Source organism: Myxine glutinosa, chromosome 10, assembly GCF_964187855.1.
Source record: "Myxine glutinosa chromosome 10, kmMyxGlut1.1, whole genome shotgun sequence".
NCBI classification, from domain to species: Eukaryota; Metazoa; Chordata; class Myxini; order Myxiniformes; family Myxinidae; genus Myxine; species Myxine glutinosa.
Window position 1 is genome coordinate 53,288,522 of NC_136270.1, and position 72,089 is coordinate 53,360,610.

At 43.6% G+C, this 72,089-nt stretch overlaps 1 protein-coding gene across 1 annotated transcript; it reads right to left on the minus strand.

Annotated features, from left to right (window-relative positions):
• Positions 1 to 4,396: 4,396 nt before the first annotated feature.
• LOC137413040 (bcl-2-related protein A1-like) lies at positions 4,397 to 56,851 on the minus strand. Its single transcript, XM_068098423.2, has 3 exons — positions 56,446 to 56,851; positions 10,889 to 11,171; positions 4,397 to 5,791 (listed from the first exon to the last, which is right to left on the minus strand). The coding sequence occupies exons 1-3, from the start codon at positions 56,796 to 56,798 to the stop codon at positions 5,666 to 5,668; spliced, it is 762 nt and encodes a 253-aa protein (XP_067954524.1). The 5' UTR covers positions 56,799 to 56,851; the 3' UTR covers positions 4,397 to 5,665.
• Positions 56,852 to 72,089: the final 15,238 nt, after the last annotated feature.

Genomic DNA, 72,089 nt, shown 5'->3' on the forward strand with positions numbered 1-72,089 from the left:
GCGAGTAATTAGGTAATAGCGAACCCTAGTCCTAATGCCCTATTTCGCGCTGTCCGGGAAGGACGTCATAGGTCCCGGGTCCCGCCAGGCCAGTCAAAGACAAGGGGACTAATCCCCCCTTGGTAAGGGGAGAAGGCCGGCGCCGAGATCCGCAACAATATTATTCTATCGTGTTTGGAAAAACTGGAAAATTGGAAAAACAATAGAGCCTATTTTACTTCCAGGGGGTCCCAGGATTACCCACCCAAAATATCGTGGCGATCTGTTGAGCCGTTTTTGCGATACCTTCGAACGGACGGACGGACATTTGGACAAGATTTACTTATTGTATGTCTTAATTCTATAACCTGTGGGACAGGTATATTTATTTGTGCTGAAATCTTGTAAAGCGAATCAATTGATGGGTTTGCTCAACCAATCCCACCAGGCAAACGTGCCATGATCATGTGTCTGACATGCCGATTCACGCCAAATCAAAGCAGCAGACATGGGCACGTTTTTAACCCTTGACTACCAGGGGCACGACTTTTTAATTTTGTATGCAGCCTATGGCTGCTCGTTGCATCATTGTTGGAAGCGCGGCTGTGCCACCGATGTAGTGGCCCATTTCCAGTGAGCTAGTACTCATTTTGCCAACCTCGGAAGGATGGCAGGTTGAGTGGAGCCACCTGGTGTTATTTAACGGCAAGAATGGACCTCAATTCAAGACCAAGACCAAGATCTTAAGCCAGACACCTTCACCATTAAGCCAACAACAGGCTCAGCGACATGACTAACAATATATATGCCACAACCAGGAAACCAATTCCACAAAAGTTAAATTCCATCCATTTACCCTCATGTATCCTTGGCGGACTGTTTATCATGCCTCAAAATTGTCACAATTCATTTTTCTCCACCAACTCTACTGATGTGTGGAGAAATCGAACAGGTTATCAAATCAGAACCAGTCTCTAACCACCAAACAACAGCATTTCCCAATGCTTCCACCAGACATCGGACAAATGGAGAAGTTCCCAAAAAATGTAAACATGCATGAGTCACGTCTGCTTAACCACAGCCCTTAGAATTTGTCTGCTTTGAGTTGTGGGCAACGCCTGAAGCTGATGTGGTAATGGCTACGAATCTGGATGGATAACCTGAAAACTTGCCTAGTCTTATCCCAGACTGCATAGTTGACTTCAAAATGAACTACTGATCTGCAAAACACAATGGAGGTCAAGCTGCAGTGGAGAAAAACAACAACAACAACCTTCTGTAGCACAATTGTTAACAACTGGGAGCCCCGTTTAGAAAAATAGCAAGGCCTTCCATGATGCTTGGTGAGGAGATATTCGTTAAAACTACCTTCGATATCTATGTACAGGAAGAACTGACCTCACTACCTACAGGGCCTTCAGAAGGTATGCATGCACACCCCCTTGACTTTTTTCACATTTTGTTGTGACAGCCTGAATTTAAAATGGATTAAATTGAGATTTTTTTGTCATTGATCTGCACATAATTCCCCATAATGTTAAAGTGGAATTTTTTACAAACTAATTAAAAATGAAACACAGAAATATCGAATTTACATAAGTATTCAACCCCCTGAGTCAATACATCGTTGAAGCGCCTTTGGCAGTGATTACGGCTTCGAGTCTTCTTGGGTATCTCTGTATCAACTTTGCACATCTGGATTTGGGGGGTTTCTCCAATTCTTCCTTGCAGATTTGCTTAAGTTCTGTCAAGTTGGATGGGGAGCGTCGATGAACAGCAATCTTCAAGTCTTTCCACAGATTCGCAATGGAATTCAAGTCTAGGCTTTGGCTGGGCCACTCAAGGACTTTTACGTTCTTGTTCTGAAGCCATTCCGGTGTTGCTTTGGCTGTATGTTTGGGGTCATTGTCCTGGTGGAGCGTAAATCTTCACCGCAGTCCAAGGTCTTTTGCACTTTGAAGCAGGTTATCCTCAAGGATTTGTCTGTACTTGGCTCCATTCATTGTTCCCTCCATCCTTACAAGTCTCCCAGTCCATGCTGCTGAAAAGCATCCCCATAGCATGATGCTGCCACACAATGCTTCATAGTCGTGATCGTGTTAGGTGGGTGATGAGCTGTGCTGAGTTTCCGCCAGACGTAGCGCTTTGCATTCAGGACAAATAGTTCAATTTTCATCTCATCAGATCACAGAATATTTTATATCGTGCTCCGAGTCTTTCACATGCGTTTTTGCAAACTCCAGGTATGCTGTCATATGCCTTTTTCTCAGGAGTGGCATCAGTCTGGCCACTCTCCCATAAAACCTAGATTTGTGAAGTGCTGCAGAGACTGTTGTCCTTCCGGGAGGTTCTCCCATCTCAGCCAAGGAACTCTGTAGTTCTGTCAGAGCGGTCATTGCTCATTCACTGTACTCAACTCACTGTGCTCTTGGGAACTTTCAACTCTAGAAATTGTTTTGTACCCTTCCCTAGATCTTTGCCTCCTCACAATTCTATCTCGGAATTCTATGGACAGTTCCTTAGACTTCCTGGTAGAGTTTCTGCTCTGACATTTACTGTCAACTGTGGGACCTATAAAAGGTGTGTTTCTTTCGAACTTACGTCCAATCAATTGAATTGGCCACAGGTGGACTCCATTCAAGTTGTAGAGACATCTCAAGGATGTCATTCAGGAAATTAGATGTGCCTGAGCTCAATTTGGAGTGTCATAGCAAAGGTGTTGAATATTTATTGCCTCAAGACATTTCAGATTTTCATCTTTAATTATTTTGTAAAAATTTCTTTTAAAAATATCCACTTTGACATTACGGGGTATTATGTGTCGATCAGTCACAAAAATCTCAATTTAATAAATTTTAAATCCAGGCTGTAACACAACATGTGAAAAAGTCAAGGTGTGTGAATACTTTCTGAAGGTACTGGTATGTACAGGTATGTACAGGAAGAACTGACCTGTTTCTGAAAGCTCAGAGTATTGAAATCATTTTTTGTAACGAATTCGTGTGAGAGCTTAAGGGAAGCTGTCAATCATTGAACGCACAACTATTTTAGTCTTAGAGACAGACGATTGAATATCCAGACCCCCAGATCAAGACGAGCATCAACAGCCTCAAAATTCATAAACCAGGCAAGTGCAGCTCCACATCCAACACAAATTCCCTCAGTTGTGTAAAACAGTTTTACCCTCGGTGTCAAAAACATTCCCATTAGCTTTATACAGGTGTAGACTTGTGAAAGGAAGCAAATATGTGAGGCGGCCGAGCCAGACCAGAGGGGAGCGTACTGCTCTCCGCAGCCTCGCATCTTGTTGAGATTGATGCCATGGAAACCAAGGCCTTCAATATTATTGGAATCTCCCGTTAAGAAGCCGAGTCTATGGGCCTACCACTTCACCATCACAGACAGGTCGGTGGTCTCTGTCTTCTACTGCATCTTTTCTGGTCTTGTACCCTCTGCTCTTTCCTTGCCTTGTCATCCCCTCCAGGTTACTGCAGGGTACACATGGTCCATCATCAACCCTCTTCTGGTAAACTACCCAAATACAGCATCACTGCCCACCTCCACGAATTTTTCCTCTTTTTCCCACCTGTATAACCAACTTTCACATTCTCTTCAATCTCAGTCTTTCCTCCAGGTCTTCATAACAGTTGTTCATCACCATCTCCGATGGTCCCCAATCCAAAACCACGATCTTTTCTACCCTCGTTAACCCTCCCCCCCCCCCCACCCCCCCCCCCCCAACACCCAATCCCTCCTCCTTCCATATTACAAGTTTCCCCTCCTGAGAGTTTCCTCCTGTATTGTTCACCATTCACTCCATTCCTCCATCTTGTCCACCCGATGGTTCATCTCCTGTCCCCCATTCCTCCCCACACCCATTGTTTGTCCAACTCTCCCTCCACATTGGCCTTCACCTCTGCTGTGGGTGTTTCCCCCCTCTCTCTACTGTTCCTTTTGTCCCTTTGGGTCCTAATCCACTTAGTGTACTAGTACTAGCTCTTCCACGAGCCTCCACTATGTGTACAAAAATAAATAAATAACATCAAATGCTACCTGTGGGAGGGCGGGAGGGGATATGGTTCGGGTCAGGGTTAGACCTTTTCCTGGTGATGGTTTCGGTACATGTTGGGCATTGAAAAGCTATGGAATTATCGGCCTCATGGTGGTTACCTTTTGCCTGTGGGCCGCCAGCAGCACTGCCTGAGCCCACATCCCAATATTCACTTTATAATGGGCAATCGTTGCCTCAAAACAGACATCAAGGCCAACGCGTGCTAGCTTTAAACTTGGCCAGATTCTAAAGTACCTACACCAAATGTCTGGGACCTCCAGGTGCTACATTTTAGCCGTGAAAGAATAACTAACGTACGAACACACCAAAATATTTATATACATTATATTATCCACAAGGTTTATCCCCCAACAGTCTCCTTTTTATTTGCAGAAAATGTACACAAGTTTCATTTAGACACACATTTGATATTCTTCTGGCAGCACCATCGCTCCTTTGTATTCACATTCACACCAGCACAAGACAAGACTATGTACACCTGTTGAAATTAATCTAAAAACATCCATTAATGATAAATATATCCCGTCAGGATTCAGTTTCGAATGCTGTCAATGGCAGCAATCTTTTAAAGGCCTACAAGAAGAAATCTGAACAGTTGGGTAGATAGACTGTGCGTTCAACCACTTTCTAACCGAATGGTTTCCTTTACTACCTCTCCATCCCTCCTTCCAAATAATATTACATTTGATCTCACAATATAAACACAAAATTGTTGCTTGCACAACTAGATCAATTAACAGGAATGACAAAATAGCTGTTCTAATATTCTCAACAAGAAATTCCTTAGAATATCGCTCATTAGGCCCAACGTCTCGTTCCGTGATTGAAAAGGCAAACTTGGATTTGTCACTTTCAACAGAAGGAAACTCCTCACTGATGCCATCTATTGGAATCGTGCAAAACTAACAGCAGGTCTGCAAATATTTCATCGTTTTGCATCCGCATCGTAGAATGCATCGCTTTTGGGGTCACCGTGTTGTAGAACGTTTCCTCGAGTTCAAACATTCCACACAAACAAACCGATCCGTCGGAAACCCGATCTAACCTACAAACAAATACTGTTACAATCACATTTAAATATAGGTAGAACATTGAAATATTAGACGAGATAATACATCAATTAAGGAGCTACGAGCAATGGGATAAAAACAAAACTTGATGGAGAAAATTAACAGAAAGCAAAATTACACCGATGATAAACTGTAGGAAACGTTACCAAAAGGAGTCGCAACTACCATGGTACTTTTAAACCAAAAACACTGTAACATCTTCTGTCTTGCTTAAAAAATGCTTCAGCAGTGAAAGCTTTGCACAAAAAAGAGGATGACCTTGCAAAAAACCCTGCCAAAGATGCAAAAAAGCACGACCCAAAAAATGACGACCACTGGTTCACGTCTTCAAATCTAGTCTCCACTTTCAGTTACTACCTCAACTAACAGTCGACCTGTCTATCATGACCAAGAACCATCTTCAAATGCATTTGAAGCTCTCAGACTCTGATCTGTGCCGGAGGCCTCCACCCTAATCCCCGAGGTTCAGAATGCAGTCGGCCTATCGGACGCTCGGTGTCCTTACAATTGACCTCGCGGGTCGCACGCCGATTGGCTCAGCGACTCAGCGTGTTGCAACAAAACGATACGCCAGTGTTGCAGTCAATCCAATGCCGGCAATCATCACCAAGAGGTCCCGTAACCACGCATCATCCCTCTGTTGCTCGAAGAAATGCACGAAGCCATCATCCTGCAGCGAGGGGACAAGGAAATGCAACTGCTGTGAGGTCAAACATAGCGAACATGCAATGTAAGAGCAAAGTCGATAGCACACAATCACAAGTCCCCAGGAGTACAACCTAAAGCAAGTTGGAAAGATGGCAAAAAGTTCCACCAAGTAGGACCCAATATCAAATTTTGAGTTAGAAAATTTCCCGCTTTGGCCCTTTGATCCTACGTCGCCACCCCCTGGGGCATATACTGGGGGTCAAATCTTTTTTTAAATGTTGCATATTGCTCAGTGTTATGGATTCGTAACTTCCGCTGTTGTGGTTTTCACCCACGTGACATAGTTCTGATATTATGTACTATTATTATTCTCAAAAGGTTTATTATTCATGAACAGTTATCTAAAGTTAAAAAGGCTAACTTTAAATGATACCGGAAACCGAACCGGAAGACGACGGGAGAGAAGAGGAAGAGGCGTGGCGAAAAAATCGGAGAAGACGCGTGACGTCGAGGCTCCGTAGCGAGCGTGGTCTACCGAAAGTCGCGAGGAAATTTTGAGTTCCTTGAAAGGACGTCCGGCGATAGGAATTATCGCTGGAATTGAGAAATCTGCGGTCAGGTTTGGGCGCTGAGATTTCGACGAATCCTCGCCTAGTCGCATCGACGTCAGCCATTTTGAACCTCGCGCTTCGGACACCTACAAAGGTTTTGCTTCGCGCCAGCTTTACCCCAACATCCTACTGTCTGTCGGGGATGTGTGTGTGCGACCGCTTCGTCTCCAATTACGTTGCGGTTTGCTGATTGAGCTGTGAACGTGCACGTCTGGAGGGGGCCTTTGGGACTTCCCATCCCACTGCCAGTTTACCTTCGGTTTGGACCACGTGACTGTCTGCGCTTTGCCTACGCTTCAGTAATCGCCCCATCGTCTCATCACTACTCGCAGGAGTGGATCACCTGGGAGTTATAGAGACATTGAGGAGGGTTCTTGTTCACTCACTGGGAATGCAGTGAGTTACCTTATGCCTGGTAGCTGATGGTACCATCATAAGATGTATGAAGTGTACTTTTGATTGCTATTGCATTGGTTGTACTGTTATTCTGGTGTGATTTTCAATACAATATTTGTTTGTTTATAATCACGGGTGTGGTTTCACTATTGATTTCTAACCCAGAGTAATGTATTTTTCTGCCATGGCTCCTCTCGGGGTTCGGAAGTATACCGAGACCAGGAGATCGTAGAGGAACCCGTAACACTCAGGAAGTTGCTCGTGATCTGATTGGAAACAAGAGAAAATTAGCCTTGGACTATGTATAAAACGAGCTCCATTATGGGCCTCAGACCATGAAAATAAATATACATAAAAAGCATGTGCCGGCCAGTCTGTGGAGATTTGAATAGCGGCCGGTAAACCGGCTACTGGGGTCCAAGGGTTAAGGGCTCAACGAGTGATGACTAGAAGAATGCATATGTACCTTACAATCACAAAAGATTGGCTTCCAGAATTTTCCAAGCTGGCTTCCAAAGCCAGTCACCTATTGGCCATCCTCCGTCATGCGAAGTTCTTCCTTGGCACAACAGAGCTCCTCATCACATACAAGGCTTTCATCCACAGCTCAAAGGAATACTGCTCTCCCCTCTGGGCTGGTGCACCTGCCTCACACCTAGCTCGGCTACACGCTGCAGAAACCAAAGCTTTCAGAATCATTGGCATCTCCATTGGAATCTCCACCACGGGCAGATTGGTGGTCTTTCTGTCTTCTACCGACTCCTCTATGGTCTCGCACCCTCTGCCCTTTCCATGCTCTGTCCACCCTGGGTTTCTGCAGGGCACCATCAACCCCCTTCTTTTCACCACCATCATTTCGCGATCCACCATCAACCCCCTTCTGATGACGCTACCTAAATCCAGGATTACTGCTCACCTTCACCCATTCGTTCTTCTTTTTTCCCACCTGTAGAACCAACTTTCACATTCTCTTCAATCTCATTCTCCACTCCAGGTCTTCAAAGCTGCTTTTCACCACCATTTCAGGTCATCTCACAACCACAATCCTAACCTTTCCGGGTTTCCAATTTTTCCTTCCCTTCAGACTTTGTGGCTGTATCCATCTCGTTCACCCCTTTACTGTCATTCTTCCCCAAGTCCCTTATTTCTCCAAATTACTGTCTATTTTGTCCCTCAACCCTGCTGTTGCTGTCAATCCCCTGCCCCCCACCTTTTTCTACTGAAGAGAAGAGAAGTCGGTTGGTAATGAAAAAATAAATATCCCCAAGTGGGCTGACGGTCATCTCTTGAGGTCATCGTTCAGACCTCTGCTGATTAGGGGGAATGCCCCTTGGGGGCTCCCTGATCCGAATTCGAAATATCTAAGACTGAGCGGTCCTGTGGACCATCAGGTAGAAGGGCTGTATCAGGTTTCAGAGCAATCAGTTGGTAAATAAAGGATGAGGAGGGATCCAAAGGTTCAGGGGTAACCAGAGAGAGAGGGGGGAAACACCAACAGGAGAGAGAGAGAGAGTGAGAGAGAGAGTGAGAGAGAGAGAGAGAGAGAAAGGAAACACCAACAGCAGAGAGAGAGAGGGGAGAAACACCAACAGCAGAGAGAGAGAGGGGAGAAACACCAACAGCAGAGAGAGAGAGAGAGAGAGGGAGGAGGGGGGGGGGTAACACCAACAGCAGAGAGAGAGAGGTGGGAAACACCAACAGCAGAGAGAGGAGGGGAAACACCAACAGCAGAGAGAGAGAGAGGGGGGGGGGGGGAAACAACAACAGCGGAGAGAGAGAGAGGAGGGGACACCAACGGCAGAGAGAGGAGGGAAACACCAACAGCAGAGAGAGAGAGAGAGGGGGGGGGGGGACACCAACAGCAGGGAGAGAGAGGGGGGGACACCAACAGCAGGGAGAGAGAGGTGGGGACACCAACAGCAGGGAGAAGGTGGGAAACACCAACAGCAGAGAGAGAGAGAGGGGGAGGAGGACACCAACGGCAGAGAGAGGGGGGAAACACGAACAGCAGAGAGAGAGAGGGGGGGACACCAACAGCAGAGATAGGGGGGGGAAACACCAACAGCAGGGAGAGAGAGAGGGGGAGGAGGACACCAACGGCAGAGAGAGGGAGGAAACATGAACAACAGGGAGAGGGGGGGAAACACAAACAGCAGAGATAGGGGGGGAAACACCAACAGCAGGGAGAGGGGGGAAACACCAACAGCGGAGAGAGAGAGAGAGGGGGGAGGGTGGAACACCAACAGCAGAGAGAGGGGGGAAACACCAACAGCAGAGAGAGAGGGGGGAAAACACCAACAGCAGAGAGAGAAACACCAAGAGGGGAGAGAGAGAGGGGAAACACTAATAGTGTAGGTATAAAACACATGAACACTCTTCGGACTTCCAGGAAAGAAGTCGGAATTTAAAAAAAGTGGATCTGGGGTGAATTAACGGGGGTAGAAAAGATCAAGGTTTTGGATGGGGGAAGATAAAAGATGGTGGTGAACAGCTGCTTTAAATACCTAGAGGGAGGAGTGGGATTGAAGAGAGTGAGGGAGTTTGTTCCAGAGGCGGGGAAAAAGAGGAATGAAGGAGTGAAGGTGAGCAGAGAGTCTTGATTTTGGCAGTTTCACCAGAAGAGGGTTGTTGGCAGATCTTGTGCGACCTGAAGGAATATTTTGCGGACAGAGCACAGACAGAGCTGGGGGAACTAGGCCAGAGAGGAGTCGGTAGAAGACAGAAAGACCACCAACCTGCCTGCGGTGAGAGAGAGAGAAAGGCCCTCGGAGTTAGCTTCATCGTGGGAGATTCCAATGATTCTGAAAGCTTTGGTTTCAACAGCGTGAAGACGAGCTAGGTGTGAGGAAGGAGCACCGGCTCAGAGGGGAGAGCAGTATTCCATTGAGCTGCGGATGAAAGCCTTGTATGTGGTGAGGAGCTCAGGTGTGCCAAGGAAGGACTGGGAGGATGCCCAGTCAGCGACTGGCTTTGGAGTCCAGCTTGGAAATGTGGTTTTCCCAAGAAAGATCATGGCAGATAGTGAGACCCAAAAGCTTGAGTGACAGAACTTCTTGGAGAGGATTGTTGAGAAAGTAAATGGGAGGGTTGTCCAGATGGTCTTTTCGGAGAGACATAGTAAGAGTGTGAGATTTGTCAGGATTGAATGACATGTTCCACTTGTTTGCCCAGTCTGTGATTTTGTCCATGTCTGCAGAGAGTGAGGAGGCTGCAGACTGCCGATCTGAGGGATGAGGTATGGAGCGTCAGAGAGTGGAGTCATCAGCAAAGAGATAGAGGATTTTCCAGAGAGTCGGAGAGATCATTGATGAAGACCAGAAATAGCATAGGGCCCAGAACACTACCTTGGGGAACTCCAGCCAGAACAGGACGGGGAGATGAGAGAATTCCATGCAGTGCCACACGTTGACTGCGACCGGAGAGGAGGTCTCCTCAATCAGCCATGCATCATGCTCTGTGAACAGCCACCCTGCTTTATAATGAACTGTCCCGAATCCCTTTTCCTTCCTTCCCAGAATGCCATTTGTCCCATATTCTCAGTATTTGGGCTTATTTCGGGTCATGATACAAATTACAATGACAAACAATATTTCTGCAACGAAAATCTCACATATATGATCGACAAAACAAAGTGACGATCGACAGGTGTTTCTGAACCCATGTGACTTTACAACCTCAAAGTCACGAAGTGTACCTGTCCTCTCAGCACAGGTGCCCAATGACACACAAGCATTACCTGTTTACTGTGCTCGTACAGCAAATTATGTATAGTACAGTGTCTGTGTACTATGCTAGTACAGCAACTAATGTATGGTACATTTTTTGGGAGGAAAAGCAAATTTGAATTGGGGAGGAAAAGTGAATAACTTTCTATTTAACCAAATTTTGAAACAACCATACAGATTTTTGGGGGAAGAGATTGATCTCTTGGTTCCATGTTTATTTCCCAATTGAGGAAAATTCCAGGGACAATGCTAACAGCAATGCAAGATTTGCCCCCAGGAAAAACTTGATGTTGTTGACAATTAGCCAGTGGCACACAAGAATCCCAAGTCGGAATGAAAATATCAAATGTCGACCAACAAGTGATGTTTGTCTGCAGACTTACTTACCCATCCACCGCTATTTGCAATAAAGTTTCCGGCATGCTGAACCAGTCCCCTTGTGGCCGCAGCACTAAGTGCAGCAACCGTCGTTTCCCGATCTCCACCAGCAGCACAACGTGCCAGTGCAATCTCAGCAGTGAAGGCAAACAAGCTCACAATGCGACCCCAGTTGGTGATGCCATCGCTGAAAACCTCAGCGGCCACTGCTTCGAGTGCGGCCGCCGCGCCAACGTTGCAGCACGACTCGCTGCACAGGCTCTGCTTGTAGCTTGACAATGCAACAGAATGTCTGGAAAAAAAGATGGCCTGCAGTCGATCCTCAAGGAACACACTAAACAAGAACACGTTTTGTTGAGTTACACCATTTTGATTATAATAGCAGGAGAAAAAAAAATAACAAGTACAGACATTCAAAGTACCCCACCTCCATACCAAATAAATAAATAAATAACAAATACAGATACATTCAAAGTACCCCACCTCCATACCAAATAAATAAATAAATAACAAATACAGATACATTCAAAGTACCCCACCTCCATACCAAATAAATAAATAAATATATAACAAATACAGATACATTCAAAGTACCCCACCTCCATACCAAATAAATAAATAAATAACAAATACAGATACATTCAAAGTACAACGCCTCCATACCAAATAAATAAATAAATAACAAATACAGATACATTCAAAGCACACCGCCTCCATACCAAATAAATAAATAAATAACAAATACAGATACATTCAAAGCACACCGCCTCCATACCAAATAAATAAATAAATAACAAATACAGATACATTCAAAGCACACCGCCTCCATACCAAATAAATAAATAAATAACAAATACAGAGACATTCAAAGTACCCCACCTCCATACCAAATAAATAAATAAATAACAAATACAGATACATTCAAAGCACACCACCTCCATACCAAATAAATAAATAAATAACAAACACAGATACATTCAAAGTACCCCACCTCCATACCAAATAAATAAATAAATAACAAATACAGATACATTCAAAGCACACCGCCTCCATACCAAATAAATAAATAAATAACAAATACAGATACATTCAAAGCACACCGCCTCCATACCAAATAAATAAATAAATAACAAATACAGATACATTCAAAGCACACCGCCTCCATACCAAATAAATAAATAAATAACAAATACAGATACATTCAAAGTACCCCACCTCCATACCAAATAAATAAATAAATAACAAATACAGATACATTCAAAGCACACCGCCTCCATACCAAATAAATAAATAAATAACAAATACAGATACATTCAAAGCACACCGCCTCCATACCAAATAAATAAATAAATAACAAATACAGATACATTCAAAGTACACCGCCTCCATACCAAATAAATAAATAAATAACAAATACAGATACATTCAAAGTACCCCACCTCCATACCAAATAAATAAATAAATAACAAATACAGATACATTCAAAGCACACCGCCTCCATACCAAATAAATAAATAAATAACAAATACAGATACATTCAAAGCACACCGCCTCCACACCAAATAAATAAATAAATAACAAATACAGATACATTCAAAGCACACCGCCTCCATACCAAATAAATAAATAAATAACAAATACAGATACATTCAAAGTACAACGCCTCCATACCAAATAAATAAATAAATAACAAATACAGATACATTCAAAGTACACCGCCCCATGCTAAATAAATAAATAAATAACAAATACAAATACATTCAAAGTACAATGCCTCCATACCAAATAAATAAATAACAAATACAGGTACATTCAAAGTTCACTGCCCCATGCTAAATAAATAAATAAATAACAAATACAGATACATTCAAAGTACCCCACCTCCATACCAAATAAATAAAGAAATAACAAATACAGATACATTCAAAGTACCCCACCTCCATACCAAATAAATAAATAAATAACAAATACAGATACATTCAAAGTACCCCACCTCCATACCAAATAAATAAATAAATAACAAATACAGATACATTCAAATTACAACGCCTCCATACCAAATAAATAAATAAATAACAAATACAGATACATTGAAAGTACACCGCCCCATGCTAAATAAATAAATAAATAAATAAATTTAAAAAAACATTTTTCATTCATGTTCAAAAAACATGTATTTATTCAAATAAATAAATAAATAACAAATACAAATACATTCAAAGTACCCCACCTCCATACCAAATAAATAAATAAATAACAAGTACAGACATGCAAAGCACACCACCTCCATACCAAATAAATAAATAAATAACAAATACAGATACATTCAAAGCACACCACCTCCATACCAAATAAATAAATAAATAACAAATACAGATACATTCAAAGCACACCGCCTCCATACCAAATAAATAAATAAATAACAAATACAGATACATTCAAAGCACACCGCCTCCATACCAAATAAATAAATAACAAATAAAGATACATTCAAAGTACACCGCCCCATGCTAAATAAAGAAATAAATAACAAATACAAATACATTCAAAGTACAACGCCCCCATGCCAAATAAATAAATAAATAACAAGTACAGACACATTCAAAGCACACCACCACCATACCAAATAAATAAATAAATAAATAACAAATACAAATACATTCAAAGCACACCGCCTCCATACCAAATAAATAAATAAATAACAAATACAGGTACATTCAAAGTACACCACCCCATGCTAAATAAATAAATAAATAACAAATACAAATACATTCAAAGTACAACGCCCCCATACCAAATAAATAAATAAATAACAAATACAGATACATTCAAAGTACGCCGCCCCATGCTAAATAAATAAATAAATAACAAGTACAGACACATTCAAAGTATACCGCCTCCATAACCAAATAAATAAATAAATAACAAACAAGTACAGATACATTCAAAGTACACCGCCCCCTTGCCAAATAATTAAATATCCTACAGCGCGGCATTGCCGGGGCGCCTCGGGCGCCCGGAAATACCGCAATGCAGCTCATTGAGGCTGCATTGGGAGGGAGAGGTGTACACTAATTGATTGATTAATTGTATAGTTAAAATCAATAAAAGATTATCACAAAATATTTTCATAATCAATTGGCTAATAGCATAACTAAACCACTAGTGCTTCATCAGAAGATGTATCTTATTAAATAAGTCATTCAAAAAAATTAAATAATTAATCGATTAATCAATAAATAATTAATCGATTAAATGATTAATCAATAAATCAAAAATATCCTTGATAGCCACATCACTTGGTCACTGTCATGTCCAAATATTAGCTTCCCAGCTCAAAAGGTGCCTGAGATATTGGCCAAATGAGAAAGAAAATAAATAAATGATTAATAATGAAAATAAATAAATAATAATCATTAAAAAATTAAATTATTAATCAATTCGGTCATAGAACACATAAACCACCACCATTTCATCAGAATCTGTAACTTAAAAAAAAAAAAAATTAGTCATTAATCGAATAATTAAATAATTAATCGATTAATTGCTTAATTGATTAATTAATAAATCAAAAATAGCATTTGCAGCCAAATCACCTGGTCATTGGCATGTCCTAATATCAGCTTCCTAACTCAAAAGGTGCCTGAGTTAATGGTCAGAAGAGAAAGGAAATTTGATTAATTAAATAAGTACTTAATTAATCGCTAATAATTAAATAACTCCTCAATTAATTGATTATTCCCAAAACAAAAAATACCCTTTTTGACAAAGGACTTGCTCACTACTGTGCCGAAATTTCAGCTTCCTAGCTCAAAGGATGGCTGAGATATCGTCCGGACAAACAAACAAACAAGAAAGAAAACAAGAAAACAAGAAAACAAGTACACATACATTCAAAGTACACCGCCCCATGCCAAATAATTAAATATGCTGCAGCGCGGCATTGCCGGGGCGCCTCCGGTGCCCGGCAATACCGCAGTGCAGCTCATTGAGGCTGCATTGGGAGGGAGAGGTGTACATTAATTGATTGATTAATTGTAAAATTTAAATCAATAAAAGATTATCACAAAATATTTCCATAATCAATTGGCTAATCGCATAACTAAACCACTAGTGCTTCATCCGAAGATGTATCTTTTAGAAATTTAATTAAATAAGTCATTTATAAAAAATTAAATAATTAATTGATTACTCAATAAATAATTAATCGATTAATCAATAAATAATTAATAGATGAAATGATTAATCAATAAATCAAAAATATCCTTGATAGCCACATCACTTGGTCACTCATGTCCAAATATTAGCTTCCCAGCTCAAAAGGTGCCTGAGATATTGGCCAAATGAGAAAGAAAATAAATAAATGATTAATAATGAAAATAAATAAATAATAATCATAAAAAAATTAAATTATTAATCAATTTGGTCAGAGAACACATAAACTACCACTATTTCATCAGAATCTGTAACTTTAAAAAAAAAACTTTTTTGTCATTAATCGAATAATTAAATAATTAATCGATTAATTGATTAATTAATAAATCAAAAATATCCTTTGCAGCCAAATCACCTGGTCATTGGCATGTCCAAATATCAGCTTCCTAACTCAAAAGGTGCCTGAGTTAATGGTCAGAAGAGAAAGGAAATTTGATTAATTAAATAAGTACTTAATTAATCGCTAATAATTAAATAACTCCTCAATTTATTGATTAATCAAAAAACAAAAAATACCGTTTTTGACAAAGCACTTTCTCACTATTGTGCCAAAATTTCAGCTTCCTAGCTCAAAGGATGGCTGAGATATCGTCCGGACAAACAAACAAGAAAGCAAGAAAACAAGCAAGAAAACAAGCAAGAAAATAAACAACCAGAGTGAAAACTGAGTACTCTCTTTCAGCGTGCGTCACTGCCGAACCCCCTTCGGTGCCCGGCAATGACGATTTGCAATGCCTGGAGGTGGCATAGGAAAGGAGCGGTGCACAACAAGAAAGAAAACAAACAAACAAACAAACAACCAGAGTGAAAACTGAGTACTCTCTTTCAGCGTGCGTCACTGCCGAGCCCCCTTCGGTGCCCAGCAATGACGATTTGCAATGCCTGGAGATGGCATAGGAAAGGAGCGGTGTACAATACAGATTCATTCAAAGCACACCGCCTCCATACCAAATAAATAAATAAACAACAAATACAGATTCATTCAAAGCACACCGCCTCCATACCAAATAAATAAATAAATAACAAATACAGATTCATTCAAAGCACACCGCCTCCATACCAAATAAATAAATAAATAACAAATACAGATACATTCAAAGCACAACGCCTCCATACCAAATAAATAAATAAATAACAAATACAGATACATTCAAAGCACACCGCCTCCATACCAAATAAATAAATAAATAACACATACAGATACATTCAAAGCACACCACCTCCATACCAAATAAATAAATAAACAAGTACACATACATTCAAAGTACACCGCCCCATGCCAAATAATTAAATATGCTGCAGCGCGGCATTGCCGGGGTGCCTCCGGCGCCCGGCAATACCGCAGTGCAGCTCATTGAGGCTGCATTGGGAGGGAGAGGTGTACGCTAATTGATTGATTAATTGTATAATTAAAATCAATAAAAGATTATCACAAAATATTTTCATAATCAATTGGCTAATCGCATAACTAAACCACGAGTGCTTCATCCGAAGATGTATCTTTTAGAAATTTAATGAAATAAGTCATTTATAAAAAATTAAATAATTAATTGATTACTCAATAAATAATTAATCGATTAATCAATAAATAATTAATAGATGAAATGATTAATCAATAAATCAAAAATATCCTTGATAGCCACATCACTTGGTCACTCATGTCCAAATATTAGCTTCCCAGCTCAAAAGGTGCCTGAGATATTGGCCAAATGAGAAAGAAAATAAATAAATGATTAATAATGAAAATAAAGAAATAATAATCATAAAAAAATTAAATTATTAATCAATTCGGTCACAGAACACATAAAGCACCACCATTTCATCAGAATCTGTAACTGGGAAGAAAAGAAAAAAAATTGTCATTAATCAAATAATTAAATAATTAATCGATTAATTGATTAATTGATCAATAAATCAAAAATATCCTTGATAGCCACATCACTTGGTCACTCATGTCCAAATATTAACTTCTGAGCTCAAAAGGTGCCTGAGATATTGGCCAAATGAGAAAGATAAATAAATGATTAATAATGAAAATAAATAAATAATAATCATAAAAAAATTAAATTATTAATCAATTCGGTCAGAGAACAAATAAACCACCACCATTTCATCAGAATCTGTAACTTAAAAAAAAAATTTTTTTTGGTCATTCATCAAAGAATTAATTAATTAAATAAATAAATAATAAATAAATAAATAATGATCATTAAAAAAATTAAATTATTAATCAATTCGGTCAGAGAACACATAAACCACCACCATTTCATCAGAATCTGTAACTTTAAAAAAAAAATTTAGTCATTAATCGAATAATTAAATAATTAATCGATTAATTGATTGATTAATTAATAAATCAAAAATAGCGTTTGCAGCCAAATCACCTGGTCATTGGCATGTCCAAATATCAGCTTCCTAACTCAAAAGGTGCCTGAGTTAATGGTCAGAAGAGAAATGAAATTTAATTAATTAAATAAGTACTAAATTAATCGCTAATAATTAAATAACTCCTCAATTTATTGATTAATCAAAAAAAAAAATACAGTTTTTGACAAAGGACTTGCTCACTATTGTGCCGAAATTTCAGCTTCCTAGCTCAAAGGATGGCTGAGATATCGTCCGGACAAACAAACAAGAAAGAAAACAAACAAACAAACAAGTACACATACATTCAAAGTACACCGCCCCATGCCAAAAAATTAAATATGCTGCAGCGCGGCATTGCCGGGGTGCCTACGGCGTCCGGCAATACCGCAGTGCAGCTCATTGAGGCTGCATTGGGAGGGAGAGGTGTACACTAATTGATTGATTAATTGTATAATTAAAATCAATAAAAGAATATCACAAAATATTTTCATAATCAATTGGCTAATCGCATAACTAAACCACTAGTGCTTCATCCGAAGATGTATCTTTTAGAAATTTAATTAAATAAGTCATTTATAAAAAATTAAATAATTAATTGATTACTCAAGAAATAATTAATCGATTAATCAATTAATAATTAATAGATGAAATGATTAATCAATAAATCAAAAATATCCTTGATAGTCACATCACTTGGTCACTCATGTCCAAATATTAGCTTCCCAGCTCAAAAGGTGCCTGAGATATTGGCCAAATGAGAAAGAAAATAAATAAATAATTAATAATGAAAATAAATAAATAATAATCATAAAAAAATCAAATTATTAATCAATTTGGTCAGAGAACACATAAACTACCACTATTTCATTAGAATCTGTAACTTAAAAAAAAAAAATTTTTTTGTCATTAATCGAATAATTAAATAATTAATCGATTGATTGATTAATTAATAAATCAAAAATATCCTTTGCAGCCAAATCACCTGGTCATTGGCATGTCCAAATATCAGCTTCCTAACTCAAAAGGTGCCTGAGTTAATGGTCAGAAGCGAAAGGAAATTTGATTAATTAAATAAGTACTTAATTAATCGCTAATAATTAAATAACTGCTCAATTTATTGATTAATCAAAAAAAAAAATACCGTTTTTGACAAAGGACTTGCTCACTATTGTGCCGAAATTTCAGCTTCCTAGCTCAAAGGATGGCTGAGATATCGTCCAGACAAACAAACAAGAAAGAAAACAAACAAGAAAGAAAACAAGAAAGAAACCAGAGTGAAAACTGAGTACTCTCTTTCAGCGTGCGAGCCCCCTTTGGTGCCCGGCAATGACGATTTGCAATGCCTGGAGATGGCATAGGAAAGGAGCGGTGTACAACAAGAAAGAAACCAGAGTGAAAACTGAGTACTCTCTTTCAGCGTGCGTCACTGCCGAGCCCCCTTTGGTGCCCGGCAATGACGATTTGCAATGCCTGGAGATGGCATAGGTAAGGAGCGGTGTACAACAAGTACACATACATTCAAAGTACACCGCCCCCATGCCAAATAATTAAATATCCTACAGCGCGGCGGCGCCCGGCAATACCGCAATGCAGCTCATCAAGGCTGCTTTGGGAGGGAGAGGTGTTTTTTTTTTTGGTTGTTTGTTTTTTGTTTTTTTTTGTATACAAGATCGAGGCTCGTGAAAGAGCGAACATTAATCACACAGAAAGACAAACCGACACATAAAACATATAACATCGGGAGCGGTAGACAAGATGGGGAGAGAGGGGGAAGGACACAAACACAACATTTGAGAGCAGGGACCGAGAGACATGGAGACATCGAGAGATCTGAGAGAGGGCGAGGGCTTTGGGGGGGGGGGGGGGGGCATGGGAAGGGGGCGGTGGGAGAGGTATAAAACATATGGACACTGCCAGGACTTCCAGGAAAGAAGTTGGAATTTCAAACAAGGTGGATCTGGGGTGCATTAGCGGGGGTAGAAAAGATCAAGGTTTTGGATGGGGGAAGATAAGAGATGGTGGTGAACAGCTGTTTTAAAGACCTGGAGGGAGGAGTGGGATTGAAGGGAGTGAGGGAGTTTGTTCCAGAGGCGGGAGAAAAGAGGAATGAAAGAGTGAAGGTGAGCAGAGAGCCGAGATTTCGGCAGTTTAACCATCAGAGGGTTGCTGGCAGATCTTGTGCGACCTGTAGGAATATTTGGGGGACAGAGCACAGAGAGAGCTGGGGGTGCAAGGCCGGAGAGGAGTCGGTAGAAGACAGAAAGACCACCTACCTGCCTGCGGTGAGTGAGTGAAAGGCCCTCAGAGATAGCTTCATCGCGGGAGATTCCAATAATTCTGAAAGCTTTGGTTTCAACAGCGTGAAGCCGAGCTAGGTGTGAGGCAGGAGCACCGGCCCATAGGGGAGAACAGTATTCCATTGAGCTGCGGATGAAAGCCTTGTATGTGGTGAGGAGCTCAGGTGTGCCGAGGAAGGACTTCGCACGACGGAGGATACCCAGTCGGCGACTGGCTTTGGAGGCCAGCTTGGAAATGTGGTTTTCCCAAGAAAGATCATGGCAGATAGTGAGACCCAAAATCTTGAGCGACAGAACTTCTTGGAGAGGATTGTTGAGAAAGTAGATGGGAGGGTTGTCCAGTCGATCTTTTCGGAGAGACATAGTAAGAGTGTGAGATTTGTCAGGATTGAAAGACATGTTCCACTTGTTTGACCAGTCTGTGATTTTGTCCAGGTCTTCAGAGAGTGAGGAGGCAGCAGACTGCCGATCTGAGGGAAGAGGAATGGAGCGGCAGAGAGTGGAGTCATCAGCAAAGAGATAGAGAGGATTTTCGAGAGAGTCAGAGAGATCATTGATGAAGACCAGAAAAAGCACGGGGCCCAGAACACTGCCTTGGGGAACTCCAGCCTGAACAGGAAGAGGAGATGAGAGAAACCCATTCAGGGCCACACGTTGACGACGACTAGAGAGGAAGTCCGCCAGCCATGCGTGGAGATTTCCATGGATACCAAAGGAGGAGAGTTTGGTGAGCAGAGCGGGGTGCCAGACCGTGTCGAAGGCACGTGATATGTCAAGGGAGACAGCTCTAATTTCCTGTTTGGCATTGAGGACCTCCATCCATTGTTGAGACAGCAGAAGCAGCATGTCCAGAGTAGAGTGACCTGGTCTGAAACCAAATTGATGATCAGAGATCAAGCCATTGGAGAAGAGGAAAGATTTCATATCCGAAGCAATGATGGATTCCATGACTTTGCTGATAATTATTATAATTGACAATTATTATTGGGAGAAGGCTGATTGGTCTGTAGTTGCTAGGATCTGTTTTTGCACCTTTTTTGTGCAAAGCGGTGATGTTGGCTGATTTCCAAGCAGATGGCAGTTGACCTTGAGCAAAAGAGAGGGTGAAGAGAACAGAGAGAGGGTGAGATAGAGCAGCAGAGCAGGATTTTAGGACCCGTGGGCTGATGCCGTCGGGTCCAGTTGCAGAATCAGAGTCGAGGGTTGACAGAAACTTTTCCACCTTGTCAGGAGGAAAGGACACGGAGTCCAGGAGCAGCAGGGTACGACTGGGTATGGTGGGTACAGAGAGGGATGGGTTTGGGACACAAGATTTAGAGGCAAACACAGAGTTGAGGCATTCAGCTTTTTCACGTGCGGAGTCAGCTGTGTAGCCGTTTGAGGTAAGGGAGGGGATGGAGGGGGAACAAACACCAGAAACGGATTTGACCAGACGCCACCAGGATTTGGAAGAGGGAGACAGATAAGAGAGTTCGGTCTTGAGAACGGAGAGATATTGTTTCCTGGCTCTCCTGAGGGTGGACACACACTTGTTTCGGGCTTTGTGAAAGGAAATGAGATTTCCTTCCGTTGGATTTGCTTTCCAGGAGACGAAGGCAAGTTGTTTCTGGGCAACAGCCTCAGCACAAGATTCCGTGTACCATGGACGGGAGGAAGGGTATGACAACTGAAGACGAGATGGGATAAATCTGTGCATGAGAGAGAGCAATTTACTTTGGAAGAATTCCCAGGATGAGTTGATGTCAGAGGTGGTAGAGATGGGAGACCAGTCCAGATGATTGATGGCTGCTTGAAGACCGTGCCAGTTGGCCTGAGTGAAATGCCAGACTCGTCGACGCTGAGCAGGCTCCCTGAGGATGGTCAGAGAGATGTCCACTTTAACAAGGACATGATCAGATGATCCGATCGGAGCAGAAGAAGAGCAGCAGACATTTTCAGGGAAGTTAGTCATAACCAAGTCCAGAAGAGAAGATGTTCCGTTGACTGAGATCCGGGTCGGGAAATTGACAGATTGTGTCAGTCCCAGTGAGTCGCAGAAGTCCTTTGCTGAAGAGCCATGGCTGGTGAGAGAGGTACCCACACCCAGCCAACTGGCATGGTGACAATTGAAATCACCACATATGAGGAAGAGAGAGTTGGGATGAGTAGATAGAAGTTGGTCCATATCATCAGACAGCGAGATGTAGATGGAGTCATCACTGTTTGGTGGACGGTACAACACACATATGAACAAGAGGTGGGAGCGAAGGGGAAGCCATAGCCAGAGGTATTCCTGGGGGTGAGGTGGAGAGAGTGCAGTGCAGGGCGAGTGAGGAAGAGAGTTTTTGATAAAGATAGCAACCCCGCCTCCAGGACGAGGCTCAGGTCTATCATACCGGAGGAGGGAGTAGCCCGGGAGAGATACTATGGAATCAGAGACATCATAAAGGAGGAAAGTTTCTGTTAAGCAGATCACGTCTGGTTTGACAGAAGCAACCTGTATGGAGAGATCAGTTAAGTTTGAATGAAGGCCCCGGATGTTTGAGGTCCATACCGTTAATGAAGAGGAAGGGGGAGCATCAGATACAGAACATGGGGGGAGGAGGGGTAGGGTAAGATGTGGAAGAGGTGGAAGAGATAGGGAGAGCTGTTGAAGGTGTGTCAGAGATTTCAGAATAGCTCGGAGAAAGGGAAGGATGGGGCGGACAAAAGGTTTGATGGTGATTGGGTGAGCCACAATGAGGTGTTATTTGAGGAGGGGGAAGAGCGAGGCAGAAGGTTGGGGGAGATGGAGGTGAGAGTTTGAAGGGGGAAGAAGCGGGGAGGACGCTTTGAGGAGGGGGAGTGAGAGGGGGGAAATTGAGAAGCAATGAGGGTGGGGAGATTTGAAGGGGAGGGGTGAGGGGGGAGTTTGGGAGGGAAGGGACAAGGGGAGGGATTTGAAAGGGATGGGATATGGGGGAGATTTGGAGGGGAGGGGTGAGGCAGGAGTCTAGGAGGGGAGGGGCGAGGGGGCGTCTTGGCGGGGAGGGGTGAGGGGGTAGTTTAGGAGGGAGGGGGCAAGGGGGGAGATTTGAAAGGGATGGGTGATGGGGAAGATTTGGAGGGGAGGGGTGATGGGGAAGATTTGGAGGGGAGGGGTTATGGGGAAGATTTGGAGGGGAGGGGTGAGATTGGATTTTTGAAAGTGTACGATTTATGGGAAACGAACATTTATTGCAAAATGAGTTTCTTGTGACCTTCGAGTTAAAAATACGTTTAAGGACGCTGGATGGAGGATGGAGTGCAGGAGAGTTTAGGGAATGTAGAAAAAAGGCACTATAGGAGATGGATATTTTTTTTGGGATGAATTGATTTGGTGAGCAAGTCGAAAGCAGCCTTTTAAAGAAGAAGAAGAAAAAGGTGTTATAAAATATGACGGAATACATAACTTGAGGGGAAAGTGTAAACATTGAAGGTTAATGAGTGAAAACTATCTGGGGAAATGGGGGAGAAACACGTGGTCGAAGAACGAACGAACGAATAAGAATGAATAAACGAATGAGAACAGAGAAGGAAATGTTGTTTTTTTTTTTGTTGTTTTTTTTGAGTTGAGATTTACACAAGGAAGTAGGCTATGGGTGAAAAGCCTGGGAATACAGAGAACGAAAGTTATTGGATCACAAATGACGGACCGCTGAGAGAAAAACAAAGCCTCAAGGTTGTACAGTGCACACTGTACAAGGCCTCAAGACACGACACGGCAAACAGACGATCAATTTATGAAAGATAAACACCGAGAAACAACCAAAGTTGCACACAATAACTTCACACACCGAAAGATAAATACAGTTTCGACAAAATACAATTGTGAACAGACTTAACTTCGAAAAACGTGGAGACCGTGTGGAGCTTCGAAAATCCCTCCCACCGTCTCCGAGATCTCGCGAGCAGTGTATGCTAATTCATTGATTAATTGTATAATTAAAATCAATAAAAGATTATCACAAATTATTTTCTCAATCAATTGGCTTAGAGCATAACTAAACCACTCGTGCTTCATCCGAAGATGTATCTTTTAGAAATTTAATTAAATAAGTCATTAATAAAAAATTAAAGAATTAATTGATTCACCAATAAATAATTAATCGATTAAATGATTAATCAATAAATCAAAAATATCCTTGATAGCCACATCACTTGGTCACTGTCATGTCCAAATATTAGCTTCCCAGCTCAAAAGGTGCCTGAGATATTGGCCAAATGAGAAAGAAAATAAATAAATGATTAATAATGAAAATAAATAAATAATAATCATAAAAAAATTAAATTATTAATCAAATCGGTCAGAGAACACATAAACCACCACCATTTCATCAGAATCTGTAACTTAAAAAAAAAAAAAATTTTTAGTCATGAATCGAATAATTAAATAATTAATCGATTAATTGATTGATTAATTAATAAATCAAAAATAGCCTTTGCAGCCAAATCACCTGGTCATTGGCATGTCCAAATATCAGCTTCCTAACTCAAAAGGTGCCTGAGTTAATGGTCAGAAGAGAAAGGAAATTTAATTAATTAAATAAGTACTTAATGAATCGCTATTAATTAAATAACTCCTCAATTAATTGATTAATCAAAAAACAAAAAATGCGGTTTTTGACAAAGGACTTGCTCACTACTGTGCCGAAATTTCAGCTTCCAAGCTCAAAGGATGGCTGAGATATCGTCCGGACAAACAAACAAGAAAACAAGAAAACAAGAAAGCAAGAAAGCAAGAAAGAAAACAACCAGAGTGAAAACTGAGTACTCCCTTTCAGCGTGCGTCACTGCCGAGCCCCTTCGGTGCCCAGCAATGACGATTTGCAATGCCTGGAGATGGCATAGGAAAGGTGCGGTGTACAACAACAAATACAGATACATTCAAAGCACACCGCCTCCATAACAAATAAATAAATAAATAACAAATACAGATACATTCAAAGTACACCGCCCCATGCTAAATAAATAAATAAATAACAAATACAGATACATTCAAAGCACACTGCCTCCATACCAAATAAATAAATAAATAACAAATACAGATACATTCAAAGCACACCGCCTCCATACCTAATAAATAAATAAACAAGTACACATACATTCAAAGTACACCGCCCCATGCCAAATAATTAAATATGCTGCAGCGCGGCATTGCCGGGGCGCCTCCGGCGCCCGGCAATACCGCAGTGCAGCTCATTGAGGCTCCCTTGGGAGGGAGAGGTGTGCGCTAATTGATTGATTAATTGTATAATTAAAATCAATAAAAGATTATCACAAAATATTTTCATAATCAATTGGCCAATCGCATAACTAAAGCACTAGTGCTTCATCCGAAGATGTATCTTTTAGAAATTTAATTAAATAAGTCATTTATAAAAAATTAAATAATTAATTGATTACTCAATAAATAATTAATCGATTAATCAATAAATAATTAATAGATGAAATGATTAATCAATAAATCAAAAATATCCTTGATAGCCACATCACTTGGTCACTCATGTCCAAATATTAGCTTCCCAGCTCAAAAGGTGCCTGAGATATTGGCCAAATGAGAAAGAAAATAAATAAATGATTAATAATGAAAATAAAGAAATAATAATCATAAAAAAATTAAATTATTAATCAATTTGGTCAGAGAACACATAAACTACCACTATTTCATCAGAATCTGTAACTTTAAAAAAAAATTTTTTTTTGTCATTAATCGAATAATTAAATAATTAATCGATTAATTGATTAATTAATAAATCAAAAATATCCTTTGCAGCCAAATCACCTGGTCATTGACATGTCCAAATATCAGCTTCCTAACTCAAAAGGTGCCTGAGTTAATGGTCAGAAGAGAAAGGAAATTTGATTAATTAAATAAGTACTTAATTAATCGCTAATAATTAAATAACTCCTCCATTTATTGATTAATCAAAAAAAAAAAATACCGTTTTTGACAAAGGACTTGCTCACTATTGTGCCGAAATTTCAGCTTCCTAGCTCAAAGGATGGCTGAGATATCGCCCGGACAAACAAACAAGAAAGAAAACAAGTACACATACATTCAAAGTACACCGCCCCATGCCAAATAATTAAATATGCTGCAGCGCGGCATTGCCGGGGCGCCTCCGGCGCCCGGCAATACCGCAGTGCAGCTCATTGAGGCTGCATTGGGAGGGAGAGGTGTACACTAATTGATTGATTAATTGTATAATTAAAATCAATAAAAGATTATCACAAAATATTTTCATAATCAATTGGCTAATCGCATAACTAAACCAGTAGTGCTTCATCCGAAGATGTATCTTTTAGAAATTTAATTAAATAAGTCATTTATAAAAAATTAAATAATTAATTGATTACTCAATAAATAATTAATCGATTAATCAATAAATACTTAATAGATGAAATGATTAATCAATAAATCAAAAATATCCTTGATAGCCACATCACTTGGTCACTCATGTCCAAATATTAGCTTCCCAGCTCAAAAGGTGCCTGAGATATTGGCCAAATGAGAAAGAAAATAAATAAATGATTAATAATGAAAATAAATAAATAATAATCATAAAAAAATTAAATTATTAATCAATTTGGTCAGAGAACACATAAACTACCACTATTTCATCAGAATCTGTAACTTACAAAAAAAAATTTTTTTTGTCATTAATCGAATAATTAAATAATTAATCGATTAATTGATTAATTAATAAATCAAAAATATCCTTTGCAGCCAAATCACCTGGTCATTGGCATGTCCAAATATCAGCTTCCTAACTCAAAAGGTGCCTGAGTTAATAATGGTCAGAAGATAAATGAAATTTAATTAATTAAATAAGTACTTAATTAAACGCTAATAATTAAATAACTCCTCAATTAATTGATTATTCAAAAAACAAAAAATACCGTATTTGACAAAGGACTTGCTCACTACTGTGCCGAAATTTCAGCTTCCTAGCTCAAAGGATGGCTGAGATATCGTCCGGACAACCAAGAAAGAAAGAAAACAAGAAATCAACCAGAGTGAAAACTGAGTACTCTCTTTCAGCGTGCGTCACTGCCGAGCCCCCTTCGGTGCCCAGCAATGACGATTTGCAATGCCTGGAGATGGCATAGGAAAGGTGCGGTGTACAACAAGAAAACAAGAAAACAAGAAAGAAACCAGAGTGAAAACTGAGTACTCTCTTTCAGCGTGCGTCACTGCCGAGCCCCCTTTGGTTCCCAGCAATGACGATTTGCAATGCCTGGAGATGGCATAGGAAAGGAGCGGTGTACAATAACAAATAAAGATACATTCAAAGTACACCGCCCCTTGCTAAATAAATAAATAACAACTACAGATACATTCAAAGTACACCGCCTCCATACCAAATAAATAAATAAATAACAAATACAGATACATTCAAAGCACACCTCCTCCATACCAAATAAATAAATAAATAACAAACAAGTACACATACATTCAAAGTACACCGCCCCATGCCAAATAATTAAATATGCTGCAGCGCGGCATTGCCGGGGCGCCTCAGGCGCCCGGCAATACCGCAGTGCAGCTCATTGAGGCTGCATTGGGAGGGAGACGTGTACACTAATTGATTGATTAATTGTATAATTAAAATCAATAAAAGATTATCACAAAATATTTTCATAATCAATTGGCTAATCGCATAACTAAACCACTAGTGCTTCATCCGAAGATGTATCTTTTAGAAATTTAATTAAATAAGTCATTTATAAAAAATTAAATAATTAATTGATTACTCAATAAATAATTAATCGATTAATCAATAAATAATTAATAGATGAAATGATTAATCAATAAATCAAAAATATCCTTGATAGCCACATCACTTGGTCACTCATGTCCAAATATTAGCTTCCCAGCTCAAAAGGTGCCTGAGATATTGGCCAAATGAGAAAGAAAATAAATAAATGATTAATAATGAAAATAAATAAATAATAATCATAAAAAAATTAAATTATTAATCAATTTGGTCAGAGAACACATAAACTACCACTATTTCATCAGAATCTGTAACTTTAAAAAAAAAATTTTTTTTGTCATTAATCGAATAATTAAATAATTAATCGATTAATTGATTAATTAATAAATCAAAAATATCCTTTGCAGCCAAATCACCTGGTCATTGGCATGTCCAAATATCAGCTTCCTAACTCAAAAGGTGCCTGAGTTAATAATGGTCAGAAGAGAAATGATATTTAATTAATTAAATAAGTACTTAATTAAACGCTAATAATTAAATAACTCCTCAATTAATTGATTATTCAAAAAACAAAAAATACCGTATTTGACAAAGGACTTGCTCACTACTGTGCCGAAATTTCAGCTTCCTAGCTCAAAGGATGGCTGAGATATCGCCCGGACAACCAAGAAAACAAACAACCAGAGTGAAAACTGAGTACTCTCTTTCAGCGTGCGTCACTGCCGAGCCCCCTTTGGTGCCCGGCAATGACGATTTGCAATGCCTGGAGATGGCATAGGAAAGGAGCGGTGTACAATAAAGATACATTCAAAGTACACCGCCCCATGCTAAATAAATAAATAAATAACAAATACAGATACATTCAAAGCACACCGCCTCCATACCAAATAAATAAATAAATAACAAATACAGATACATTCAAAGTACACCGCCCCATGCTAAAGAAATAAATAAATAACAAATACAGATACATTCAAAGCACACCGCCTCCATACCAAATAAATAAATAAATAACAAAAACAGATACATTCAAAGCACACCGCCTCCATACCAAATAAATAAATAAATAACAAATAAAGATAATAATAATAATAATAATAATTCATTTATTTTGTATAGCGCTTTTCAAGTAGCCCAAAGGCGCTTTGACAGAGTGGAAAACATAATGCATAACAATACATGAAAACCACAATTGCAAAAAGACAAGAATCAATAGGGAAATATTTAAAGCAAAAGGAGGGAGAAGGAGAAGAGATAGTCAGGGGTTAAATGCTGTGGGTTGAATGTTGAATGCAGTGTTGAACAGGTGGGTCTTTAGTGATGTTTTGAATGTGGTGAGTGAGGAGGAGTCTCTGATGGTGTGAGGTAGTGAGTTCCAGAGGGTGGGAGCAGCGATGGAGAAGGCCCTGTCCCCCCAGGATCTGAATTTGGTCCGGATGGAGGGGGTCAGGAGGTTGGTACCAGCAGAGCGGAGGTTGCGGGTGGGAGTGTGTCTGGAGAGGAGGTCAGCCAGGTAGGATGGGGCCAGGTTATGGAGGGCTTTGTATGTCAAGAGGAGGATTTTGTACTGGATTCTCTGGGGGATGGGGAGCCAGTGAAGCTTGTAAAGGACGGGGGTGATGTGGTCACGGGTCCGGGAATGGGTGAGTAGACGGGCAGCGGAGTTCTGAATGTATTGGAGTTTATTGGTGATTTTTGAGGGTGAACCATAGAGGAGGCTATTGCAGTAGTCCAGACGGGAGGTGATGAAGGCGTGGATGAGGGTTTCTGCAGCCGTGGAGGAGAGGGATGAGCGGAGACGGGCAATGTTTTTCAGGTGAAAGAAGGCTGACTTTGTGATCTGTTTAGTGTATTTGTCGAAGGAGAGGGTTTGGTCAAAGATGACGCCAAGATTCCGGATGTGAGGGGAGGTGGATACTGGGATACCGTCGATGTTGAGGGCAAAGTTATGGGTGGATTTTGTGAGCGTTTTTGGGCCAATGATGATTATTTCAGATTTATCACAGTTAAGCTTGAGGAAGTTGATTTGAAGCCAGGATTTTATTTCAGTGATGCAGTTTGTCAGGATAGAGTGGGTGTCGGTGGAGACGGACTTGGTGGAGATGAAAAGCTGGATGTCATCGGCGAAGCAGTGGAATTGGAGACCATGACGGCGGATCAAGTGACCGAGGGGGGACAGGTAAAGGATGAAGAGGAGGGGGCCAAGAACTGAACCTTGGGGGACACCTTGGGGGAGGGAAGCAGTGGGGGATTTGCAGTTATTGATGGAGATGAACTGGCGTCTGTCAGAGAGGTATGATTTAATCCAAGAGAGGGCAGTGCCGGTAACGTTAAAGGTGGATTCAAGTCGGGTGAGGAGGATGGTGTGATCGATGGTGTCAAAGGCAGCGCTGAGGTCGAGGAGGACGAGAATGTTGAGGTTGCCAGCGTCAGAGGAGAGGAGAAGGTCATTGGTGATTTTGAGGAGAGCAGTTTCAGTACTGTGGTTGGACCGGAATCCGGATTGGAATGTTTCATACAGATTATTGGCAGAGAGGTGATGTTTGAGTTGAGTGGCTACAGCGCGTTCCAAAACTTTTGACAGAAAGGGTAGGTTGGAGATGGGTCTGAAGTTGTTTAGGGTGTCAGGGTTTAGACCAGGTTTTTTTAGAATGGGGGTAACAGCAGCAATTTTGAGGGAAGGTGGGACGATGCCTGTAGACAGGGAGGAGTTTATTGTTGCAATGATAAGTGGAGAGAGAGCAGGGAGGGAGGCCTTGACAAAGCTGGAGGGGATGGGGTCAAGAGTGCAGGTGGCAGTTTTCATTCCTATGAGGAGTTCAGAGAGGTCAGTAGGGGAGATTGGGGAGAACCGAGACAGGGGATGGCAGGACAAGGGGGGGCAGGTGGTTGGAGGGGGAGCGGGTGCAGCGGTGGTCAAGCTGTTGTAGATGTTGTCAATTTTGCGTTGGAAGAAAGAGAGGAAGGAGATGCAGTTGTCTATTGTGAATGACTGGGTGGTGGTGTTCAGGGAGCGGAGGAGTTTGTTTATTGTCGAGAAGAGTGCTTTTGGGTTTCCGGAGCCAGAGTGGATAATTTGAGAGTAGTAGGCGGAGCGGGCGCGGGAGAGGGCATCTTTGTAGTGTTGTAGGTGGTCCTTGTAGGCTTGGGAGTAAACTGTGAGACCTGTTTTATTGCAGAGTCTTTCAAGTTGACGAGCACGATTTTTCATCAGGCGGAGTTCGGGGGTAAACCAGGGAGCAGAATGGGTGAAAGAAACTGTTTTGGTTTTTACAGGTGCAAGCTGGTCAAGGCAGGAGGAGAGAGTGTGGTTGTAGTAGTCAGTGAGGTCGGAAGGGGTGTGGAGGTCAACGAAGGGAGAAGTGGACATTTTTTCAGAGAGGGTGGATGAGAATGAGGTAGGTGAAAGAGCGTTTAGGTGACGGAAGGTGATAGTGCGATAATGTCTTGGTGTTGGGGTGGGGATGTTGATGGTCATAGTGATAGCTAAGTGGTCAGAGAGGGTGAGGTCGGAGTCAGAGAGATGGTGCAAATTTAATCCAGTGGAGCATACAAGGTCCAAAATGTGACCACGGATATGGGTAGGAAAGTCGACATGTTGAGTGAGGTTAAAGCAGGTGAGTAAATAAGTGAAGTCAGTGGTTATTGTGGAGTCAGTGGAGTCCATGTGGATATTGAAATCACCAAGGAGGAGGATTGAGGGGGAGAGGGAACATAGCTGGGTCAGAAAGTAGGAGAAGTCAGACAGGAATGTTGGGTGTGGTTTGGGAGGGCGGCAGACGACAGCCATGACTGACTGCGTGCGACCGGAGAGTTTAAAAGCCAGGTGTTCAAATGATGAGGATGAGGTGATGGGGATGAGGCTGGTACTGATGTCTTGACGGTGGATAACGGCAATTCCACCACCTCGGCCCTCCGAGCGTGGTTTATGGACGTAGGAATATCCATTGGGTGTGGTGAGGTTGAGTGTGTAGTAGTCCAGAGGTTGTTGCCAGGTTTCGAAGAGACAGAGAAAGTCCAGTTTGTTATCCAGGATGTATTCGTTCAGGATGAGGCATTTGTTGTTGAGGGACCGGGTGTTGAACAGGGTGAGCTTGATGTTGTTTTGAACAGCAGGGATGAATTCATTCAAAGTACACCAGATACATTCAAAGTACACCGCCCCATGCTAAATAAATAAATAAATAACAAATACAAATACGTACATTCAAAGTACAACGCCCCCATGCCAAATAAATAAATAAATAACAAATACAGATACATTCAAAGTACACTGCCCCATGCTAAATAAATAAATAAATAACAAATACAGATACATTCAAAGTATACCGCCTCCATACCAAATAAAAAATAAATAAATAACAACGACAGATACATTCAAAGTACACCGCCTCCATACCAAACAAATAAATAAATAACAAATACAGGTACATACCAAATAAATAAATAACAAATACAGATACATTCAAAGTACACCGCCCCATGCTAAATAAATAAATAACAAATACAGATACATTCAAAGTATACCGCCTCCATACCAAATAAATAAATAAATAAACATATGTCACCCACAGGGTGAACCGTATCTTGCCAAAATGTGAAAATTCCGTTTTTTCGTCATGACGTCATCAAATGACGTCATCAAATGACGTCATAGCGTCAAACTGTTTACAGATCTGGGAAGCACTCATCAAGGGCATTCATATGAGGTATTACTCGATATGGTACCTACGATTTCAAAATTTGACCTTGGGGTCAATAATTTTCGACCTCCAGCGCTAACCATGAAGGTCAAGGCCGATCGCCACCAAAAACTAATCAGCTGAGCGCCGGACCATATACTAGATTCCCATGAAGTTTGGAGACGATCCGATCAAAGTTACTCAAAAAATTAGTGTTTCGTCGACCTCCATGATTGGCCGCAAAGTGACCTTGACCTTTGACCTTGACCTTCATAATTTTGTGTGCTAAAGGGTATCTCTAAAAGACTCTGATATGCGAACTTACAAGAGTTTCCAAAGGGAACTGTGCTCTACAGAGTGACCTAAACAATGCGAACTAAAGCAATACAATATACATGAAAAGTGCAGTTTTTTCGTCATAACGCCGTCAAATGACGTCACATTGTCAAACTAGTTATATGTTTGGAAAGCACTCAACAAGGGCTTCAATTTGAGGTACTACTCGATATGGTAACTGAAACTTGAAAATTTTACCTTTTGGTCAAAATTGAATGACCTTCAAAATGACCTTGAAGGTCAAGGCTGATCGACACCAAAAACTAATCAACTGAGCGCCATACCACACCCTATATACCCACCAAGTTTGGAGATCATAAGATCAAAGTTACTCAAAAAATAAGGGTTTCGTAATTTGACCTTGGGGTCAATAATTTTCGACCTCCAGCGCTAACCATGAAGGTCAAGGCCGATCGCCACCAAAAACTAATCAGCTGAGCGCCGGACCATATACTAGATTCCCATGAAGTTTGGAGACGATCCGATCAAAGTTACTCAAAAAATAAGGGTTTCGTTGACCTCCATGATTGACCGCAAAGTGACCTTGACCTTTGACCTTGACCTTCAAAATTTTGTGTGCTGAAGGGTATCTCTATAGGACTCTGATATGCGAAGTTACAGGAGTTTCCAATAATAACTGTGGTCTACAGAGTGATCTAAACGTGAAAAAAAAATGATTAACCACAAACAAAAAAACAAAATAAACATATGTCACCCACAGAGTGAACCGTATCTTGCCAAGTGACCTTGACCTTTGACCTTGACCTTAATAATTTCGTATGGTGAATAGTATGTCTTCATGACCAACGCACATGAAATATTGAAAGATTTTGATGAGAACTGAGGAAATAATTTTTTCATGAAAATTCCGTTTTTTCGTCATGACGTCATCAAATGACGTCATAGCGTCAAACTGTTTACAGATCTGGGAAGCACTCATCAAGGGCATTCATATGAGGTATTACTCGATATGGTACCTACGATTTCAAAATTTGACCTTGGGGTCAATAATTTTCGACCTCCAGCGCTAACCATGAAGGTCAAGGCCGATCGCCACCAAAAACTAATCAGCTGAGCGCCGGACCATATACTAGATTCCCATGAAGTTTGGAGACGATCCGATCAAAGTTACTCAAACAATTAGTGTTTCGTCGACCTCCATGATTGGCCGCAAAGTGACCTTGACCTTTGACCTTGACCTTCATAATTTTGTGTGCTAAAGGGTATCTCTAAAAGACTCTGATATGCGAACTTACAAGAGTTTCCAAAGGGAACTGTGCTCTACAGAGTGACCTAAACAATGCGAACTAAAGCAATACAATATACATGAAAAGTGCAGTTTTTTCGTCATAACGCCGTCAAATGACGTCACATTGTCAAACTAGTTATATGTTTGGAAAGCACTCAACAAGGGCTTCAATTTGAGGTACTACTCGATATGGTAACTGAAACCTGAAAATTTTACCTTTTGGTCAAAATTGAATGACCTTCAAAATGACCTTGAAGGTCAAGGCCGATCGACACCAAAAACTAATCAGCTGAGCGCCATACCACACCCTATATACCCACCAAGTTTGGAGATCATAAGATCAAAGTTACTCAAAAAATAAGGGTTTCGTAATTTGACCTTGGGGTCAATAATTTTCGACCTCCAGCGCTAACCATGAAGGTCAAGGCCGATCGCCACCAAAAACTAATCGGCTGAGCGCCGGACCATATACTAGATTCCCATGAAGTTTGGAGACGATCCGATCAAAGTTACTCAAAAAATTAGTGTTTCGTCGACCTCCATGATTGACCACAAAGTGACCTTGACCTTTGACCTTGACCTTCAAAATTTTGTGTGCTGAAGGGTATCTCTATAGGACTCTGATATGCGAAGTTACAGGAGTTTCCAATAATAACTGTGGTCTACAGAGTGATCTAAACGTGAAAAAAAATGATTAACCACAAACAAACAAAAAAACAAACATACAAGGTGACTGATACATCTTGCAAAAACTTCGTTTTGGCAAGATAAAAACAAAAAAACAAACAAACAAACATACAAGCTGACTGATACATCTTGCAAAAACTTCGTTTTGGCAAGATAATAAATAACAACTACAGATACATTCAAAGTACACCGCCTCCATACCAAATAAATAAATAAAGAACAAATACAGGTACATACATTCAAAGTACACCGCCTCCATACCAAATAAATAAATAAATAACAAATACAGGTACATTCAAAGTTCACTGCCCCATGCTAAATAAATAACAAATACAGATACATTCAAAGTACAACGCCCCATGCTAAATAAATAAATAAATAAGAAATAGAGGTACATTCAAAGTACAACGCCCCATGCTAATAAATAAATAAATAACAAATACACATACATTCCAAGTACAACGCCCCATGCTAAATAAATAAATAAATAACAAATACAGATACAAAGTACAACACCCCCAAGCTAAATAAATTAATAACATCCTCCAGCGCGGCATTGATGGGGCACCTTTGGCACCCGGCGATACCACCATGCAGCACATAGACTGCATTGGGAGGGAGAGGTGAACAATAAATTGATTGATTAATTGCGTAATTAAAATCAATAAATAGTAATCGTAAAATAATTTCTTCATCAATTGGCTAATACCAATAGCATACATCAACTACCAGTTTTCATCCAAAGCTGTAACTTTTTGAAAATTAACTAAGACATTAATCTGAAAAAAATAAATGATGAATTGACTAATCAATAAATAATTAATCGATTAATTAATTAATTAATCAAAAATATCCTTTACAGCCAAATCACTTGGTCATTGTCACGTCCAAATATCAGCTTCCTAGCTCAAAAGGTCCCCTAGATATTTCCCAGATGAGAAAGGAAATAAATAAGTACTTAATAAATCGATAATAATTAATTAATTACTCAATTAATTTATTAAACAAAAAAATCCCGTTTTTGCCAAAGCATGTGCTCACTATTGTGCCCAAATTTCAGCGTCCTAGCTCAAAGGATGGTTGAGATATCACCTGACAAACAAATAAACAAACAAGAAAGAAAGAAAGAAAGAAAGAAAGAAACTGGAGTGAAAACTGAGGACTCCCTTTCAGCGTGCGTCATGCAGTGCCTGGAAATGGAATAGGACAGGAACGGTGTACAATACCACGTACCACGGCATGACAGCAAGTAAAAATACCATGGACCACGACACGACAGTAAGTAAAAGTACCACGACAGAAAAGCCTTATCACATTATTATATAGAAAGAGAAGAGAAGATCCGAACCCTCCTCCACAGAGAAGCAAAGTTTGTATTCTTAGCGACTCAACACAACAAAGAGGATTAGCACACACACATACATACACACATATACACATATATATGCACACACACACACACACGGCCAAATCGATTTGGTGCCCACGGGCACCCCAAGTATGTATGCAAAATTTGAGGGAAGTTGAACAAGCAGTTTTCGATGTTAAAGTCAGAGGTCATTCCGAGTAAAATCAAACATTAATATCTAAAAGAACAAATTCCAAGACTGGATTACAAACTACAACTGCCAATCATAATGAAAACTGCCACTTTACAACTGCTGGCAGTGATGACCGGTTTCCTCCGCCTTCCCGTTTTGATACAACCCCGCTTTCATCGGACACGTGTGACACATGACGTCCTCTTTATAAAAAGGAATTCAGTTTTGTATTTTAAACTTTTCTTTTTAAACGAGGGGTCCTCGAGGTCCTATGGGTCTTTTAAGTCATCGGGGGTCTTTGGAGTCTTTGGGGTATTTTGGGTCTTCAGAGTCCTCAGGGTCTTTTTGGATCCTCGGGGTATTTTGGGTCCTCGGGGTCTTTTGGGTCCTTGGGGTCTTTTGGGTCATTGGGGTGTTATGAGTCCTCAGGGTCTTTTGTGTCTTCGTGTCCTCTGGTTCTTCACCATATGTAAGGCTCTTCTGGGTACTTTGGGGTCTTGGGGGACTTAAAAGTAAAATGGGTCTCAGCAGTCCAAAGTGTCGAAAGGTACATTGCTCTCGTACATAATAGACGTACATTAATTAATAGATAGGCATCGGACACACGTGACACACAACGTCCTCTTTATAACACTGAATTCAGTGTTGTATTTAAAAAAAAATTAATGAGCGGTTCTCGTGATATTCGGTGTCTTCGGAGTCTTTGGAGTCTTTGAAGTCTTTGAAGTCCTCGGAGTCTTTGGAGTAGTCAGGGTCTTTTGGGTCCTCGTGATCCTCTGGTTCTTCGTGGTATTTAAGGGTCTTCATGGTATTTTGTGGCTTGGATCATGCCTTATTAGATCATGCTTAAGGGTCTTGGAGGTCTTGGGTGTCTTAAAGGTTCTTCAAAGGTCTAATGGGTCTGAGCAGTCCAAAGTGTCGAAAGGTACATTCTGATAGTACATAATTAATATACGTACGTAATTAATAGATGGGATGCCAAAATTCAAACAGTACGTAATTAATAGATATGCTGAAAAGTCACAAGGCTGGAGAAGAAAATAATGTGATGTTTTTCTTCTTCTCTTCTTCTTCTTCAAACAATACCAACTTCTGGCTTCCAGACAGTACAACCAATCATGTTGAGATTTTAAACACTTAATCCACTTGATGACAGCTACAATACTTTAAAGTTTCACAATGACCAATTAAGCAGTTCAAGAGATAGAAGGTTTATTAGATTTTCGTTCAATTATTTGATAGAATGTGCAAATACCTTTTGACGACCTGGCTGTGCAACCTCGAGTAATCTTCACCTGTCGCCGTCTCCTCACGTCAGTCAACAAAGATGTGTTGCCCACCTCACAAATTAGCAATGTTATATATGAGTATAAGTGCCGATGTGAAGCTCGGTACGTGGGCAGTACAACCCAAAGGTTGGCTGAGCGTATCAAACAGCATGTCCGGATGTCCCCCTGGAGATTCTAGCAAAGAACTTGGGAGTGAGGACTCAACCGGTACGAGCATGCAAGAACGTTCAAGGACCGTCGGCCATTTCTTCTTCTTCTTCTGCCATTGCAAGGCACTTGGATGCCAACCCCGATTGTGCAGACCAGTACAATGCAGATACCATACATGACCAAAAGTATGTGGACACCTGAATATCACACATCTCATTCCAAAATCATGGGCATTAATATGGAGTTGGTCTCCCCTTTGCTGCGATAACAGCCTCCACTATTCTGGGAAGGCTTTCCACGAGATGTTGGAACATTGTTGCGGGATTTGCTTCCATTCAGCCACGAGTGCATTACTGAGGTCGGGCACTGATGTTGGGAGATTAGGCCTGGCTCGCTGTCGGTGTTCCAATTCATCCCAAAGGTGTTTGATTGGGTTGAGGTCAGGGCTCTGTGCAGGCCAGTCAAGTTCTTCCACACCAATCTCGACAAACCATTTCTGTATGGACTTCGCTTTGTGCACGGGGTCATTGTCACGCTGAAACAGGAAAGGGCCTTCCCCAAACTGTTGCCACAAAGTTGGAAGCACACAATTGTCTAGAATGTCACTTTATGCTGCAGCATTAAGATATCCCTTCACTGTAACTAACGGGCCCAGCCCGAACCATGAAAAACAGCCCCAGACCATTATTCCTCCTCCACCAAACTTTACAGTTGGCACTATGCATGCGGGCAGGTAGCGTTCTCCTGGCATCCGCCAAACCCAGATTCATCCTTCGGACTGCGAGATGGTGAAGCGTGATTCATCACTCCAGAGAACGAGTTTCCACTGCTCCAGAGTTGAATGGCGGCGAGCTTGACACCACTCCAGCCGATGCTTGGCATTGCACATGGTGATCTTAAGCTTGTGTGCGACTGCTCGGCCATGGGAACCCATTTCATGAAGCTCCCGACGAACAGTTGTTGTGCTGATGTTGCTTCCAGAGGCAGTTTTGAACTCGGTAGTGAGTGTTGCAACCGAGGACAGACGATTTTTACGTGCTACGCGCTTCAGCACATGGCGGTCCTGTTCTGTGAGCTCGTGTGGCCTACCACTTTGCGGCTGAGCTGTTGTTGCTCCTAGACGTTTCCACTTCACCATCACAGCACTTACAGTTGACCGGGGCAGCTCTAGCAGGGCAGAAATTTGATGAACTGACTTGTTGGAAAGGTGGCATCCGATGACGGTGCCACGTTGAAAGTCACTGAGCTCTTCAGTGCGGCCAATTCTACTGCCAATGTTTGTCTATGGAGATTGCATGGCTGTGTGCTTCATTATCTATACCTGTCAGCAATAGGTGTGGCTGAAACAGCCGAATCCACCAATTAGAAGGGGTGTCCGCATACTTTTGGTCATGTAGTGTATGTTGAAGATATTAAGCCGAGGTCGGAGTACGTTACATCTACGTATGTTAGAAGCAACATTCATCCATTACACGGATCCTACATTGTGTCGTCAACCCTCTGATGGTTAAACTGCCGAAATCTCGGCTCTCTGCTCACCTTCACTCTTTCATTCCTCTTTTCTCCCGTCTCTGGAACAAACTCCCACACTCCCTTCAATCCCACTCCTCCCTCCAGGTCTTTAAAACAGCTGTTCACCACCATCTCTTATCTTTCCCCATCCAAAACCTTGATCTTTTCTACCCCCACTAATTCACCCCAGATCCACCTTGTTTGAAATTCCAACTTCTTTCCTGGAAGTCCTGGCAGTGTCCATATGTTTTATACCTCTCCCACCCCCCCTTCCTTCCCATGCCTCACCCCCCCCCCCCCCCCCCAAAGCCCTCTCCCTCCCACAGATCTCTCGATGTCCCTGCTCTCAGATGTTGTGTTTGTGTTCCTCCCCCTCTCACCCCATCTTGTCTACCGCTCCCCATGTTATATGTTTTATGTGTCGGTTTGTCTTTCTGTGTGATTATTGTTAGCTCTTTCACGAGCCTCGATCTTGTATACAACAACAACAACAAAAAAAAAAAAAAAGGAATTTGTACATTTTCTCTCATTCTCTTTCAACACGAAAAGATTCAAGGTATTTCCCCGACCGCTGTCCAAAGTCATGATGAAAATGGTGCGTCATCGCTGACAACTCCGCTCCAACCAATCGGAGCCCGGGACAGTGGTGACTGAGTCAACCAATGGGCGTTCAGAACACCAATGACGTCATGACTAAAGAACCAATCGGTGTCGCGGTTACTTAGAAATGCTTATAAATACACAAGTTATCATCTCTTCCGGTCTCCTTGCTGTGAATCGCCTTGAAGAGTACAGCACGAAAAGCTTCCGTGTTATTGTCATTATGTCGTGTTTGTTTTCTTGTTTATGAATATATTTTTGATCCCAATATAGAGTTCTTTACAATGGGCCACAACTCAATTTTCATGGTGTAGCCCAGAGTGCAAAGCCATCGAGAACAGTGTTTGTCTGTCCGTATGTATGTATGTATGTATATATGTGCACCAATCAGACATACACCAATCAGAGCTGAGGATCTGGTCACATGACGGGGTGATGTTCTGTCATTCCGGCGGTAAAATGGCTGACTCCACACACCGCCATTTTGTTTCCTATGCCGTTCAGGCCGGACGTATCGTTGAACCTGTCATGTATCACGATCTGCACTCTTCAGCTACAAGAGCTAGTCTTTCATGTCATGAAAGTGTCTTTCATGTCATCATCATCACTCCGAACAAATGCCAAATCTGCATGCTCCACCTTTACATTTTTCATTCAGTGTGAAACACAAACGTTTCTTTCAACAATCTTAAGGGAGCGTTCATATATTACGTAATATACCTGGTTGGGGCAAATTATCACACTTGATGATTGGGGGAACTGAAATTATGACAACAGGGTGATTATATTCCTGCCAGTTCTTCATCATGCCAGTTAGGATCACTGCAGTTACATGTAAAATTTCTTCATCACATGTTTCTCTTCTCAATAATCGTGAATCCGTTAGTACGTGTTCACCTTTCGAGTCGTTCTAAATTTCCAAGCGTATAAACTGTAACCCGTGTTTTGTTTTCAAGGCTCTTTGTTACACATCAGTAACGATGCACACAGTTTTGTTTCACACTGTAGTACCAGTAGAACCACCTTTAGAGGCCATTTTTCCCCGCAGAGCAGGGGTTGGCCTTTTTCGGGCACCGTGGTCCCCTTTTTGAAGCAATGTTTTATGGCCGGATGCCCTTCCTGCCGCCAACTCTGTTAGTCACCTTTTGCGACACACAGGGAATAACCAGTGAGCTGGTACTCAATTTGCCGACCTCGGAAGGATGACGGGCTGAGTCAACCCCCCTGGCGTTAATTCAACGATGGACTGAGATTCGAACCCAGGATCCTAGGATCCCAAGCCGGCACCTTAACCGCTAAGATTTGAACCCAGGATCCTAGGATCCCAAGCTGCACCCTAACCGCTAAGATTTGAACCCAGGATCCTAGGATCCCAAGCCGGCACACTAACCGCTAGGATTTGAACCCAGGATCCTAGGATCCCAAGCCGGCACCTTAACCGCTAAGATTTGAACCCAGGATCCCAAGCCGGCACCCTAACCGCTAAGATTTGAACCCAGGATCCTAGGATCCCAAGCCGGCACCCTAACCGCTAAGACTTGAACCCAGGATCCTAGGATCCCAAGCCGGCACCCTAACCGCTAAGATTTGAACCCAGGATCCTAGGATCCCAAGCCGGCACACTAACCGCTAAGATTTGAACCCAGGAACCTAGGATCCCAAGCCGGCACTCTAACCGCTAAGATTTGAACCCAGGATCCTAGGATCCCAAGCCGGCACCCTAACCACTAAGATTTGATCCTAGGATCCCAAGCCGGCACTGCAACCGCTAAGATTTGAACCCAGGATCCTAGGATCCCATCCCAGCACTCGAACCGCTAAGATTTGAACCAAGGATCCCAGGATCCCAAGCCAGCACCCGAACCGCTAAGATTTGAACCCAGGATCCTCGGATCCCAAGCCAGCACCCGAACCGCTAAGATTTGAACCCAGGATCCTAGGATCCCAAGCCGGCACCCTAACCGCTAAGATTTGAACCCAGGATCCTAGGATCCCAAGCCAGCACCCTAACTGCTAAGATCTGAACCCAGGATCCTAGGATCCCAAGCCTGCACTCCAACCGCTAAGATTTGAACCCAGGATCCTAGGATCCCAAGCCTAACCGCTAAGATTTGAACCCAGGATCCTAGGATCCCAAGCCAGCACCCTAACTGCTAAGATTTGAACCCAGGATCCTAGGATCCCAAGCTGGCACCCTAACCGCTAAGATTTGAACCCAGGATCCTAGGATCCCAAGCCTGCACCCTAACCGCTAAGATTTGAACCCAGGATCCTAGGATCCCAAGTCGGCACCCTAACCGCTAAGATTTGAACCCAGGATCCTCGGATCCCAAGCCGGCACCCTCACCGCTAAGATTTGAACCCAGGATCCTAGGATCCCAAGCCTGCACCCTAACCGCTAAGATTTGAACCCAGGATCCTAGGATCCCAAGTCGGCACCCTAACCGCTAAGATCTGAACCCAGGATCCTAGGATCCCAAGCCGGCACCCTAACCGCTAAGGTTTGAACCCAGGATCCTAGGATCCCAAGCCGGCACCCTAACCGCTAAGGTTTGAACCCAGGATCCTAGGATCCCAAGCCAGCACCCTAACCGCTAAGATTTGAACCCAGGATCCTAGGATCCCAAGCTGCACCTTAACCGCTAAGATTTGAACCCAGGATCCCAAGCCGGCACCCTAACCGCTAAGATTTGAACCCAGGATCCCAAGCCGGCACCCTAACCGCTAAGATTTGAACCCAGGATCCCAAACCGGCACCCTAAACGCGAAGCCAACACCAGGCTTGTTTCATACTGTGTGGAGTGAAAATGTATCTCGAAAGGTTATTGAGAAGGTTGTGTGTTGTGTTGTGTGTGTGTGTGTTGGTGTGTTGGTTGGTGTTGGTGTGTTGTGTGTGTGTTGTGAATATTGTGTGTTGTGGTTGTGGCAATGGGGAACGATTTGAGTGCTCACAGGTGGAACTTGCTGAACAACCGCGTCGGTGACTATCACTGGGCCTTGCTTCGATCATCCGTCAGACACCGGATGAAACAAAAATCCAAGTGTTTATCAGTACGAGCAACTGCAGAATGTTCTCTGCAGCACATTCCAAATTGGTTGATAATTATTGCTGAGAAATGTTGGTTATTCATCTGTAGAGGTGCAGCACGTCCACAAACCATACGATCACGTGCAGAATTTTGTAAAATTGAGTGCAAAGTGTTACATTGGGTCTGGACTGACATCAGGGTTCCTTACAATGAGGCACCTTGTAATGATCACCAACTATCATGGCCTCAACCTACCTTTGCAACAGTTGAACTTCCACTTGATGATTTTGCGAATGTTCTGCCACAAAGGTGAATCCAGGTACATCCAGTACTCGAGAAGAGTTCTCAGCATGGGAAATGGGATTTGTTCTTTTTTCACTTGGTCACCTGGTTTGCTGATGGAGCTGATTTGTTGATTTGTAATACTCAGTTCCAGAAAGAGGATAATAAGCTTGTTACATACACGTCAGGTGGGTCGACGACAACCGTTGACTACCTGCTGGTGCGTAGGCGAGATAGGGGGCACCTCTGGGACACAAAGGTGATCCCGGGGGAGGAGGCTGTTTCACAGCACCACTTGGTTGTCTGCGACATAATGCCTAAGTCACACATAGGCGGATATTTTGGCGACTACTGGCGACTGCCGGCGATCAAGATTTTTCGGCGACTACTGGCGATTTCGGGCGGTCAAATATGGTCAGGCGGCAGTATGGCGACTGCAGGCGGCCACATTGCGACTGCATTGCGACGACGCCCCGAGTGGGATGGCGACTGTTGAAGATCGACGACGACTGCATTGCGGATGCACGGCGGCAGCGTGGCGACAGTCTGGCGGCTAGATTACGACCGATGGCGGATCGCGACTGCATTGGGCCTGGATGGCGGTTTACTCCGACGTCCGCAAGACTGCAATAAGACCGCCGGCGATTGGAGACGATTCACACAACTTTTTTAATCTTTATTTCTCTATTTTACATTTCACTTTATTCATTTCAATGATGTATGACATGAAGCATAAAGATGTTTGATGTACAATAAGAAAGTTAATAAAGATGTATCATTGTAATGTAATAATCAAACTTTTCTGCAGGGAGAGAGAATGGAAATAAAGTCCAACAAATTATTTCCACTGGTCCCAAGTCCCATAAATAAAGTTTCCAAAAGTCCCAAGTCCAAACAATAAAGCCATATCCTTGTTGGCACCACAGGACCTCACTCCACGGAGACCCTCACACCATCCTGTCTTGCCATGGAATCGTGGTATGTCGTAATGCAGTCGCCAGGCAGTCGTATCTCTGTCGCCAGTGGCCGTAACTCGGCCGCCACTAGTCCTACTGCTGTCGTCGTCAGTCTCCCATAGGCGCAGGGGAGACGTGGCAGTTCTTCTGTAGTCGATATGCAGCCGCAACAGTGTCGGCCCGTAGTCGGGAAGATGCCGCAGGAAGGCCGTATGGCATTCGCATCTCTGCCGTGCCAGCTGGTGGGGCGATAGCGGAAGACTATGAGCGACTGGGTTGCGGCCGCTTTACGGTCTTATTACGGATACCGACGACAGCATGGCGGTTCCATCACGACAGCATGGCGGATTTTTTTCGAGTGCGACTGAGCGTGCCGTTTTTAAACATTTAAAAAAATATTTGGCCCCTTTGCGGCTCTTGCCGACTGCAGCCGACCTGGGGAGGATAACCACGACTACAGGCGACCGTCCATTACGGTTTCATTACGATTGTCGGCGGGTGGTGGCGATTTTTCCAGTCGCCAGTAGTCGCCGACAAATCCGCCTATGTGTGACTTAGGCATAAGGGTGAAAGGTGCGAGGAGAGCTCGGCGGGTGAAGTACCAACCGAGAATGAAGGTGTGGAGGTTGAAAGAGGTGACAGTGAGGGAGGCATTAAAAGAGAGGCTGAGTAGGGTCGAGGATGATGTGGTTGAGCTTGAAAGTGGTTGGATGTCAATGAAAGATAGTCTGTTGGGAGCCGTTGGTGAGGTACGTGGATGGAAAAAAGGACCACCGAGGCACTCGGAAACATGGTGGTGGGATGATGAAGTTGGAAAGAGGATTGACGAGAAGAGGAAGAAGTTCAAGGAGTGGCAGAAGGCGAAGGGTATGGGGGCAGAAAAGGCAGAGCATTAAAGTTATAAGGCAGCCAAGAAGGCTGCAAAGAAAGAGGTAGCAAAGGCGCAGGAGGCATGGAGGAAAATGTTCGGAGAACGCTTGGATTCGGAAGAGGGTCAGAGAGCGGTATTCAGGATTTCAAAGCAGATAGCGAAAGAGAGGTGTGATGTGTTGGGGGTGAGTTGCTTGAAGGATGAAGTGGGACAAATCGTTGTGGACCCAGATGGAATTAAAGGAAGATGGAAGAGATATATGGAAATACTATTGAATGCAGAGAATGAATGGGATGGCAACATAGAGAGTAACCCAGTTTTTGGACCGGCAGAGAAGATAACCGAGAAGGAAGTTGAGGAAGCGATAAAAGCAATGAAGAGTAGTAAAGCGGGAGGGCCGACGGGAGTTGTGGGAGATATGTTGAAGGCAGCGGGAAATTGGGGTGTGAAGAGAATGACAGAGATCTGCAAACTGGTGGTGAAAGAAGGCCGCATTCCAGTGGATTGGGAACTGAGTACCCTCGTCCCTCTATACAAGGGGAAAGGTGACCACTGGACTGTGGCTCGTACCGAGCGATAAAGTTATTGGAGCATGGAAGGAAGGTATTGGAAAGGGTGTTGGAGAGGAGGATAAGCAAGAAAGTGAAGATCGACGAAATGCAGTTTGGATTTATGCCAGGAAGAGTAACGACAGACGCGCTTTTTATTGTGAGGCAGTTGCAGGAGAAGTATATGGAGAAGAGGAAGAGGTTGTTTCTTGGGTTTGTTGATCTGGAGAAAGCATTCGATGGGGTTCCACATGAAGTAGTGACATGGGCATTGAGGAAGTTAGGAGTGGAGGAATGGTTGATCAGAGTAGTGATGGCAATGTACAAAAGAGCGCGCACAGCTGTTAGGACGAAGGATGGGAACAGTGGTGAGTTTGAGGTGAAGGTGGGAGTGCATCAGGGGGTCGGTACTAAGTCCACTACTATTTGTAGCTGTGATGGAGGTGCTGGCTCAGAAAATAAAGGGGGGTTTACCGTGGGAGTTGTTGTATGCAGATGATCTGGTGTTGATTGCAGAAAGTATGGATGGACTGAAGGAGAAGATGAACAAGTGGAGGAATGTATGGAGACAAAAGGTCTGAAAGTGAATATCGGAAAAACGTAGGTGATGGCAAGTGGTGAAGCATGTGGTGAGGTGGAAAGAACTGGGAAGTGACCGTGTGCTGTGTGCAGGAAGGGTGTCGGAGTGAATTCCATTCAATGTACAATGTGCGCTGAGTGGGTTCATCAAAAATGTAGTGGTTTGAGAGGGTCATTAACCAGTGTGGCAGCTACATTCAAGTGTAAGGTGTGCACAGAGGGAGCTGCAGATGGAGGAAATGTTGAGTTGGATCTTGGAGATGGCGTGAAGCTGGAAGGTGTGAAAACATTTTGCCATCTCGGGGACATGCTGAATGGAGAAGGTGGATCAGACTCGGCAAAGGTTGCTCGAGTGAGATGTGCATGGAAGAAGTTTCGGGAACTGAGTGGCGTGCTGACGAGGAGGGGAGTGTCATTGAAGCTGAAGGGAAAGGTGTATGCTGCATGTGTGAGAAGTGTTATGATTTATGGGAGTGAGACATGGGCAATGAACGTAGAGCAGCAACAAAGGCTGGAAAGGGTGGAAATGCGAATGGTTCGGTGGATGTGCGGAGTGTCGCTGAGAGAGAGGAAGACAAATGATGAATTGCGAAAGATGATGGGAAAAGAGCCTGTGATGAATGCTGTGAAGAGAAACAGGTTGAGATGGTTTGGTTATGTGTTGAGGAAGGATGAAAGTGACTGGTTGAAAAGAGTGATGGAAATGAATGTAGAAGGAAGTAGAGGACGGGGAAGACCGAGAAAGACTTGGCTAAAGATGGTCGAAGAAGAAATGCGGGCAAGGGGGTTAACAAGGGGAGATGCAGAAAATCGGGCAAAATGGAGAACATTGTCATGGGGACCGCAAGGCTAACCCCCGCTCTTGCAGGGAAAATGGCCTTAAAAGGCCTGTTGTTGTTGTTGTTGTTGTTGTTGTTTAACATCCCCTCTCCCCAAAACAATAAATGAAAAAGAAAGTGGGCCCTAACTGTCAGAGAATTAATTTTGATATATCTCTGAATTAGAGGAGAAAAACATCATTTAAGAATAAGAATAAAAGCTTTAATGCAGTCAAACAGAAAAACCTTTCCCAAAAAAATTTCCAAATAAAATTCCTGGATCCGGAATAATATCCTGAGCTTCACCAAAAACTAATCAATTCTTCCTTATCCCAAGGGCAATCATCCCACCAGCTTTCATCCAAATCCGTTCAGAACTTTTCCAGATATCTTGTTCACAAACACACGAACATACGAACACACACACACACGGACGGACACGATCGAATGCGTTACTCCCTAGCGGGAGTAATAAACCTGAAAATCGCAGAGCCAGAACCAGAATTATTTATTTGGTCTGGGAAGCCCATGCGAGGTTTCTTCTTCTTTCGCCTCACAACCCTGGGTGAATATGCGATCTTTTTTTTTAAAGTTGGAATTTTCCCAAATCTGTTTTATTCGTTTGTTAATATACCTCAGCCATTGACAAATCTGGAACTAAGTCTTTATAAGTTCATCAAATACTGACACCGCGAATGACATTCGCTGAGCTATATGTTGATATCTCTTCTGAGGTGAAAAAAACAACAAAAAAAACAGTTTTAAAGCATTATACGTATCAAACGATACATTTTATGCAACGGGGAAACCTAATACACACTTTGGTGGTTTTAAAATGACAGAATATATCTTTATTAGAAAAAAAAAATGAACATTGAAGATGACGCTCCTAAAAAAAATACACTGCTCTAACGCATAACCACGAGTTTAAACTACATTTACAAAACAAATATGAAAATTATTTTCATATCACAATGTTAAATATAGAATATATAGAAAATAATGTGTCAAACAAAATGAGCCCTATCTTCCAATGGTAACAAAATCCTTCAAAAAATTCCTGGATCGGGAATAATATCCTGAGCTTCACCAAAAACAAATCAATTCTTCCTTATCCCGAGGGCAATCATCCCACCAACTTTCATCCAAATCCGTTCAGAACTTTTCCAGATATCTTGTTCACAAACACACAAACACACACACACACACACACACACACACACACACACACACACACACACACACACACACACACACACACACACACACACACACACACACACACACACACACACACACACACACACACACGGACACGAGTGAATGCATTACTCCCTGGCGGGAGTAATAAATGTTTGTTTCCCATTAATCGTACATTTTCCAAAATCCAATCTCACCCCTCCCCTCCAAATCTTCCCCATCACCCCTCCCCTCCAAAACTTCCTCATCACCCCTCCCCTCCAAATCTTCCCCATCACCGATCCCTTTCAAATCTTCCCCCTTGCCCCTCCCCTCCAAATCCTCCCCATCACCCATCCCTTTCAAATCTCCCCCCTTGCCCCTTCCCTCCTGAACTCCCCCCACAGCCCTCCCCTCCTAGACCCCCCCTCGCCCCTCCCCTCCTCGACTCCCCCTCACCCCTCCCCTCCTAGACTCCATCCTCACCCCTCCCCTCCAAATCTCCCCCATCTCCCATCCCTTTCAAATCCCTCCCCTTGTGCCTTTCCTCTTAAACTCCCCCCTAAACTCCCTCCTCGCCCTTCCCCTTCAACTCTCCGCACCCTCATTTCTTCTCCATTTCCCCCCTCTCACCCCTCCTCCTCAAAGCGTCCTCCCAGCTTCTTCCCCCTTCCAACTCTCACCTCCATCTCCCCCAACCTTCTGCCTCGCTCTTCCACCTCCTCAAATAACACCTCATTGTGCCTCACCCAATCACCATCAAACCTTTTGTCCGCCCCATCCTTCCCTTTCTCCGAGCTATTTTGAAATCTCTGACACACCTTCAACAGCTCCTCCGACCTCTTCCTCCTCTTCCACATCTTACCCTACCCCCCCCCCCCCTGTTCTGTATCCGATGCTCCCCCTTCCTCTTCATTAACGGTATGGACCTCAAACATCCGGGGCCTTCGTTCAAACTTAACTGATCTCTCCATACAGGTTGCTTCTGACAAACCAGACGTGATCTGCTTAGCAGAAACTTTCCTCCTTCACGACGTCTCCGATTCCTTAGTATCTCTCCCGGGTTACTCCCTCCTCTGGTATGATAGACCTGAGCCTCATCCTGGAGGTGGGGTTGCTATCTTTATCAAAAACTTTCTTTCTCACTCGATCTACACTGCCCTCTCTCCACCTCACCCCCAGGAATACCTCTGGCTACGGCTTCCCCTTCGCTCCCACCTCTTGTTCATATGTGTTGTACCGTCCACCAAACAGTGATGACTCCATCTACATCTCACTGTCTGATAATATGGACCAACTTCTATCGACTCATCCCAACTCTCTCTTCCTCATATGTGGTGATTTCAATTGTCACCATGCCAGTTGGCTGGGTGTGGGTACCTCTCTCACCAGCCATGGCTCCTCAGCAAACACTTCTGTGACTCACTGGGACTGACACAATCTGTCAATTTCCCGACCCGGATCTCAGTCAATGGAGCATCTTCTCTTCTGGACTTGGTTATGACTAACTTCCCTGAAAATGTCTGCTGCTCTTCTTCTGCTCCAATCGGCTCATCTGATCATGTGCTTGTTAAAGTGGACATCTCTCTGACCATTCTCAGAGAGCTTGCTCAGCGTCGACGAGTGGCATTTCACTCAGGCCAACTGGCACGGTCTTCAAAGCAGCCATCAATCATCTGGACTGGTCTCCCATCTCCACCGCCTCTGACATCAACTCATCCTGGGAATTCTTCCAAAGTAAATTGCTCAGTAAAAGTTGCAAAGTAAAAGTAAAATTGCAAAGTAAAAGTAAAAATTAGTAAAAGTAAAATAAGAGTAAAAGTAGTTGCAAAAATTGCAAAGGAAAAGTTAATTGCTTCCAAAGCAAATCTCTCTCTCATGCACAGATTTATCCTATCTCGTCTTCAGTTGTCATACCCTTCCTCCCGTCCATGGCACACAGAATCTTGTGGTGAGGCTGTTGCCCAGAAACAACTTGCTTTCGTCTCCTGGAAAGCAAATCCAACGGAAGGAAATCTCATTTCCTTTCACAAAGCCCGAAACAAGTGTGTGTCCACCCTCAGGAGAGCCAGGAAACAATATCTCTCCTTTCTCAACACCGAACTCTCTTATCTGTCTCCCTCTTCCAAATCCTGGTGGCATCTGGTCAAATCTGTTTCTGGTGTTTGCCTCTCCAAAGGGGCAAAAGCTGAATGCCTCAACTCTGTGTTTGCCTCTAAATCTTGTGTCCCAAACCCATCCCTCTCTGTACCCACCGTACCCAGTCGTACCCAGCTGCTCCTGGACTCTGTGTCCTTTCCTCCTGACAAGGTGGAAACGTTTCTGTCAACCCTCGACTCTGATTCTGCAACTGGACCTGACGGCATCAGCCCACGGGTCCTAAAATCCTGTTCTTCCGCTCTTTCACTCCCTTTCTCGGTTCTCTTCACCCTCTCTTTTGCTCAAGGTCATCTGCCATCTGCTTGGAAATCAGCCAACATCACCGCTTTATAAAAAAAAGGTGCAAAAACAGATCCTAGCAACTACAGACCAATCAGCCTTCTCCCAATTATCAGCAAAGTCATGGAATCCATCATTGCTTCGGATATGAAATCTTTCCTCTTCTCCAATGGCTTGATCTCTGATCATCAATTTGGTTTCAGACCAGGTCACTCTACTCTGGACATGCTGCTTCTGCTGTCTCAACAATGGATGGAGGTCCTCAATGCCAAACAGGAAATTCGAGCCGTCTCCCTTGACATATCACGTGCCTTCCATACGGTCTGGCACCCCGCTCTGCTCACCAAACCCTCCTCCTTTGGTATCCATGGAAATCTCCACGCATGGCTGGCGGACTTCCTCTCTAGTCGTAATCAACGTGTGGCCCTGAATAGGTTTCTCTCATCTCCTCTTCCTGTTCAGGCTGGAGTTCCCCAAGGTAGTGTTCTGGGCCCTGTGCTTTTTCTGGTCTTCATCAATGATCTCTTCGACTCTCTTGAAAATCCTCTCTATCTCTTTGCTGATGACTCCACTCTCTGCCGCTCCATTCCTCATCCCTCAGATCGGCAGTCTGCAGCCTCCTCACTCTCTGCAGACCTGGACAAAATCACAGACTGGGCAAACAAGTGGAACATGTCTTTCAATCCTGACAAATCTCACACTCTTACGATGTCTCTCCGAAAAGACCGACTGGACAACCCTCCCATCCACTTTCTGAATAATCCTCTCCAAGAAGTTCTGTCACTCAAGCGTTTGGGTCTCACTATCTGCCATGAACTTTCCTGGGAAAACCACATTTCAAATCTGGCCTCCAAAGCCAGTCGCCGACTGGGAATCCTCCGTCGTGCGAAGTCTTTACTTGGCACACCTGAGCTCCTCACCACATACAAGGCTTTCATCCGCAGCTCAATGGAATACTGCTCTCCCCTCTGGGCTGGTGCTCCTGCCTCACACATAGCTTGTCTTCACGCTGTTGAAAGCAAAGCATTCAGAATCATTGCGGGTGCGGTTGCGAGAGGACGCTGGCGCTGCATGTTCGCCGCTTCTCCGACTGGATGGATGTACAGGGTCTGCTTCTACTTTTCTGACCTGACATCTCACACCTGTCCTGCCTTTTGTTGATTGTGGATTGGATTGGATTTGTGGACTGTGGACTTTGTGGATTGTGGACTTTGATTTGTGGATTGTGGATGCCGCCATGGCGTCGCGTATGGGGACGCTGGTGCTGTTTGTTCTCCAACGGAAGGCGCACGTGCCGCGCGTTCTCCGGCTGGATAACGGAATCTGCTTTTGATGGTACGGAATACGGAATCGAAAGGTGCGGAATCTGCTTTTCTAGTACTCTTGGCGGCATTTTGGCCGACGGGACTGCTCTCTGCTTGATCCTCCTGGCTTCACCTGTCCGGCTCTTCCGCCGTTGCTCTTCCATCTCGCACCTGTCCTGCCTTTTGTTTCTTGGGTTGCTCTCCTGTGGGTTGCCTGGACGGCTGGCTGGCTCCCTGTTAGCCACCGCTGCGGTCGTCGAGCTGCAGGACACTCGCTGGCTGTTGACGCTGGCCGTTGCCCAGCTGCCTCGGCTCCTCAGCTTGCTCGTCCTCGGCTCTCTATTGGTCCTCGGGCTGCTCATCTTCATTCCTCGACCCTCCTCACGCGTCGTGCTCTGGACCAGCCTGTTGTGCCTCGCGCTTTGGTCAGCCAGCCTGTGGCTGCCGGCTGAACTCTCCGGGCTCTGTGCCACTTCGCTCCTGCCTGGCATGGCACTGAGGTACTCCGCCGCTAGGCTTCTTCAACTCAACAACCACTCCACTCCGCCATGCATCTCTGTCATCAAAAACCACGGACTCCTACGACTACCCAGATACATCCATAGAGGCTCCGGTCGCAAGTTTGTTTACTCCCAGACAGGTCACACCATCCCCTCACTCTGGTCAGCTGAGCGCACTCTCACCCGTCGATTACGTCATCACAGCAACATACACGAACGCGCCCCCTGTCTGCAAGCCCTGGCAAAATCACCCGAGTCCATCCGCACCATACAAAGCAATATGAAGCTTACTCTGTTCAATACCCGGTCCCTCAACAATAAACGCCACATTTTGAACGACTTCATTCTGGACAATAAACTGGACTTTCTCTGTCTGACTGAAACCTGGCAACAACCTCTGGACTACCTCTCACTCAACCTCACGACACCCAATGGTTACTCATACATCAATAAAATACCGCAGGAAGTAGAGAGAAGCTGATATCATAAAGAGAAATGGATGCAATAAACAAGACATTGATTGAGGGATGTTCAATACCGCAGGAAGTAGAGAGAAGCTGATATCAAAAAGAGAAATGGATGCAATAAACAACACATTGATTGAGGTATGCTCAATACCGCAGGAAGTAGAGAGAAGCTGATATCATAAAGAGAAATGGATGCAATAAACAAGACTATGATTGAGGGATGCTCAATACCGCAGGAAATAGAGAGAAGCTGATGTCATAAAGAGAAATGGATGCAATAAACAACACATTGATTGAGGTATGTTCAATACCACAGGAAGTAGAGAGAAGCTGATATCAAAAAGAGAAATGGATGCAATAAACAAGACATTGATTGAGGGATGTTCAATACCGCAGGAAATAGAGAGAAGCTGATGTCATAAAGAGAAATGGATGCAATAAACAACACATTGATTGAGGTATGCTCAATACCGCAGGAAGTAGAGAGAAGCTGATATCATAAAGAAATGGATGGAATAAACAAGACATTGATTGAGGGATGCTCAATACCGCAGGAAGTAGAGAGAAGCTGATATCATAAAGAAATGGATGGAATAAACAAGACATTGATTGAGGGATGCTCAATACCGCAAGAAGTAGAGAGAAGCTGATATCATAAAGAGAAATGGATGCAATAAACAAGACATTGGTTGAGGGATGCTCAATACCGCAGGAAGTAGAGAGAAGCTGATATCATAAAGAGAAATGGATGGAATAAACAACACATTGATTGAGGTATGCTCAATAATGCAGGAAGTAGAGAGAAGCTGATGTTATAAAGAGAAATGGATGCAATAAACAAGACATTGATTGAGGTTTGCTCAATACCGCAAGAAGTAGAGAGAAGCTGATGTTATAAAGAGAAATGGATGCAATAAACAAGACATTGATTGAGGTATGCTCAATACCGCAAGAAGTAGAGAGAAGCTGATGTTATAAAGAGAAATGGATGCAATAAACAAGACATTGATTGAGGTATGTTCAATACCGCAGGAAGTAGCGAGAAGCTGATATCATAAAGAGAAATGGATGCAATAAACAAGACATTGATTGAGGTATACTCAATACCGCAAGAAGTAGAGAGAAGCTGATATCATATAGGGAAATGGATGCAATAAACAAGACAATGATTGAGGTATGCTCAATACCACAGGAAGTAGAGAGACGCTGATGTTATAAAGAGAAATGGATGCAATAAACAAGACAATGATTGAGGTATGCTCAATACCACAGGAAGTAGAGAGACGCTGATGTTATAAAGAGAAATGGATGCAATAAACAAGACATTGATTGAGGGATGCTCAATACCGCAGGAAGTAGAGAGAAGCTGATATCATAAAGAGAAATGGATGCAATAAACAAGACAATGATTGAGGTATGCTCAATACCACAGGAAGTAGCGAGAAGCTGATATCATAAAGAAATGGATGCAATAAACAAGACATTGATTGAGGTATGCTCAATACCGCAGGAAGTAGCGAGAAGCTGATATCATAAAGAAATGGATGCAATAAACAAGACATTGATTGAGGTATGCTCAATACCACAGGAAGTAGAGAGAAGCTGATGTTATAAAGAGAAATGGATGCAATAAACAAGACATTGATTGAGGGATGTTCAATCATAACCTCAGAAGTGACAATTGCCCCCGTCGGTCGTTCCCTCTCACTCGTCAACATTCTCCGATTTTCCCCATTCACACCCAAAAGCGCACACCTGTTGTCTTCTCCAAGAACGCAGAGCCTTGCTCCATCAAAACGATTCGATTCAAGTACAGTACAATACAATACAGTGCAATACAGTGACAGTAGTGACCCTACAGTGACAGTAGTGACAGTACAGTGCAATACAGTAGAGTATAATACAGTACCAGTACCGTGAAAGTAGTGCAGTACAGTGCAATACAGTAGAGTATGATACAGTACCAGTACCGTGAAAGTAGTGCAGTACAGTGCAGTACAGTAGGGTATAATACAGTACCAGTACCGTGAAAGTAGTGCAGTACAGTGCAATACAGTAGAGTCTAATACAGTACCAGTACCGTGACAGTAATGACAGTACAGTGCAATACAGTATAGTATCATACAGTACCAGTACCGTGAAAGTAGTGCAGTACAGTGCAATACAGTAGAGTATAATACAGTACCAGTACCGTGAAAGTACAGTGCAATACAGTAGAGTATAATACAGTACCAGTACCGTGAAAGTAGTGCAGTACAGTGCAATACAGTAGAGTATAATACAGTACCAGTAACGTGAAAGTAGTGCAGTACAGTGCAATACAGTAGAGTATAATACAGTACCAGTACCGTGACAGTAATTACAGTACAGTGCAATACAGTAGAGTATAATACAGTACCAGTACCGTGAAAGTAGTGCAGTACAGTGCAATACAGTAGAGTATAATACAGTACCAGTACCGTGAAAGTAGTGCAGTACAGTTCAATACAGTAGAGTATAATACAGTACCAGTACCGTGACATACATGACAGTACAGTGCAATACAGTGGAGTATAATACAGTACCAGTGCCATGACAGTAGTGCAGTACAGTGCAGTACAGTACAGTATATTACAATACAGTGCCGTGACAGTAGTGCAGTGCTGTGCAATACAGTGCAATATAATACAGTGCAGTAACAGTCGTGCAGTACAGTATTGTACAGTACAGTGACAGTAGTGCAGTGCAGTGCAATACAGTACAGTATAATACAATACAGTGCCGTGACAGTAGTGCAGTGCTGTGCAATACAGTGCAATATAATACCGTACAGCGACAGTAGACAGTACAGTGCAATACAGTAGAGTATAGTACAGTACCAGTACCGTGCCAGTAGTGCAGTACAGTGCAATACAGTACAGTATAATACAATACAGTACTGTGCCAGTCGTGCAGTGCAGTGCAATGCAGTGCAATATAATACAGTGCAGTAACAGTAGTGCCGTACAGTATTGTACAGTACAGTGACAGTAGGGCAGTGCAGTACCTGCACAGTGGCAGTAGTGCAGTGCAGTACCTGTACAGTGACAGTAGTGCAGTGCAGTACCTGTACAGTGACAGTAGTGCAGTGCAGTACCTGTACAGTGACAGTAATGCAGTGCAGTACCTGTACAGTGACAGTAATGCAGTGCAGTACCTGTACAGTCACAGTAGTGCAGTGCAGTACCTGTACAGTGACAGTAGTGCAGTGCAGTACCTGTACAGTGACAGTAGCGCAGTGCAGTACCTGTACAGTGACAGTAGTGCAGTGCAGTACCTGTACAGTGACAGTAGTGCAGTGCAGTACCTGTACAGTGACAGTAGTGCAGTGCAGTACCTGCACAGTGACAGTAGTGCAGTGCAGTACCTGTACAGTGACAGTAGTGCAGTGCAGTACCTGTACAGTGACAGTAGTGCAGTGCAGTACCTGTACAGTGACAGTAGTGCAGCGCAGTACCTGTACAGTGACAGTAGTGCAGCGCAGTGCCTGTACAGTGACAGTAGTGCAGTGCATTACCTGTACAGTGACAGTAGTGCAGTACAGTGCAGGTACAGCGACAGGAGTGCAGTACAGTGCAGGTTCAGCGACAGTAGTGCAGTACATGTGCAGTGACAGTAGTGCAGTACAGTGCAGGTACAGCGACAGGAGTGCAGTACAGTGCAGGTTCAGCGACAGTAGTGCAGTACATGTGCAGTGACAGTAGTGCAGTACAGTGCAGGTACAGCGACAGGAGTGCAGTACAGTGCAGGTACAGCGACAGGAGTGCAGTAGCGACAGTAGTGTAGTACAGTACAGTGACAGTACAGTAGCAAAGCTTGCGATGTCCAGTACTTGCACGTACAGCACACACCCGTCCCAAGGACCCGGTTCCGTGCAACCTGCAAATCACTTCCGGGCCACGACGGCACCTGGCGAGCTGAGCACTCACTCACCTCGTTCGAACATCATCGGCGACCCTGCGCAGCGTCTCGGCCGCTTTGTCCTCGCCCGCGGCGTCTCTCCCGCCCGGCTCCAGCACGTAGGACACGTACCCGCGCACCAGGCCGAGCGTCCGAACGCCCAAGGTGCTCCGAGGCGGCTCGGCCGATCCTCGCCCCTGGGGCTGGACGCTCATGGCGCCGTGACGGCAAACGGGCGGCTGCGGGGTCCGGGACGGGGGGCCACCCGGCGGCCTGGGCTCCGTGGCGGCGGTTGCGAGGCGCGAGTGGCCGCACAGGGAGCTCCAGAGTCCCGCACCGGGTAACCGACTTTGTAAAAACCCGCAAAGATCCATCAACGAGTTCATCACACAAAACCAAAGGTTCCGGACATTCCTGTCGCGTCAAACGGAGAGGCGGAGCTAACGCTCATTGGTTCACGGTTACCATGGTTTCCTTCAATTTTCATTTTTCTCCCTCATCGAATATTCAACGCTGAGATTCATTTAAATGATCCGTCACGAATGGCGTCGAAAACGGTGATGAACGAACAACAATCTCATCTTTGTGGTTGGTGGTTGGTGGTTGGTGGTTGGTTACTATTGGTCCATTGGATGGTGGATTGTTTGCGTAGGTGTTTGGTGGGTTGGTTGTGGGCGTTGGTTGCTGGTGGTTCGTATTTGTTCGTTGTTTGTGGGTTGTAGGTGTTGGGTAGTTTGTAGGTGTTGGGTAGTTTGTAGGTGTTGGGTAGTTTGTAGGTTGTGGGTGTTGGGTAGTTTGTGGGTTGTGGGTGTTGGGTAGTTTGTGGGTGTTGGGTAGTTTGTAGGTTGTGGGTGTTGGGTAGTTTGTGGGTTGTGGGTGTTGGGTAGTTTGTGGGTTGTGGGTGTTGGGTAGTTTGTGGGTTGTGGGTGTTGGGTAGTTTGTGGGTTGTAGGTGTTGGGTAGTTTGTGGGTGTTGGGTAGTTTGTGGGTTGTGGGTGTTGGGTAGTTTGTAGGTGTTGGGTAGTTTGTAGGTGTTGGGTAGTTTGTAGGTGTTGGGTAGTTTGTAGGTGTTGGGTAGTTTGTAGGTGTTGGGTAGTTTGTAGGTGTTGGGTAGTTTGTAGGTGTTGGGTAGTTTGTGGGTGTTGGGTAGTTTGTGGGTTGTGGGTGTTGGGTAGTTTGTGGGTTGTGGATGTTGGGTAGTTTGTGGGTTGTGGGTGTTGGGTAGTTTGTGGGTTGTGGGTGTTGGGTAGTTTGTGGGTGTTGGGTAGTTTGTGGGTTGTGGGTGTTGGGTAGTTTGTAGGTGTTGGGTAGTTTGTAGGTGTTGGGTAGTTTGTAGGTTGTGGGTGTTGGGTACTTTGTGGGTGTTGGGTAGTTTGTGGGTTGTGGGTGTTGGGTAGTTTGTGGTTGTGGGTGTTGGGTAGTTTGTGGGTGTTGGGTAGTTTGTGGGTTGTGGGTGTTGGGTAGTTTGTGGGTTGTGGGAGTTGCGTAGTTTGTGGGTTGTGGGTGTTGGGTAGTTTGTGGGTGTTGGGTAGTTTGTGGGTGTTGGGTAGTTTGTGGGTTGTGGGTGTTGCGTAGTTTGTGGGTTGTGGGTGTTGGGTAGTTTGTGGGTGTTGGGTAGTTTGTGGGTTGTGGGTGTTGGGTAGTTTGTGGGTTGTGGGAGTTGCGTAGTTTGTGGGTTGTGGGTGTTGCGTAGTTTGTGGGTTGTGGGTGTTGGGTAGTTTGTGGGTTGTGGGTGTTGCGTAGTTTGTGGGTTGTGGGTGTTGGGTAGTTTGTGGGTTGTGGGTGTTGGGTAGTTTGTGGGTGTTGGATAGTTTGTGGGTGTTGGGTAGTTTGTGGGTGTTGGGTAGTTTGTGGGTGTTGGGTAGTTTGTGGGTTGTGGGTGTTGGGTAGTTTGTGGGTTGTGGGAGTTGCGTAGTTTGTGGGTTGTGGGAGTTGCGTAGTTTGTGGGTTGTGGGTGTTGCGTAGTTTGTGGGTTGTGGGTGTTGGGTAGTTTGTGGGTGTTGGATAGTTTGTGGGTTGTGGGTGTTGGGTAGTTTGTGGGTTGTGGGTGTTGGGTAGTTTGTGGGTTGTGGGTGTTGGGTAGTTTGTGGGTTGTGGGTGTTGGGTAGTTTGTAGTTTGTGGGTGTTGGGTAGTTTATGGGTTGTGGGTGTTGGGTAGTTTGTGGATTGTGGGTGTTGGGTAGTTTGTCGGTTGCAGGTGTTGGGTAGTTTGTAGGTTGTGGGTGTTGGGTAGTTTGTAGGTTGTGGGTGTTGGGTAGTTTGTGGGTTGTGGGTGTTGGGTAGTTTGTGGGTGTTGGGTAGTTTGTAGGTTGTGGGTGTTGGGTAGTTTGTAGGTTGTGGGTGTTGGGTAGTTTGTGGGTGTTGGGTAGTTTGTAGGTTGTGGGTGTTGAGTAGTTTGTAGGTTGTGGGGGTTGGGTAGTTTGTGGGTTGTGGGTAGTTTGTGGGTTGTGGGTGTTGGGTAGTTTGTAGGTTGCAGGTGTTGGGTAGTTTGTAGGTTGTGGGTGTTGGGTAGTTTGTAGGTGTTGGGTAGTTTGTAGGTTGTGGGTGTTGGGTAGTTTGTGGGTTGTGGGTGTTGGGTAGTTTGTAGGTTGTGGGGGTTGGGTAGTTTGTGGGTTGTGGGTAGTTTGTGGGTTGTGGGTGTTGGGTAGTTTGTAGGTTGCGGGTGTTGGGTAGTTTGTAGGTTGTGGGTGTTGGGTAGTTTGTAGGTGTTGGGTAGTTTGTAGGTTGTGGGTGTTCGGTAGTTTGTGGGTTGTGGGTGTTGGGTAGTTTGTGGGTGTTGGGTAGTTTGTAGGTTGTGGGTGTTGGGTAGTTTGTAGGTTGTGGGTGTTGGGTAGTTTGTAGGTTGTGGGTGTTGGGTAGTTTGTGGGTGTTGGGTAGTTTGTAGGTTGTGGGTGTTGGGTAGTTTGTAGGTTGTGGGTGTTGAGTAGTTTGTAGGTTGTGGGTGTTGGGTAGTTTGTAGGTTGTGGGTGTTGGGTAGTTTGTAGGTTGCGGGTGTTGGGTAGTTTGTAGGCTGCGGGTGTTGGGTAGTTTGTGGGTTGTGGGTGTTGGGTAGTTTGTGGGTTGTGGGTGTTGGGTAGTTTGTGGGTTGTGGGTGTTGGGTAGTTTGTGATTTGTGGGTGTTGGGTAGTTTGTAGGTTGCGGGTGTTGGGTAGTTTGTAGGTTGCGGGTGTTGGGTAGTTTGTGGGTTGTGGGTGTTGGGTAGTTTGTGGGTGTTGGGTAGTTTTTCGGTTGTGGGTGTTGGGTAGTTTGTAGGTTGTGGGTGTTGGGTCGTTTGTGGGTTGCGGGTATTGGGTAGTTTGTGGGTTGCGGGTGTTCGGTAGTTTGTGGGTTGCGGGTGTTGGGTAGTTTGTGGGTTGCGGGTGTTGGGTAGTTTGTGGGTTGTGGGTGTTGGGTAGTTTGTGGGTTGCGGGTGTTGGGTAGTTTGTGGGTTGCGGGTGTTGGGTAGTTTGTGGGTTGACGTTGATGAATCCAAGGCAGACACCTTGTTCCTGCACAGGTGGTGGACAGTACCATCGTACCCTCTAAGATTTCCAGTCTATCTAATAATTATCTATGTACTACGTATGTAAATATAGCTGGGCTTTTTCGTAAAACTCGACGTTCACCTGTACGTGCACACCTCACCTGTTTGAACTGCCATGTGCATTGCAGGTGTATCATCTCATCATGCTTACAACTTGGATCCAACTATCCTCAGCGGAGATTGGGCGAGGGACAAAATGGAGGAATGTTGTTTCTGTAATGTCATGTGACATTAAACATGCCTAATTTGTTAAAGGCAAATAATGGGGTGGGGGAGGGGAAGAGGGAGGTCAACCGTGAGATTCCTCCTGTGCGTGGGACCACTGGATGGTGGTTGGAATGCCGAAGCAATGTCAACAACAAAAGCTTTAAACGTCTGTGGTCACCTGGTTTGGCTGAAATTTTGAACAGAAAGGTGGGTTGTCTACAGACAGGTATGTATCATGGTACATTTCAAAGTAAAGGATGGACGTTATTAGGAGGCGTTGAAGACCCCAAGGTGTCCTTCATGAGGAGGTGTAAGTGAGAACACCAGCACCAGAACAAATTCCTGCCATAACTTCCTGTTTTGGAATGGCGACCCATCAGGATTGTAATCACGACCAAGAAACTGCTTCAGTAGGATCTGCACTCTGCGGACCATGGTCTTCAAGACCACAGGTAAGGCGTACCCCGGTTATGGACTGGGTTCATATACCATGTCTGTGTGCTTGGGTGTTGTCGCAAATGGAATTTTATGTATTCCCACACTCGAACCAACCTGACTAATCCTGTGTAATTAATACATTCACAAATGACTAATCCTGCGCAGGCCAAGAATACGTTCATCTATTCATGCAGCAACGAAGGTAAAGAACACCGAGGACTGCGTATATGTAAAAGATAAACAATGTATTTCACAATGAAACACAACCATGTACACGGAATTACACCACAGTCCCAAATATTTGATCTCAAACACAAAACTCTCCACTGATGGCTCTTTTATGAGTATTAGACCCTGTTTTTGTTGTTGTTGTTGTTGTTGTTTTTTTGTATACAAGATCGAGGCTCGTGTAAGAGCTAACATTAATGACAAAAAACAAACGGACACATAAGACAAAATAAAGGGAGCGGGAGACAAGATGGGGAGAGAGGGACAAGTACAACATTTGAGAGCAGGGACATCGGGAGATCAGTGAGAGGGAAAGGGCTTGGGGGGAGGAGGCGTGGGAAGGGGGGAGGGGGGTGGGGGTGAGGGAGGAATACAACACATGGAGTAAAAAAAAAACACATCGACACTGCTAGGACTTCCAGGAAAGAAGTTGGTATTTGAAAAAGTGGATCTGGGGTGAAATTAGCGGGGGTAGAAAAGATCAAGGTTTTGGATGGGGGAAGATAAGAGATGGTGGTGAACAGCTGTTTTAAAGACCTGGAGGGAGGAGTGCGATGAAAGAGAGTGAGGGAGTTTGTTCCAGAGGCGGGAGAAAAGAGGAATGAAAGAGTGAAGGAATACAATTGAAAAAAAATTCTAATTATGAAATTCTTATTAAAAATAAAAAAGCACAAACGCATGAACAACACATAATTTACCTATATAACATATACCTATAAATTTACCTACAGAACAGCACTCGTAGAACACAGTGTCACCTCATGCACTCATTCTGAACAAAAATACCATTGTTAACAGAACGTGCTACTAATATGGTCCATATACCTGTGCATACACTTACATGCCACCTACTAGTATGGTCCATATACCTGTACATACACTTACCTGTCACATACTAGTATGGTCCATATACCTGGACATACACTTACATGTCACATACTAGTATGGTCCATATACCTGTACATACACTTACCTGTCACATACTAGTATGGTCCATATACCTGGACATACACTTACATGTCACATACTAGTATGGTCCATATACCTGTACATATACTTACATGCCACATACTAGTATGGTCCATATACCTGTACATACGACTTACATGTCACCTACTAGTATGGTCCATATACCTGTACATACACTTACCTGTCACATACTAGTATGGTCCATATACATGGACATACACTTACATGTCACATACTAGTATGGTCCATATACCTGTACATACACTTACCTGTCACCTACTGGTATGGTCCATATACCTGTACATACACTTACCTGTCACCTACTAGTATGGTCCATATACCTGTACATACACTTACCTGTCACCTACTAGTATGGTCCATATACCTGTACATACACTTACCTGTCACATACTAGTATGGTCCATATACATGGACATACACTTACATGTCACATACTAGTATGGTCCATATACCTGTACATACACTTACCTGTCACCTACTGGTATGGTCCATATACCTGTACATACACTTACATGCCACATACTAGTATGGTCCATATACCTGGACATACACTTACATGTCACATACTAGTACGAGAAGGTGGTGCAACTGCTGGATGCAAGACCTGACTTGAAACGCACAGTCGTCCCCAGACTGGGTGAGCTGCATGTTGTCATGGCGGCTCTCCGAGCCCTCGCTCCAGATGGGACAATTCTTCCATGCACTGACAAGTCGAAGTTAATTCATCTCCTCGACAAGTTAGCAAGAGCAGAAATTCACCCCGAAGATCAGCAGCAGACACCAGCTGCAAGTGTTCTACAAGAAGATCCAATGGACACAAGAACTATGGCATCCACATCTAGTAAACCTCCAAGTCGGAAGATTGCACTGGTGGATGGGATGGTACTTGTGCATAAGCTGACAAAGAAACCAGCCACTGTAATGAAAGTCAACGATCTGGGCGAATGCTTCAATGACAGACTCATGTCTCTAACAAAAGATTGTCATGAGATCATACTGGTCTTTGACACGTACAAAAACGATTCTCTGAAGAGTGCTACCAGGGCTAAAAGAAGGCAAGGAAAGGATGCAGTACAGTATCAAGTCAGAGATGACACCAACATCAAACACATCCCAATGAGCAGATTCCTTTCTCATGACAAAACAAAGGCTGATCTAACTGACTATCTGGCAGCGAAAACTCTAGAATACAACAGTCACTCATCCAAGTTGATCATCACGTCTGCTTCAGGGCGTACTAGGAGCAACAGTGACCTGCTCTTCGAGGACAACAACCATGAAGAAGCTGACACCCTGTTGATCCACCAGGCCGTGCTGGCATCCCAGCGAAACCCACATGATGCGCAGTTGGTGTTCTTCTCTCCCGACACAGATGTCCTGGTACTAGTCATAGCAAACTAACCTACTGCTGAGGAATACATCCATTTCCATGGCCTCTGGAATACTTCAAATAGAGCCACTGTGGACAGCTCTAGGGGTCGAAAGAGCAAAGGCGTTGCCAGCCTTTCATGCTTTCACAGGGGCAGACAACACTGGGAGGTTCTCTCGAATAGGCAAAGCAACCTGGCTGCATGTCTACCTCAAAGCAAGTGAAGATGTCATAGACACCGTGCGAATGCTTTCAGATGCAACTGAAGTGACGGAGGACATGTTGTCCACACTAGATAACTTTGTATGCGCTGCTTACTCTCCAAATGGCATCCACATCGACAGCATCCCCGAACTACGATGGTATCTCTTTTGCAAACACATGGCAGAAAGTGACAGGCTTCCTCCTACTCTTGGAGCTCTCAAGCAGCACATCCTTAGAGTCCATATCCAAGCCAGAGTGTGGGGTCAGGCAAGCATTGCTCAACAGGTTCCTCAGCTGAATCCCCTGCAAAACGGCTTTTACAAAGACACGGATGGACAAGTGAAACCAACCACAACTGAGGAGCCTCCAGCCCCCAAGGCCATCATTCAAATGGTTAGATGTCAGTGCAAAACAGACTGTTCTTCATCTTGATGTTCCTGCAGAACAAACAACTTGGCTTGTACAGACCTTTGTCAGTGTGACATCCAGTGCCAAAATGATGAGGACTCTCAAGATGTGATGAACGAAAGCGATGATGAGGATGATGATGACTTTACTCAATGATGAATTAAAACTCTGTGCTCTTTAGAAGGTGAGTTACATCAGTTTTACGGCGGCCAGTTTGAAAAATCCAAGATGGCCGCCACATAGGAGCCCTATGGTCATGTCTAGCTTATCGAACTTGTTACCATTGTATTCGGGGCCCTTGAAAATGTATGTTTAGCCATTAGAATCAAAGCTCTATGTTATTTAGAAGGTGAGATATTGAGAAAAATTAGTTATACGGCGGCAATTTTGAAAATCCAAGATGGCCGCCATACAGGAGTCTGTGCAAATAGCAACATTGGTTTTCTGACTGACTATACAACATAGTTTCCAAAAATATATAGTTTTCCAAATCCCCCAAAAATTCCAACGAAATTACATAGTGAACCTGACTATTCGGCCGTTTGTGCTTCTTCCGAGCAGTAACAACAGTGAAACCTCCGTCATCCAAGGAGGAATCTCTCTCTGCTGCTGTCGATGTCGACGGCTGATTGTTCACAGCATTACCAGGTTCTGTCTGCTCGGTTGTTCTCACGGAGACAGTTACCTTCGTACAGGTATGTGTCACTGCTGCTGTCGATGTGGACGGCTGATTGTCCGCAGCATTACCAGGTTCTGTCTGTTCGGTTGTTCTCATGGGGACAGTTACCTTTGTACAGGCACCTTTAACATGTCCGTGTTGCCCGCAAATGAAACATGTCGTCGTTTCGGTCGACACATATATTTGATAGTTATGACCATTTAGCGACAGCGTTTGGCCTCAGTCACACCGGATCGTACGATTTCTGGATCTTGCGATTGATGGCGATCTGGCCGAGGTACGACCAATCGTCAATGTTTGTTATGCTCTTTATTTGCGATCGCAAACAGCGATTGGTCTTAGGGGTCATCGTACGATTGGTGGTATTGATTGGTGGTTGTGTGATCAACGATTGGAGAAGATCGATCGCAAGATCAATCGTAGGTAATCGTGCGAATAGTGGTGGTGATCAGCGACCAATCGTACGGTCGATCGTGGCGACCTGCGACCGCTCGCAGGATCGATCACAGACAGTCGCATCGAGTCGTGAGATGGGTCGCTCCATCAGATATAAAGGCTCGCCACAGTGCGTCGGCATCAGCAGTCACCGACCTCTCAAGCAGGACACTTCGTCGAAATTTAAGAGTAGGCGAGCTATCGCAGGCACCCTCAACAAATTACAAATCCTTGCCCTGACTAGGGGAACTAGTGTAGCAGCATAGCAAACCTGTTGTGCATTTTGTGATACAAGCACCAAATTTGGCACAAATGTACATTAATATGTTGCGAACATTTTCAGATATTGGGCCACTTGAAATTCCGTAATTTTTTTTTTCAAATTTTTTCAAATTTCGTAATTTCAAATTTTTCGGGTGACACCGTCACAATTTCGGTCTTCGAGGCCGGCCGATATAGTGGGGCGGCTTAGCCCAAATATTCAAAAGAATTGTGCATTTTGTGATACAAGCACCAAATTTGGCACAAATGTACATTAATATGTTGCGAACATTGTGTGGTCAGCAATGAAGACGAGAGTCTGAATTACATGTATGCAAAAGACCTTGTGAACCAGTGAAGCAAATACACGGGTAAGCATGAATTAAATCTAGGGCATGATATAATTTCCATGATGTTTACCTCTACACTCAATGGTGGAAGGAGGTAATGTTTTGATCCCAGCTTGTCTGTATGTCTGTTTGTCTGTTAGTGCACAAAATTCCAGACAAAGCTTGTAGTAGTGGTAGTTGTAGTGGTAGTGGTGATAACAGAAATTGTTATATAGAACTGAACTTATATTATTATTATATGCAGAAAATAACTTCATTTCTATATGCCCTGCAGTGGACAGGTTAATTGGTTTATGCACTGAAGGGGTCACCCTGGTGTGCACTGCTGTGTTCTGCCTCACTGAGTTGTTCAGGTATGATGTACTCAGCACAAGCTTCCGGTCGGCCCGGAGGTGGGGGTGCGGGGCCTGTCACGGAACGTCAAAACAAACGGCCTGCCGGGGCCGCCCAAAAGTCGGGCGTGAGGGGCGCGTCCACTAATGGAACGCCTCTCGCTTCCCAGATCGAGGGCCACGTGGTCAGGAGAACCTCGTCCCTTCCGGTCACACTTTGCCTATCGGCCGGCCTCGAAGACCGAAATTGTGACGGTGTCACCCGAAAAATTTGAAATTACGAAATTTGAAAAAATTTGAAAACAAAAATTACGGAATTTCAAGTGGCCCAATATCTGAAAATGTTCGCAACATATTAATGTACATTTGTGCCAAATTTGGTGCTTGTTTCACAAAATGCACAATTCTTTTGAATATTTGGGCTAAGCCGCCCCACTAAACGTCAGGCCTGGCCAACCGGTTCGTGACAAACTCAGCCCAAGCTTCCCCCGGCCGACCCCTCAAGAAAGGTGGGCTAATGAAGAAGAAGTCACAGGAAGAAGATCGTGTTGAAGAATAGAATGACAAGCTGTATTAAATATTTATTTATATCGTGTTAAAGTTAAAGGATTCTGATGTACAGTCCCATACTCCATACTGTATGACAAAGACTCCGTCCTCCCCAAAGTTTATTGACAGTCGTCACACTGTACAGGTGGTTTGCCATTGCATTCCCAGAAGTATTTCGGACAGGAATTTGTACTTTATTCAGGATGCCGGCGATGGCTCGCCTACTCTTCGTGAAGGACACCGTGGCGTGGGGTCTACCAACTAACGCCAGCAGACGGGATTCCCGTTTAACGTCGATCCTGGAAATGATTCACACTGCCTATGAATCACCACGATGCCACTTAAAAGCTTGGTTGGGATTCGAACCCAGGGTAGACAGCTTGGAGTCGAGTTTGTGGACCTGCCAGCCCTTGTTTAAGAATTAAGCGATTTAAATCAAAACATCGGACCGAATTTACTAAAGTCGTTTAGCGAGCGTCTTGTCAACACACGTCTAACCCTTAAACACCGACAAAAACATTGTTGGACACGCACAGCAAAACACACGCCGAACACACGCGAATGGTATAAAATAATATAATATAATATTATAGTATAATGGTCCAAATATACTGGTCTGCGAGCCAAAGACTGGTGGTACCACCAATAGTAAGGTCGTGCAACCAGTCGGGACAGGTCGTGACTGGTCGCACCACCAATCGTCAGGTGGCAGGACCAGTAGCACGACCAATCGTGCGACTACTTGATCCGCGATCATGCACGACTGGTGGTGCGTCCATGCGCGACTGGTGGTACGACCATGTAAGACCTGTCTGCGACCTCTTACGATTTGGAATCGCAGGTCAGAAGTTTTGAACATGACCATCGACCTTGCTGCGACTGATTTTGCTCTGGCGATCACCCACGACCTCTGCGACCAGTCGCGCGCTCTTTCTACGATTTTTCCGCGATTAACAAAATTTTCGGTCGCAGCTGGGTCGTAACTTGGTCGCAGGCCCGGTGTGACTGGGGCTTTATGGTCGCATTAAGCGTCTGAGCGTTGTCTTTGAGGATAAATATAACAATGACGCCGGAAGGTCATGATGTGTCGGAGCGAGGCGTCTGCAGGAAGTCGCAGGGGGATCATGGACATCCGGGACACGAGGGTGCCGAAACTATTAAGCGAAGAGACAATGTGCTCGCTTTTTGTAAAGGGCGGTAAATTGGACAAAATGATTCGAACCGCCGGTGTGTCCGGTGTCCATCGGACGAACACTGATGTAAATGCCCTGGGGTAAGGACAGACCTGCTCTATCACCTCATTGTTACCCTGCGCTCGCGGAGCGAAAAGCACGGTTAAGCATTCAGTTACGTACGTACGTGTCTGCATTAAAAAAATTCGTTTTCTCGGCAACCGTTGGTCCGATTGACATGAAATTTTCACCATAGGAGTGCCTCCTCCTGTAGAATATTTTAATGATTATTATGACGTCATAGGTCGCATGGTACAGGCGCCATCTTGGAATAAAGTTACACCTCTATATCTCTGGAACCACTCCATGGAAATAATTGAAATATGGCTCATTGTCACCGACTCCCCATGGGGAATAAGATAGGTTAATGATGATGTCATCGGTGCCTTTGTTATGACGTCATAATTCGACATATACAACACATCCATCCGGTCATTATTAATTTTTTTTCAGCAACTGTTGGTCTGATGGACACGAAATTTTCACCATCGGAGCACCTCCTCCTTTCGAATATTTTAATGATAATCATGACTTCATAGGTCATGTGTTACAGGCGCCATCTTGGAAAAAACGAAAAACGTTGCACCTCTATATCTCCAAAACCGCTCTATGGAAAAAATTGAAACGTGGCTCATTGTAAATAACTCTTATATGGGTAATAGGTGTTGTTAACGATGACGTCATTGGTGCCATAATTATGACGTCATAATTCGACAGGGTCTGATCAGTTCGAACTTTATTGAGCATGACCTATGCAACAATTATTTAGAGAATATAAATTTATGATGTCATCACTCACGTGATCTGGCAGCCATATTGGATCAAAAAAAAAGAAACATTCAAAAACAGAAGAGTTGGCTCACACCAAGATGACTGCGCAGGGTAAGTATTCTATGAATACCATCTAGTTAACGAGGCGTTCCTCCGATACAAAAACCACGATTCTGTAGTTCATCCTGGAGGCAGCGAGGACATTATCCAGGCCGACAAGGTTACCAACACTGGTTACCACGTCCTCAACGCTCACTCCGTCGGGCAGGCAAGCAATGAGTCCGTGTTTACGAGTCAATGACTCATACCTGCTGTTGTGCAAACGAACGTCGCTATAGCTATAAATAAATGAAACTAAAGAAACTGTTTCAAAACCAAACAAAAGAGAACCTGTCGCAATCAAAACCTGCAGGCGAAGGTAAAAAGAAATGAAAAACCGATAGCCGACTATGATGAGAAACACGGCAAGCAGAGCACAGGCCCAAAGAACACGAGGTTCTTTAGGCCTCGCACACAAACTCACCATGCGCGCTCTCTCTCTCTCTCAACAAAGAAAGGAAACACGGGGGAAACTTCACAAATACGTACAAGGACAGAAAGGGAGTGAAATGGGGATAGGAAAGACCAGCAACACAACAGAGTACTCACAGCTCCACACACACAGCCGCCATGATGCCACACCCATGCACGACTCACCTACGACCAGCAGGGGGAGGGAGACAGAGACAGAGACAGAGAGAGAGAGAGAGAGAGAGAGAGCAGAAGGAGCAAAACTTGGACTCCAAGGTATGAGGCAGGTATGCCAGCCTAAATTGGAGAGCAGTCCATCAAACTACGGATGAAGGCCTTGCAGGTAGTTAGAATGTCCACGTTTGGAAAGGAAAGACTTGGCATGACAGAGGATGCCTAGTTGGCCCTGGCTTTGGAAGCCAACAATGAGGCATGTTGGATAGTTACAGAGAGTTGTGCTACAGAAGGTTATATCATTGGATGTTAAGTTGTTAAGCAGGTTCACACGATTATCTTAACATTTGTTGGTTGGTCAATGGAATTTCCCCATTTGTCGGAAGAACACAAGCTGGTTATTGCAAGAGAATTGGCATATTATATTCTTATGATTACTCATATGTATAAAATAGCAAGTTATCCAATGGCGTTATTACATAATACATAGTTTTCCTTAAAACAAACAAAAAAACCTTAAGCCGATCCAATAATACAAGGAGAGGGCAAAATGTGCCGTGAGCTCCCCCTGCAGGATGAACAAACCAAGTGGTGAAAACACCGACCATCTCATGTTTACCCCATTCTGAGAGTTCAATCAAAATCATCCCCATAGTTCTATCACATATGGTTTTAGTTAGACTCGTTTATCCAGCCCGGTTTGCCAAATAAAACCATGGTTTAAATCAGCTGATGAGAATTTATGATCATCTATCTATAATTCCAGTAATCTCTGTCTGTACGTTTGTACGTTTGTACGTTTGTCTGTTTGTCTGTTTGTCTGTGACCGCTGTTTCTCGACAACTACCGGTCCGATATACTTGAAACTTGCCAGGTATATTGCTGGGGACCCGAGGATGTGCCTTTTCAAGGTTTGAAATTAATCGGACAAGTACTTACCGAGCTATGGCGATTTAGCCGTTCGCCGTTCGCTTTGCCGTTGCGAATGGACCAAACCATTCATGTAAATAGAGGGGGGGGGGTTCTGTGGTCGTTCGCTTTGGCTTTGCGAATGGACCAAACCATTCATGTAAATAGAGGGGGGGGTTCTGTGGTCGTTCGCTTTGGCTTTGCGAATGGACCAAACCATTCATGTAAATAGAGGGGGGGGTTCTGTGGTCGTTGCGAATGGACCAAACCATTCACATCGAATCATCGAATCACATCGAATGGACCAAACCGTTCGCTTTGGACCAAACCATTGCATGTAAATAGAGGGGGGGGGTTCTGTGGTCGTTGCGAATGGACCAAACCATTCATGTTTTTTTTTTGTTTTTTTTTTTGGCAAGGAACGGGCACCCACGTACGGGCACGTCCTAGCTTATATATAGTACGGGCATGCCCTAGTTAAATTAATAACAATAATAATCTATATAATAATAGCGTAAGGACTCGACTTTGTTATCCCTTTTACGCCGCACCCAGTGATCCGATGCCCACGGCACAAATGGATTTACGATCTGCGAACCGCGCTCTTTGTTTATCACGTACAGCCATACTCGAAAAATCTGAATTAGCCGACGTTGGGGCCCAAAAGCATCCGATTAACTGCCGATACGACGCCATCTTACGACGCCATCGTATTGGCGTCTGCTGGGCGAAGGCGAAGTGAGCCGTCCGCTGATTGGACAGTCGAGTGGTGTGAACATGGGTGGTGTGAACCAAATGGTCTTTTTATTCCCTTGAACATTTTAAATTAGGATATATAAGGAAACGTCTATCGTCATTTTAATAAAGTTAAATGGAGTGACGTTGCGATACTCGGGGTGCGTTGCATAAATCCTCGTAACTCAGAGAGGTGTAGCAGGTGGCGAGACGTAAGGAAGCTTAAAGATAACGAGCTGAAAACAGACGAACGATATGTCGATCTCTTTCTACACCGAACGGAAATAAAAGTATGAGAGCGGGAAGGCATGGCCTGAGCACTTCGAGCGGAGAGGACTGATTGGACTTAACTTAAAGAGAAAAAATTGGAGCTTAACGGAAGAAGATCCCATGAGCGCTCCCCTATGCCATCCATAATGGTACACTCTATCCATACACCACATCTTCCCTTCCGTGGATGTTCCACGGGTTTCGGCTAGTCTATATAATAATAGCGTAAGGACTCGACTTTGTTATCCCTTTTACGCCGCACCCAGTGACCCGATGCCCACGGCACTAATGGATTTACGATCTACGAACCGCGCTCTTTGTTTATCACGTACAGCCATACTCGAAAAATCTGAATTAGCCGACGTTGGGGCCCAAAAGCATCCGATTAACTGCCGATACGACGCCATCTTACGACGCCATCGTATTGGCGTCTGCTGGGCGAAGGCGAAGCAAGCCGTCCGCTGATTGGACAGTCGAAGGCGACAGCAAGCCGTCCACTAAGTGGACAATCCCAGAGTGGTGCTATGCCGATTCCTATTACGAATCCATTCATTTTTCAAAAGTATATCGTAGCGTTGTCATTTAAGTAGATTGCAATAAATACGTTGTTCATATACGCACTCTTCATTCTCATCTTTCTTCCTAACTCTTACTCGGACAAGCAAATCCCCCATGCCATCCATAATGGTACACTCTATCCATACACCACATCCTCCCTTCCGTGGATGTTCCACGGGTTTCGGCTAGTCTATATTATAAAAGGATCCGTGTCTGTTTGTCTGTCTATCTGTTTGTCGTGTTACAACTTGAGAACGGATTAACTGATTTCAATAAATACAACTACGGTAGATTCGGGTAACACCCGGGAGTGTTTGTGATCCAAAGAAAAAAAAAAATTCAATTTTTTTTAAATGGGTATATGGACACGCATGTCAAAACTGAAAATGCTAACACGTGACTTTGGTTATCCAACATGGAGCGCAGGATCTCCCAGGAATCCTTTTTTTTCCACAAAATCACAGACTGGTCAAACAAGTGAACATGTCTTTCAATCCTGACAAATCTTACACTCTCAAGATGTCTCTCTGAAAAGACCGTCTGGAC

What these genes read in the sequence shown, in the direction of transcription:
- LOC137413040 (XM_068098423.2), bottom strand. Translation starts at nt 56,798, where the DNA reads ATGAACTCGTTGATGGATCTTTGCGGGTTTTTACAAAGTCGGTTACCC. An exon ending in GCCGATGATGTTCGAACGAG is followed by an intron (nt 11,172 to 56,445) that starts GTGAGTGAGTGC and finishes CTTTTTTTCCAG; the next exon opens with ACATTCTGTTGCATTGTCAA. An exon ending in TTGCAAATAGCGGTGGATGG is followed by an intron (nt 5,792 to 10,888) that starts GTAAGTAAGTCT and finishes CCCTCGCTGCAG; the next exon opens with GATGATGGCTTCGTGCATTT.